The sequence below is a fragment of the Lygodium microphyllum genome, chromosome 7 (assembly GCF_053477565.2).
Source record: "Lygodium microphyllum isolate KBCC chromosome 7, Lygodium_microphyllum_v1.1.10, whole genome shotgun sequence".
Taxonomy (NCBI): Eukaryota; Viridiplantae; Streptophyta; class Polypodiopsida; order Schizaeales; family Lygodiaceae; genus Lygodium; species Lygodium microphyllum.
Window position 1 is genome coordinate 6,116,648 of NC_141141.1, and position 72,089 is coordinate 6,188,736.

Sequence of the window (72,089 nt, forward strand, 5' to 3'; positions counted from 1 at the left end):
AATTCTGTCATTGCAAAGAACACAGCTTCTGCCTCACAAGGGCAAATTTGCAAAACTGGCGAAAGTGGTATTTGACCACACAGTCACTTCCTAGTGACGATTTTGCATATACAGGAACCAATGATGATTCTGTAACTCCCAATGTCTCTGCACAAGCATACGATGCAATTTTTGTGGTAACTTTTCACCGACCTGTAGAACAATGGTCGCATAGCATAAAACAGGGCCTTTTCCTGAGTGCGTGCAAAAAACTTCCGCCTCCAAAACAGGCCCTAAAATGGCCTCAAATAAAAAAGACAGGGTCGCCAAGGGATAAAGCCCTCTCCTGCAACATATACTGCCCTCTTGCTTCATCGCGAAGGGCGTCCCAACCTGAGACAATGCACTCTTGCAATTTCCGGCTGTGCTACCTGCAGAGATCTGCTCCCAAAACAAAAAATGAAAGCAACACTGCTCCTCTTACCAGAACACCGCGAGCTTGGCTTGCTTTCTGGAGCTCCTTACCACGAACAAGGCTCTGATACCATGTCAAGATTGTGGGAGAGAAGGAAGGAGTCTCACTTGTAGCTTTCTTGCTTGCACAATGGGGGAATACACACAAAGGTGGAGGCTGAAAACAGTTTTCCTCTTCTTAGTTGTGTAAGCCAAAAGAACTCTCATACAAAGAAATAGAAGAACCCTATATATGGGTCTCAAACCAAACTCAACTAACTAAGGTGAGATACTAACTGAGCCACGAACTAGAGTAGATAAGGATAGCTATCATGTAGCTATTATTCATGGGCGGTATACCAACCGCATCTACAACTGACAAGTCGGTGACATAAATGCACAACGGTCACCCTGGCATATCACGAGTGGAGCTCGATATCTCAACAAAGAGAGCATACTATTGATGCTCTGACTGATGAAGGAGCAGATTTTAACATCTTGACCTATGAATCATGGACCCTACTAGGCCAACTAGAGCTCACACCGACTAGTGCAACTCTTAGCCCTTATGAGGGACACCCACAAGCACTCATAGGGAAGTGTAAAATCCTTGCGATAATTGAAACGGAAAGCTTGCCTATCCTATTTCATGTTCCTCCAAATAGTGCTAGTTGCGGGAAAGAAACCCTCCTAGGAAGACCCTTCAAAAGGGCGACCAAGTGTGAGGCCGACTATGTAGCACAGAGGATACACCTAACACTACCGGGTGTAAGGATAGTCACGACCTTTAGTGAGGGTGACCTCATCGAACCTCGAGGGAAAGGCAAGCAAGGTGCTGACACAATAGTCAAGCTTGCTGACGAGAGCAAGGACTTGTTGGAAGAGTTAATACAAGCACAGGTCGAACAATGAGAACCAGTGAGTGAGGCCATGCCTGAAACAAGAAGGTCAAGAGACAATGCCAAGGACGGGCTTTTGACTTACAAATATCTTAGAAGACCCCAAAAGAAGCCCAAGCCTTATAGACGCAGGTATCGATGGAGGGTCAGCACAACGCTGCGATGGATATCCAAAGTGTTGCTTCGTGCTCAAGGGTATTATGCAGGCAACCAATGGATTTGGGTACCAAAACCCCCTGATAAACCACCTCTGTCAGAAGCCCCAATTATGTCAAAAGCAAAGAGGCGTAGGAGGAAATCTAAATGAAAATCCAAGTCTCGAACCAAAAATATTGGAGTGATTGAGCCCCTCACGATTGAATTCAAGAAACCGAACATGACCTATCAAAAAGTAGATCCTCAGCCTAGCGTGCTTAGCAAGCATATATTAGAGGTAACTGTCGAGTGCGCACAAGGTCCACTAGTGCCCAAGGAGCCTTCAACTTCCCAAGAGGATAATGAGCACCACAGGCACAACATTGCTCATGATAAGGCTGATTGCTCAACAAAGCTAATGAAAGAAACACCTAACAATCACGAGCAAATTCTCTAGTCATTGCCAAGCCCACGTAGGAGTCCCAAATCTCCTACATCATCTTCACCTAAATGGATGCGGGAAGCACGGCAACAGCAGCCTCGTGCCACTGCTCAACCTGCACAAATGAATGCGCAAAGGGCAACAAAAGACACTATCACTTCTGATCTGCCTAAGGACTTGACACCGTAGTCTACCAATGGTAGCCAGTCCACTGTATTGGCCACCACTACTTCCAATCAAGGACCACAATAGTCACAGCCTTTGCCCATGACAACGCCCCTTGCGGAACGTGCCCTTAGTAGTTTACCTGTGAAGGAGGTGTCACGACCTACCTCCTTAACAACTCCAGCACTTCCAAAGCACCTACAACCTGGGCTGGAGGAGTTAAGCACATGGGAATGGGCGAAAGAGCTAGACTCTCCCAAAAGGGAGACAGTTGTACCCATGCAACCTGACAAGGCTACTCCGCAGGCCATGACTAGGTCCCATGAGGATCCACTAGAGAAGGGAAATGCTAAGGCCCAACCAAGCACATCAACGGTTGATATAGCCCAGGGTCCTGAGACGTTAGATGCCCCTACACTGACCAAGAAAAAGAGGAGAAAACAATGAAAACAACAACAGTTGCAGGTGGTTGCGGACCCCAAGGACATTGGGACGAAGAGTGCTAGAGAGCTGATGAATAAAGCATCGAGTCCATCCACCAATGAGCCCACTAATGCCTCTCCTAATATTGGTGAAACCTTAGACATATCCGTGAGCTCTGACAAATCAAAGCAGTCGTTACCATCAATGGATGCTTGCAACACTCTATCCACTAACACTAGAACTCGCATTGACAAATCAAGAGTGGATGCAACACTGTCACGATGGGGTAACGAATTCACACCAGTCACACCCAAAGAGAACCATGACGCAATAACGAAGCCTCAAGAGAAACATGGAAACCCCAATAGCATGAGCAATCCTAGCGTTGACCAATCTTGCTCATATAGGCCTGAACCCCCAGCTATGCTAAAACCTAGGCAAACTCCTAGAACCTTGCATGAGATAGCAACCGAGCAAGCCCTCGTTGAACATAGAAGTATCACGAAATGCTTAACTAAGTTGGATGCTAAGCTCAAGGTGTTTGCACAGGTCTACGTCCTTGCGGACAAGGGTGCATTCCCTAAGGAGCAGCTTGGAGATTACTTGCCCTTCCCTTTATATTGGGAAGAGCAAGAACACCTTGATGAGCACTATAGCAGGCTCCTACACGAACGCTTGTGACTCATCTCAGGCGAGGAAGCTGACGAACTGCACTTAACCATCATGTTCAATGAAGTGCTTTGCCGACCGAATCTCGTAGACATAGAGCAACTAAAGAGATTGTCAACAGGCCAGAGTCAATTTGAGCAACGTTGGTGCGAAGGCCGCGTTGCAATGGCCGAAGTAGGGGCTCAGATCATGACAGTCTCTGAGGTGTGATTGGCCAAATGGTGATCCCAAAGAGACCCAACCTATGTTGTACCAACTTCCCTTCGAGTGCTAACTGCCATTCGGGGCAAGGACTTGGCCAAACCAGGCCAAGAAAACCCTCTGTTTGATAAAGTTCTTGCTGAGGAGGAGTTACATGTTGCCAGTAGACTCGGATAAGGTTCCATGCTACTCGATGTGGCGAAATATTTATCAGTATTAAGTAAGCTACCATGGTGCTAGATGTGTGTGCCACGCTTCAGTACAATCATGAGTTCTACCATTGGTTTCTATCCTAGTGAAGCGACAAGGGCTCGGACAAATGTATGTGCATATGTATATCCAATGATTTTCGTATCACCTTGTATAGACATTATCAACACACACAAGCCATAATAAGTCAAGTGCAGACAGACAAATCGAGGTTGCCAAGCTATGCTAGGCCAGTTCCATGTTCACCAGATCATGCCCGCCTCCGGGCAAAGAGCATGTGCTCCACATTACCACCATGGTAGCTCTGTCCAACATCCCCAAGGACGTAAGCAGGGCGCAATCTCTCTCTCTCTCTATACACGATCCCCTCCTTGGCCTATCCTTCCAAGGAGGAGCCTTCCAAACGCAGAACCACCAACCGATCCAGCCCGGTGTGAGTCAAGACCTGCTTGTAGTCAGCAGCTAGAGGGACACCACTACAAGAGTCCAGCATGTTCCGCACTTCCTCTTCTAATCACATACGTTTGACAACCCACACCAAGTCCCTCCTATGGGAACGCTCTTATCCCGTATCAAAGCCTAACTCTTGGATTGCATTTTGCAGGTTTCTAGAAGAAAAAAATGGAGAACCACGGTTAGCTGGCATGCAAGGATGCTCTTTGCACACGCCGGGAATATGCGGCATGTGCCCCTCCACCGATGCACTACGTGCCCACCCTCAAGAGGTACGCAAAGAAGCGAGGCCCTAAGTGACACCGTCCCGGATGAAGGCTGAAGAATCCCCGGGCCAAGAAAGTTGAGACTCAAAGAAATGCGCAGCATGTGGCAATGCCAGTTGCACAGACCCCCAACACACGCTCGAGCACCAGGTGCTCACGAAGTGACAAGGCGGCCCGGGATAGGGCAGAATTTAATGAATTGTTTAAAGACATTCTGGACATAGTAGCAGCCTGAGACTACACCATTCATGTCCCGGCCGACATGTTCCCTGCCCAGCCTCACGGGAACCCTGCACTAGCACCGCCTCGGTCGCCTAGCCAACCAGACTCACCCCGCCTCGTACCTATCGACTAAACCCCTATGATGTACAAGTAGCTCGACAAGTCAGCATGCCATAACTTTTTGTTTTTGATGAGTAAAGGGACAAGATCCCCACTTGTACACATTTATGTTACCTCTCGTTACTGTATGCGACCTTAACAAGCAATGAAATAGGCATCCCAATAGACATCATAGAATTCTAAAAAATTATGTCTTAACATGATTGCATTTGTTCGATGTACTTAACGCAAGCGAGCATATACTCTCACGAAGTGACAAGTGGATGCAGGATGACACAGGTCTTCGCGCCAACGTTCCAACGGCAGGCCATTACAAGACCACCAACCACACATGAACTGCAACACAACCATGATGCGGAACCCGAAAAATCCCCTTGTGAGTACCCACATCATATGCACCAAAGCATAGTCATAGGCTCCACTCTCTTCTTGGGCCAAGCGATATAGTGAGCTCACGACGGGTGTCCCCGCAATCACACCAATATCGCAACAACGGCTCCCCTAACAACGAGGCTCGGGCACAATCATCATTGTCATATCCATTTCCTGAACCTTCCAGGCTTGACATTTCCCGGCCAAAAAGGCTCATAGCCTCAGCATATTGCAGTGTGGTTGTACTGTGGAAAAAAAAAAGGACAACAAAGCATGTAGCAATAAGAAGCACCCACTATCACAGCACCGCACCTAGAGGTCCTTAGGTAAGGTGCGTCCAGTGCCCTTGGTTGGCTGGCCCCGTCCCTAATCCCCTAGCCCTTTGTACATCCCCCACAATTGTTCAGGGCACATCAAGGGCATGACATACCTCGGGAGCCCGCCTCGCCTATGGTTAGACCTATCACCTTGAACCACTTGCACAATTCTTTTGCACTCTATCTCAATGCCATTACAATCAACAGTGGTAAGCAAGGCATGAAAGACAATGGAAAAGTACACCATACTTTTCAGTCACTACAAGTAGCCACCAGCTACCAAAAGCTAAGACATCAAGGAGCTCAATTATGCTACATTGCCTTGACAAGACCATAATGATGTCTCAAGTAATCTTTAAGTGTACTCTCCGTCTTCATCGACAAATTTTTCCATCAACTTAGCCACTTGCTTCACTGACCCATTGCTATACAAGGAACCAAGCCGACAGTAAGTAATACCTAAATATGCACGTGTACTCACTTAATATTCACACTATAACCTATACACTGTTTGGGTCCTCAAGTGCAGGACAATACTCCAAGCTTGCTTAGAGTTCGACCTGTCTCCCAAACTAATCAAAATATGTCTTGTGCACGATAAAGAAGACTAGCACTACCCCTTAGGGAGAGACCACATGAGAGGTTTTTTAATTGCAGGTATTGCAGATCCAACAAAGGTGTCGTTCGCTCTTCATCCACACTCAACTCTGAATTCCTATCCTTATCACCTGGTAAGCCTGCCACGAATCATCATGTACAGAATCCTCACCAAACTGCCACTTGTACTCCATCAGTGCAACCCTCCAAAGAATAGACCTACCACCAACTCCCATTGCCCTACCACCTACCACCACTTAACCCACCAACGTGCCCCCAACGACCTTCCTCCCCACCACTACCAACACTCCGCCATGGCAACCACTGGAGTCCTTGCCACCCACGTCTTCAGTGCATGCTAACGCCTGCTACCTACGACGATGAGTGCCATGGGACTGGCACTCGTCTAGGAGGGGGGTAATGTTAACCCCAACACGAAGAAAGCAAAAGGAAATAAAAAAGATGCAGGGCAAAGGCAGAAAAAAGGTAGCTCGACTGAAGAAAGAAGAGGAGGAAAGGCCAAAAGTGCAAGGGCAACCTTAAAAGTCCAAGTCAAATGCAAAAAGGGAAAGGTGCATTTTAAAATACAAAGGCGCACCCTGAAATCTTGTAAAAGAGTGCTAGGCGGTGGAAAATCCGGAAAGCTAAAACAGAAGACAAAGACAAAGGCCAAGGCAAAGAGAAACGGAAAACAAAGGCGCACAAGGAAAAGCACAAGTCAAACTATTGTAAAAGAGCGCAAGCGCATCATGGTTTGATTCAAGGAGCGCCAGGCTCTCACCTGTGCAATTTGTAAATGTAGATGGGCGGTGGAAAGGAAGCTAGGAAGATAGAAGGACAATGGGAAAAATGGCCTAGGCTACGGCCGGCCAAGTAAAAAAGGGGAAAAAACACTATATTGGGGAATATGGAAATTTTCCATCATTTTGGGATACGTGGTCAAAGCTTTGTTTTTGTCATAACTTAAACACTATAACTCCAAATCGAGCGCTCTATAGCTCAATAGATTCTATTTTTCAAGTGCTTTCCAATGATAGGTCACATCATATGGTTTTGAGAAACTTATGGGCATGTTATCCGCGTGCCACCTTTTTAGTATTCAAAAAATGGGAATTGGGAGATTCCCAAACTCCCTAATATAGTTTTAAAAGGGGATGACCGCCCAAAAGGGATTTAGGGTTTTGTATATAAAGTTGAAAAGTGAATGAGAAGCTCATTCTTTTGGTGTGTGGCAAAAGGAGTCTTCATCTTCCTCTCTTCTTCTCTCCTTCTTGCTTGTGTGTGCTCTTGAGAGAGGGAGTGTGAGAGTGTGAGGGAGTGAGTGTGTGGGAGTGAGGGATCAAGTGGGTGAAGCTCTTCACCATCTCCTCTGCTCTTCTCTTCTCTTCTCTTCTCTTCTCTTCTCTTCTCTTCTCTCGCGCGCGCGGCTATGGAGGATGAAGCTTGGAGATGGAGGAGGCTTGAGGATGCTTGAGCTAGCATCAAGAATCCTAGAGCTACCAAGGTGTGCGAGGGAGGAGGCTACTCACATCGGCATCAAGGTAAGCTCACTACATTCATAGGATCGACGGCGCGTCGGCTAGGTGAGAGATAGCCATTAGAGCTTGCTTGAAATGCTTGAAGCAATAAGCGGTCCGTGGGTCTTGGCGGTTGAGCGAAAGCTCCCACAAAGCTCAATTGTATCTCTCCAACTCCAAGTAATCTTTGAAACTTTCGAAGATTCTCTGCACCCAATGTCTTTGTTAAAATATCTGTTATATCTGATCTTGTGTACTGACATATATTAAATCAATCTCTCCTACAAGTACCTTCTCTCTCACAAAGTGGTAGTTCACATCAATGTGTTTTGTTCTACCATGAAACACTAGATTCCTAGCTAGCTATATGCTACTCATGTTATCACAGTGAATGTCAATTGGACTATTTCCCTATACATCCAACTCACTCAATAACTTTTGCAGCCATATCACCTCACATGCTGCCATAGCAGCACCTCTATACTCAGCCTTCTCTATACTAGATAAAGCAACTGTAGGTTGCTTTTTGCTACTCTATGTAATTGCTGCACTAGCATAGGAAAACATGAATCCACTAGTAGATCTTGTGTAACATGCTACCAACCCAATTTGCATCTATGTATCCAAACACATGTACATCCTTACTTACCTCATAAAAAAGTCCATAATGTAAACTGGACTCCACATATCTCAATATGCGTCTAACTACATCCAAGTGAGGCTTTCTAGGCATCTTTATAAACTGATTGACAAGGCCAATAACATACTGACCCTGTGATAGTCGTGTAAATCAAACTTTATACTATCCTCTTGAACATAGTAGGGTCTTCTATCTCATCCCCAACATCAGCACTCAACTTCACATTTTGCTCCAATGGTACTGAAAGAGGCTTACATGCTGTCATACCATACTTGAATAACATATTCAAGCCATATTGCCTTTAGGATAGCCATATATTGTCATCTTATCTGATCACCTCAATATCAAGAAAGTATCTCAGCTCACCGAAATCCTTTATCTCAAACTTCTTCTTCAAAAAGTCCTTAACTTTATCTCAAACTTCTTCAAAAAGTCCTTAACTTTAGCAATCCCATTATCATTGTCACCTACAATAATCAAGTCATCCACATAGATGACTATGATGACCAAACATGCATCTCCCTTTCTCAAATAAAGTGAGTGATCAATATTAGAAATATAAAAGCTAATATTGACAAGATACTCTTTGATCTTGTGAGACCATGCTTTAGGTGCTTGCTTCAACCCATAGAGCACTTTCTTTAACCTGTACACATATGTGGGATGCTCTAAATCCTCATAACCTGCTAGTTGCTCCATATATAACTCTTCTTGCAATTCACCATGCAAGAAGACATTCTTAATATCCATTTGCTACAAACTCTAATTGTTAGATGTGGCCAAAGAAATCACACATATAATAGTTGCCATCCTAGCAACTGGATTAAATGTCCCTTCAGAATCAATACCATATGTTTGAGCATAGCCTTTTGTAACCAACCCAGCCGTATACTTGCTAATTGAACCGTGCACATTATGCTTGATTTTGTAAACCCACTTATAGACAATAGCTTTCTTGACCTGAGGCAAGACCTGAAGCAAGGGTACCAAATCCCAAGTCTTATTGGCTATGTAACCATCTTCTCATCCATTGTTGCATTCCAAAGAGCATGACCAACAATATCCTCAAAACAAGTGGGCTCAACATCCTCAACTACCTTCACTATATAAGCATAATGGTAAGTTTCATAACCTTCAAAACCAAATCTTTACCTTCATAGCCTTCAAAACCAAATCTTTACCTTCATAACCTTCAAAACCACTGGATCACTCTCAGTGGAGCTTTTACATTACTATGTGCTCTCTGTACACCTAGTGCTCTAACTAAAGGAATGCCAAGCTCATCATCCAAAGTCTTTGAACCACTAAAATCTCCATCAAATCCCAAATGACTAGTGGATGCATAATTACCATCCAAAACTTTCTTATTTCCTTTGTCTTTACTTGCAACACTTGTAGATCCACCTAAAGTTATGGGGCTACTCCTTAGTCTCCCAGACCAAGGGCTAACTGTAGGTGTAGTACTAGATGATGTTTCTGGTTCACTAAGGCTCCATGATTCTTGCTTTTCTTTTTGTGCATAACTATCATGATCATTATCATCATCTAATACATCACTAGTAGATGCATACCAACTTCTCATGTTATAAAAAATAACATCTCTGCTCACTCTGAACTCACTTGTGACAGGGTTATAACAATGATACCCTTTTTACTCTAAGGAATATCCAATAAAAATACATTTTTCAACCTTTGGATCAAGCTTCTTTTGTAGCTCATTTGGCACATGAACATATGTAATACAACCAAACACTTTCAAGTGTGACACATTGGACTTCTTGCATGTATTCTTTGGGGGGGGGGGGGGGGGGGGGGTGATCCCATGAATTGCAACTATGGAAATTTTGTTCATAATATAGACAACAATATGAACAACTTCAGACCAAAAATGTTTTGGTATATTCTTTTTAGCCATCAATGCTCGTGCAACTTATGCAATATGTCTATTTTTTCTTTTTGCAATCCTATTTTGCTATGAGATATACCTGCAAGTAAATTATCTCTTTATCCCATGAGACCTCAAAAGCCACTAAGTCCATTAGAGAGGTACTCTCCCCCTCCATCTAATCTCAAGCAATTAACTTTCAAGCCTATTTCTATTTCAACAGCCGCCTTGAAAGATTTGAAGTGCTCAAGTACAACACTCTTTTTCTTCATAAAGTATAGCCATAGCTTCCTTGAATAATCATTAATAAACATGACAAAGTATTTACTTCCACCATTAAGAGATACATTCTATGTAGGTCCCTAAACATTTGTATGCACAACACTATAATATTTCTATGTAATTGAAAGTTAGTTGGTTAGTTCAAAAGTTAGTTAGTCAATTAATAAGTTAGTAAGATTACTAATTAAAGATTAACTAAAGTAAAAACTAATTAATGTTATTTATTTAATTAAAATATTTTTTTAAAAAACTGAGAGTCATAATCCGTCATTTTTCTCAGATTGACAAGGACCGTAGCCACCCTTCATGAAAGTTATCACGGGAATGAGAGTTATAAGCCATATTGGTCATTAATTCAGTGTGTATAGTATGGATGGTCCAACAATATTAGATTTTTGGACAAAACTAGCATATTTTAAATATTATTATAAATATCCCAAAAAGATAGGAAAACGTCTAAAACTTGATGTCATGTTTTTAAAAAAAGCAAGTGATTTTTAAGCTAGTTTTGGAGATTTAATACGAAAAAAAGGGATTGGCAAAATTGTGTGTGTGGCAATTGCAGTTTATAGGTAGTAAACAACACTTCGAACAAGGAGAAAAAGAAGTAGTGATCTAGAATATTTCTAACCAAGTGTCTTGGTATTTTACCCCCCTTTTGGAGCCAATGGAACCATCAAATTTATGATTTGAGCATCAAATCATTGATTTTTCCAAGATCCCCTCCACAAAGAGCTCTTCTTCTCAGCCACAACCCTTCTTCTCTTGTTTACCTATAAATATGAGGCATGGGGAGCAATTAGGGAGGCACAAGGAAGCACAAGGAGACCTCGAGAGGCTGCGAGAGAGATGTAGAAGGATACCCCTCGAAGAGATTGTGAGAATGAGAGAGAGAGAGAGAGAGAGAGAGAGAGAGAGAGAGAGAGAGAGAGAGAGAGAGAGAGAGAGAGAGAGAGAGAGAGAGAGAGAGAGAAGAAAGAAAGTTATATTAACGTCTTCTAAAGACCAAAACTGGCCTATGAGACAAACTGTGATACAACTGATGAGGTCCAGCTATCCAAAATAAAAGTGCTGAATGAAAAGCTAAAAACTGGAAACTGAAAATACGGTGCTGTGAGTGTGATAAGTGTTATATATGTGTATGTGCGTATGTAGCTCTGGTACTCCAGATAATGGCTACAAAAGGGGAACAAATGTCGGCTGTGATAGGGGAACAACTGTCGGCTGTGATAAAGTGGTGTGATGTGTATATGTAACAGATACAGGGAGATATACTATCCTGGGATGTAGTAGCAGTCGTCGAAGTCGCTAATAGCAGGTGATCCCTCCTGGATGCATGATGTGGTACATCGACGGTGGAGAAAGAGCAAACTGGAGATCTGAGATCCAATGTGTCGAGTGTCGTCGGATCTCAGTCTGCTGTCGATGTAGATCAAGAATCCTCCGGATCTCCTGTTGGTGTGGCTGTGGGATTCAAAACCCCCGGATCCTCGTGCGGCATCGGGTACGCTGGTCCTCAGCCTGCTATAGTGTGAGCCCGGAGGTCTGGCTGGAGGCTGGTATAGTAGCTCTCACTCTGTCTATCTGAAAGAACTGTGTAATAGTCGTCTGGGTGGGCCCCTCTCTGACTGGGACCCGCTGTGTGCTCTGCTCTCTGATGTGCCATGCCTCTCCCAGAAAACAGCCAAATGATCTCTGATCCATATCAGTCATACATCCCTGAAGTGAGCTGCTCAATGTGTATCTAGATCTCAACTCTGAGTATGCAGGGCATCTGAGAACAAAATGCTCCTCACTCTCCACCTCTGATCTGCAAAGGGGGCATATCCTCTCCTCCCGTGGGATGCCACTGGCTCTGCCACTCTCAATCATAAGCTGATGTGATGATACCCTGAGCTGTCCAATAAGAACTCTCAATCGATGTGGCATATAGATCTGCATATATATCGGAATCTCTATGAATCCTTGCTCTGATATGCTCAAGAACTGTGTATAATAATGTGCCATCTTCGATGGCAGTGGCTGTGCAAGGCTGACCCATGTCCTCTGTATATAAATATGCCATATCTCCTGTCTGATGACTCTGTTCCTCTCAGAGAGAGAGAGAGAGAGAGAGAGAGAGAGAGAGAGAGAGAGAGAGGAGTTACCCTGAGATGCTATGAGGCAGAGAGTTAGATCAATTCCGCCTATCTCGGTCTTCGACTAAGCCATCTTCTCTTATTCTCTCCCATCTCAAATTCATTCCTTCTTCTTTATCTCTCGAATCTACTTGCAGACGATGGCCCCCAAGCAAAGATTGTCCTGTGCGGATGGCAATTCCACAACTAGCAACAACAAAGCTTCGGGCGAGAGTATACTGTCAATACAACTACGGTACTGGATATAAGTAATATATTTCAAAATTGTTAGTTGCTTGCTTTGATTCCAGCATGAGATATATTAGGTCCCGTACTATGTTGCATGAGAATAGGTCATTGGAAGGGATAAACTCCATCTTTATAATTGTAGGATGGATATTCAAGTGCAAGAGTTAAAACTATGAAAAAGAAAATTGCACTCATCCATGTATGATAAACACATCTATACCTAAAAATGTTATCACATCTATTCTTGCATTGTTTGGAAAAATGTAATTGGTTTTGTTGGTTGATCTAACAACATCCTAAATGCTTTTACATTCATTTGATTGTTGGATTGTCGTTTGGATGTCTATTTCAAATGCTTGTGATTGATGGTAAATTCATGGCGGGGGTTTGTGATGACAAATTGCCATGAGGATAAAGGAATGTTTTCTTGGAAGATGATATTAGGACTGATGCCTTGACTATGCTTGATTCTTAAATGAATTAATTAAGAAAAGGTTCTTTGCATGGGTGAATCGCCGTGGATAAACTCGAAAAGGGCACTAATTGATTCATGGGCTGAAGGTCGAGTGGTGAAAAGGCCAACCACGGGAATATTGTTTCACTCCTGGGCAACTTATGGGTCAGGTGGAGCTCTAGACACCCCTTGCCAAGTTTGAAATAGAGTTGAAGACCTCCTTGGCCCTAACATCTCTGGCATTGGAAGATTCTATTCTAAATAAAGGATGGATATTGTGGTGCCATGTGATTTGGACCAGCTACTTCTGCGGGGTAGAAGGGACATATAATTTCTCCTATATGGGCAGGAGGCAAAGATTAACTTGAAGATAAGTTAAGGAACTTGTTTGTCAAAAGGACTACTTGCTCTATTTTCATGTTAGCACTGTAAGTTACACGAACGAACCTTGTTCATTAAAAGGCTTAATTAAGAAAGATGATTTTAAATGTCAAACATAAATGTGATAGGACCTAATTAGATAACTAAAAAACACCTATTGAGGGAAGCAGGTGGACAAAACCCCTGATGGGTCCGCTCTACGGCAGGTGGTCTCAGAGAACTGGGAGGCTTCTCACAAGGTTTTACTGACAACCGACCCTTAGTAAGTGTTAGGTTAGAATCTCGATTCATGCCGTTTTAGGGGATCGGAATGGGACTATGTCCTATGGGTAGAGAGGTTAAGCAATGCATCCTTGTCGTTTCCCATTCTCTTTGAACCAAGTGCGGCATGGATCTCCTTCAGCTTGGGTATCTCTACGTAAAGTAGGATATCCAAGACCCGACGCTAGAATACTGTCAGGAAACCTTGACCAGTAGGGACCCAAATTTCAAGTCAATCCTAGTAGGTTCATCGATCGCGAACATTCCATTGCGAGGCGCAGACTTGAGAAACCATAGGCGACAAACCCCATAACATTCCATGGGAGTGCCATTCTCACCTTCAAAACATACTCATTGATAGACATTTTTCCTTTCTCCAAGGTATTTTACTCTTGCTTGAGTTGAATCTTTCATGCCTTTGTATTTACTGAAAACATGTTCTTAAAAATTTTCCAAGCTACATATGAAGTTTCTGCATTCTTGATATGTCCTAGTATAGTCTTATCAATGACTTTGCAGATAGCCAATACATCACGTTTTTGTCTTTTACATTCCATTCTTTCGACTCCTTGAATTCATAAGCAGTCGGAGGAATACTCAGCTCTAGCTCTTCTTCTTCACGTGAAAAAAACTCATAAAGGCCCTTTCCAATGAGAAAGTTCATCACACAGAACTTCCATGAAGAAGAGTTGTTCTTGTCCAGCTTCTCAATGATGGGATTTCCATTGTTCTCTTCTATTATCACAAAAATGATATAAAACAATAAGTAAGTCGACAGTACACTAAGAAACCCTTTTTATTGATTGCTCAATAATACGTGTAATCTGTAACCTATTTGTAGATAAAACTTATGTTTGCTTCTTGGCAAACACCTAAAAAATTACAAGCTCTAAATTTGCAACATGTGCATCCACTTTCGATTAATATAGCCGAAATTACAGTATACCCTGAAATTGCTATCCGCATTGTGGCTCTAAAATGGGACCCGAAATGACCTCAATTACCCAAAAAAGTGGTGAAAAATCCCCAAAGGGCTAATCTACGTAATATACACTGCTTTGCTCACACACCAAATCTCATAGCAATCTGAGATTTTTCACACTACCCTGCTTATGGTGCCTCTACATGCACTATCCCTAAGAGAAAAAGTGGAAGAGTGGGAGAGCTTCTTATTGGTTGCTTGCTTGCTCAAACCTTGCTTCTTCTCCTTCACTTCAGCCTTCAAAACCAACCTCCCTCAATGGCGCTACTTTGATACCATGTCAAGAATTGCGTGGTGAGGGGACTTGATTGAGCTGCTGCGCCAAACATACACCATACACACAAGAGGAAGCTAACTCAAGAACACAAGAAGAGAGATGGAGGCTAAAACATTTTTTGGCTGGTTTCTTCTTCTTCTTCCACACAAAATATAATGCATGCAAAGTATATATAAGATATAACATAAAGGATAATGGCCTACTAAGTCAAACAATGCATAACTAACTATACTAATTGATTGGTGCTATATCTATGCTAGCTGTTGTAGGTAGGTATAAGAAACTAAATATAATAAGTGATAAATCAATGGTCATGTGAGAATCATAGTGACCATCGACATGCTAAGTGTAGACGTGTAGACCCATCTAACTAGGCAATCCATCATCAATGTCTGCATGTGTTGAGCTTGCCATCTCAACAAATCTATAACACTTGTTGGCAATAGTGTAAGAAAAACAAAATGAGATGATTGGGAGGCAAAAGAGAAAAGTCGCAAAGGAATGACAATGAAACCTCAAACAAGGTGACTTGCTAAATGGATCGATGATTTTAGGGAACAACCTAGTAAGATAATTTGTATCCCAAGAAGTGTAATTATTTTTTAAAAACTATGCAAGGAGCTAAAGCAAGCTAAGGCTAGAGTTGCTAAGGAGAAAGAGGATTTTCAACTACAATTTGATGTTAAAAATACATATAACTAACGATATATACAAGAGTCAACTTGAAAACTTCTGAAAGAACAAGCACAACTAGACATAGGACCAAGAAACTAGAAGAGATAAGAGAAAATGTGACAAAAATGGAGGAGTTACAGAATAATTATGAAGAAGCTAAAACCTTAGTCACCATGCACCTTGGATCTCAAGTGATCGAGCAACTCTGTTGTAATACTACCTATAGCTCTGATTGAAAGTCCACTCATGTTGTCTTCCTTATCAAGAAAAAGCACTTGCAATAGTACGGTGTCCTTATGATAGCATATAGACCTCCACATCATCATCCATACCCTTGAGCCTTCTCATATGCTTCCATCAACTTCTTTCTCATCCCTTTTCATCTTTGTCATGATTAGTATCTCCTTTTAGTTTTCCTAAAAGAGTAAAAAATACCATTAGATGCTTTGCATGTTATTTTGTTTTTTTCCTACCCCCATCCTTAGTTAGAACCCTTAGCTAAAGGTTCTTAATTCTCACACCCCTTAGCTCCTTTAAATTGGTGCACACAAAGAGAAGAATTTCCTCATATCCACTACTTGCTCATAGCTTTTTCTTTGACAAAGGGTTGAGTCTTTTTAGTACCCACCTAGCACCAATGTAACATATAACATCAATTCTACAAGTTCATTACAATAAAATGGTAATGAACTTATAGAATCCTAGCAAGATTTTAGGCAATATTCTTCATTACATAAGGAAAAACATCAATTCTAGAGGTTCTTAGGATTGTGAGGGTTGATTTTTCCTTACATAATGAACAAGATTTTAGAGAATGTTCTAGGTTCAACTAGTTTTAATAAAGATGACACGTTTTACTTACATAGTAGCTATGCTTTTGCTTATGAAATAGGATATTTTGACAACTTTTCTTTACTATTTATGTGAGGAATGACTAGAAGTCTTTATACTTTGCAACATGCCAATATATTATTGTTGTATGTGTATGTATTTAATTCTATGCATGTGTAATAGACAGACAAAATGCTTTCACTTTCAAGTTTTAAGGGGAGAGAGAGAGAGAGAGAGAGAGAGAGAGTGTGTGTGTGTGTGTGTGTGTGTGAGTGAGTGAGTGAGTGAGTGTGTGTGTGATATTTTTTTTTTAAATGTATGCCTTGGATACTTGAGGGATTCACTACATGTAAACCCCCCTATACCAGTTGCATTCTAGGCCTATTTAAAAATATATTTATTTGTTAATTTTTTCTATATAGATACATATCTTTTCTATTCAATATGTGAATAATCAAAATATATGGTACCCTTTTGTATGTAAACAAAGTGTAAAAGAGATATTTTAAAATGTCTTCTTTTGAACTCATGTGATATACTTACATATTTATAAGTGACCTCCTCAAGCTTGGGTATCATCTATACCCAAGCCCTTTAATACTTGTCAAGAATGGGCCACCTAGTATAATGTGTGGAGTTCTTCTCTTCATTGCTTAACATTTGTATGTATATCAATTCTATGGAAGATCAATAGATATAGGAATCAATTTTAAGTTTTTGGGTATGATAGAGAGAGAGAGTGTGTGTGCATACATGTGTGTGAGTGCATGTGCACATGTTGTAGTAATGTACGTATCAGGTACAATGGACACCAAGCCCTTTAATGCATGCCAAGGATGGGTCACCCACTAAATTAAGTGAACTAATACTCCACCTTATGGTTGTATTGATGAGTTTTTCTCTTAGTTCATCATGTTCCTTGTTTAATTATCTATAACAAAACCTTTACACGTCAAGGGTAGGCCAATCAACTAAGTGAATGAAAATCTGTATGTGGAGTTTCTGCTTAGTCAATTGTCTATTGGTTCTTCTAAGGGGGAATCATTAGATGAGTTTAGAGATGGGAGTTTCAGATTGATCTTGTTATTGGCTTTGTCATCATTATGTTTGTCTCCCTTTCTTCATGTAATTCTTTACTCACATGGCCCTTTCTTGCAACTTACCCTTGTTTACTCCTTATCATTACACCTTCCTGAACACAAGTTTCTCCTCTTGCATGAGTAGCATTGTCTTTGAGACAATGACACCAAGGGAAACCAGTTACTGCATGTGGCACTCAGGTAAAGGAGGCGTGGGAAGGGGTCCTATCGTGCACAAACCCACATTTGATTGATACAAAAGTATGAGGCAATGACCTTTCTTCAACCATATTTTTTATCAGTAACAGTCCCATGGGACTTGTGTTTCTTTGTAATTTCCTTGATTTGGCGGATACTATAGCGAGTCACACACCAAGTCCAAGAACGGCAAGGAGGTCACTCACGAGTCACGCTTATAGCCTTATTAACATGCAGCTGACGTACCCTTTGTAAGATGGTGCAGGCAGCAGGTTACAGCCTACAAGTATATGTGCATGTATGATGTAAGGAAGAAGTACGTAAAGGGGGGTGATTGCGTTAAATATTTATTATCTGCCACCATTAATTCTAGGGGGCAGGTACCACAGACGCCGCCAGAGTTGCATGCAGAACTGAGCTTTTTCTTTAAGTGTGAAAGTCCAGTACATGCATCAAGCGGCGATGGACGAGTCTCGAGCTCCTCCCGCAGCTCCGATGCAGGCCTCAACCATGGAAGAGTCTCGCCCTTCTGATGGTCTCGGCCCGACGAAGAATGGCAGGGGGAGCACAGCCAGGAAGAAGGGGTCGCTGCTGGCCTTTCTGGTGGGGTTGCAGGGCTTCCTGGCGTCGGATGCTGGCTATGAGAGCATGCAGGTGGCGAAGCTGTTTGTGCTGGAGTATGCGGGGTACGTGGTGGTGCCGTTGCTGGTGGGGTGCATGGCGGCAGGGGGCTACGGGGTGGCGGGTCGATGGGGGAGCCAAAGGGAGGGGGAGGAGGTGGCGGCGGCGGCGGCGATGGCGGGAACCGGGGCGGCAGCGATGATGCTGTGGCTATGGACGGCGGCTGCAAAGAGGCGGAGGACGGCGTGCTATCTGGTGGATTACGGGCTGGCCAAGCCGCTGGACGGGCAGAAGATGCCGGCCATACGGTGCGCAGAGGTGACGCGGCGCGAGGAGGGGTTCACGTCCAAGAGCTTGCTCTTCCAGCTCAAGCTGCTGATGCGGTCCGGGCTCGGCGAGGAGACCTACGGCCCCAAATGCTTCTTTCTGGAAGGCTCCACGAAGAAGAGGGCGGCGCTGGCGGACGCACGGGAGGAGGCGACGGACATGCTGTCCGGCGCCATCGACTCGCTGCTGCGCCGGACGGGTACGCGGGCGGACCAGATCGACTGCCTCATCGTCACCTGCTCCATGTTTTACCCGACCCCGTCGCTGTGCTCCATCCTGGTCAATCACTACAAGATGCGGCCGGACGTGAAGACGTTCAATCTGTCCGGCATGGGATGCTCCGCCTGCCTGCTGGCGGTGAACCTCGGGGTGGATCTCCTGCGGGCGCACCCGGGGATGTACGTCGTGGTGGCCGGCACCGAGACCATCAGCACCAACTGGTACTCCGGCAATGAGAAGTCCATGCTGGTGCCCAACTGCCTCTTCCGCTGCGGCGGCTACGCCCTGCTGCTGTCGGGACGGGCTAGCGACCGGCGGCGCTCCAAGATGCGCCTGGTGGCCTCCGTCCGCGCCACCACCGCCGCCTCTGACGACTCCTACGGCTCCGTCTTCAGCCGCGAGGACGCCGACGGCCGGCGCGGGGTGGCGCTGTCCATGAACCTGCTCGACGTGGCCGGCCACGCCCTGCGCCTCAACATCGGCCGCCTGCTGCCGCCCACCATGCCTCTCCGGGAGCTGCTCAAGGCCGCCCTGGCCGCCTGCCGCTCTAGCGGCAAGCCCTACATCCCGGACTTCCACCAGGCCTTCTCGCACTTCTGCATCCACCCGGGCGGCCGCGCCATCATCGATGGCATTGGCAAGAACCTGGGTCTCTCCGAGTATGACCTTGAGCCCTCCAAGATGGCTCTCCATCGCTTCGGTAATGCTCCCCCTTGTTCTCTTTCCTACGGTCTCTAGTGCTCGCGCTCTCTCTCTCTCTCTCTCTCTCTCTCTCTCTCTCTCGTCTACTACGCTCTTGTGGAATATATAACACCCCCGGCTATACTCCTCTCGCTCTGGAGTCTGATCTTCTTTGCCTACCATACTATTCGTGCTGTCAACAGGTAACACGTCCAGCAGTGGCATCTGGTACGTCCTCGGCTACCTCGAAGCCAAAGACCGCCTCAAACCAGGCGAATGCATCTGGCAGGTCAGCCTGGGCTCCGGCTTCAAGTGCAACAGTGCCGTTTGGAAGGTGCTGGGGAATCTCCAACCCATGCATGAGTGCAACCCTTGGCTCGACCGCATCGACCAGTACCCGGTAACAGTCGTTGACACCATCACACCCGATCATCACCTCTATCCTCTCATCAGAGAAGCCGAGACGTTAATCGCAGCGGAATCAAAAGCCGACTTCGGAAACCGAGAGGAAGCAATCAGGGCTGCCCTCGCACGAGCAGACGAAGCAATGAAGGCCCCCGCCGCAATCAAAGAGAAAGCAAAGGGCATTCATTCTTAGTACCATGACAACCAAGGTACAAAGCATGTTGCCCTCTTCGTTTGTATGATGCCCAACATAAAAATGTCTGTTCTTCGTGAACGTCGTTCTAAATTGCCACATAATTGAGCCGATACTTGCAATTTGTCATGTCAAAGGCGAGTTAAAGAAAGCTGCATGCCACCGTGGGGCATGTCGCAACTAGTTGGTTCTTAACCATATATGTGTCCATAAACCTTGCTACATTATGCCCACAATTCTCATTGTCCCTTCACCATTCTCATGCAAACTCCATAGTCATCCACATAATGTATAATTCTATAGTATTTTTTATTTAGTTCTCATTTCTCTTCGATGGCAATAATCTTGGAGGAAGAACACAAGTTTTGCAACATTTACTTTATTATACGTACTAATAATAAAGGAAGGTGTTATTAATATTTCAAATTTCTTATCTTTGAGGTTTTCATTATCCAAATGTAATACCAAATTGCCAAATTTGACATGGATTTCACAATTAAATACAAGTAGAAGGGTTCTGCAAGTCAAGGCTTCTCTTGCAAAACTATAGCTATGGTGAAAGATAGTCAACTCAGAGGATTGAGGACAAAATTAGGTACTAATGACAACTACCTTTTGGAGTGGTTTACTCAACATGAAGCGTGTAATATAAGGGATAGACCATATATCGGTGTCTCAAGCTATGAAAATATTCATTTAAAAAATTACTCACTGCCACTAAATTCATTAGTATATACGTCTCTACTAAGATATTACTAATTTTATGATGTGAATAGTAATGCACATAGCGATGCAGATAGCGACATCGATATATACATTTAGTAATGCAAATAGTGACATATGTAAGTATATTTGCGAACAATATTTGCAAAAATCTCTGTTTGTCTCTTTCCCCCTCTCTCCCTCTTTGTTTCCCTTCTCTTTCTCTCTCTCCTTCCCTCTCTATTTTTCATGAAGCCCCTTTTCTCCCTTTTTTTTTCTCTCCCTCTTTCTCTTTTCCTCTCCTTCTCTCTTCTCTCCTTCTATCTATTTCTCTCCTTCCCTCCCTCTCTCAATGTATCTTTCCACAAATAAAAATAAAGAGAGAGAATAAGGAAATAGAAAAATAAATAATGGAGAGGTAATGTACCTACCTCAAAGGCTTGAAGATGAAACTCTTTGTGCCTCCCTCTTTCTTCTTTACCTTTGCGGCTTCCCTCCCTTCTTTGCATCCCTTTTCATATTCTTTGTGTACATGGACAATGGTGCTGGAGGTGCTAATGAGGTCTCTCTCTCTCTCTCTATTTTTTTCCTCAGTCGCCATTGGTGCCATAACATGTGTCGCTATTGGCATCGCTAATGCAAAATACTGATATAAATAGCGACACTGCTATTTTACATTGAAAATGGGCAATCATGTTGGCATGTCAACAACTTATAGTGGTCTAGCCTAACGTCCTTTGAACCTCCTCTGTCCACTTTTTGGATGTATGTAGTGAGTAGCATGTCCAAGATAGTACGATCTTTTTATCCTAAGTTACATACTCCTCCCCCTTTGATCTATGAAGCCCCCCAATCTTTGTCTTCACCAAAAAGGTTTCAACAATAATGTGTATTATGTATCATGGCACCATATTTTCTTATCACCCTTCCCCCTCCCTCGATGACATGCACTCACTTAAATGCTTGCACGATCCTAGCCATGTGATTTAGGGTGGATACAAAATTCCAATACTATTCAATATCTCATACTCCACTAGATTATATTACAAAGTTTGGTGTCTCACGTTAGGACCTCTATGTTGGGATTTGATATGGAGTTAGCTACACAGATCTAGAAATACTTTCTTTCATGGGCTAATTTGTGACACTCATAGCACTAGGCCTTAGGATGGTGTGATTAGGAGTAGGTTTATTGATACATGCGTTAGAAATAAAGCATAAAGGTTTAGCTATTCATGCATTTAGGTTTTATGTGGTAATAGACATTCCAAATGAAGGCCATTTGCCATGTGGTATGGTTAAGTGGCTAAACTATCTTTTAGTATGACTATAAAATAAAAGGCATGCATCCACATTTTGGTATTAGAGCTATATTGGTTGGTGCCAAATGTACTATTGTTTTATTCTTTATTGTTAGTTGTGCAAAAAAATTTCGGTGGCTTGAAAGCCCGAAAACACCAGAATTTAATATGTTTTTGTACTATTGGATATATTCATGCTTGAGAAATACTAGCCATGATGCATATAAGTTATAAAATACTCTTGAGAAATGCAAAAAACCTAGAATCTATTGTTGTTGTATGGTCCAAAGTCTAGCTCTTGCAATGGACTTTGGTGATGAAAATGTGCAAATTAGCTTTAAGAAGTTATTGAGAGTGGGTGATGTGTATATGCACATTGTATAAGTATCAAAAGTGATGCCAATGAAGAATGCCTTTGTATTATGTAGGCAAAACAATCATTTTGATGTTGAACCATTCAATTACAGTGAAAGCTATCAAGCATCTTCTTTCAAGGTGCAAGTTCTTTCTAAAGATCTATACTTTGAGAAAAGGTATCTCGCCTAATGTGTATATCACATATATAAAGTATACTATTTATTATTTTTGATGCAAGAGATCAAAGTTTTCGATATGCAAGGTGACACAGATTTGTTGCCAATAGTCATCTCATAAAAGTTATCACTATACAACAAGTGAAAAAGAAAACTTCAAGTTGTATGGGTAATGGATTGGGTATTATTGAAGTAGAGGATGGCTATAGTGGCTTATATTTTGATCTTTCGAAAATTGATGAATTGCATTGGATGATGAGGATTTTCCAAAGATAATGCTATTATTGATATAAAAATCGAGTGGTGGAAGGTGCAAAAGGATGAAAAACTTATTGTTAATAATAGAGATAAGAATTCAAGATCTCCATGAACTTTGATAATTGTAAATTGAAACCTCACTTCGGAGTTACATTCCAAACCATTTGGATAACTTGCATGTTTCTCATAAGAAGATTCTTGTAAGAAAAATTCAAAAACAACAAAATGAATCAAATTTAGCATGTGGCTTCTAAAAAATAATCAAAATTTGGACCTTTCAAGGTTTGGTGAGTTTTAAAGGCTGTGATTTGAGATTATAAATACAAACTTTTGAGAGTTTTTACATTTAAGAGATATATTTTTCTCTCACAAAAGTACTTATTATTAAATAGATTAGATTTTGTTGTAGTACAATATATTGAATAAGAGAGTAGGTTTGATCAAATATAATACTTTCACGTGTGAAATTAGTATTCAAAATTAAACCTAACTTGAAAATTTTTAATTTGGTACCCATATCTATTTTGCACCATTATTCAAAACTGGTACAATACAATTATAATAATTTATCTCCATATTAGAAGTAATAGTTGAGTTTCCAATGTATGAGTATTTGAATGGAGACTTGAATACAATGTGCAAAGCTTTAAAAACATATGTATTGTAAGGCCTTTTAAGATCCATTAACCTATAAAAAAACCAAAAGATGTCTTTTGGATTATCCATAGGGGAGATTCCAAATTGTATATGAATAAAGCCAAAAATGCAAATAAGGGTCACAAGTGGATTTGCTAGAATAGAGGATAAACATGATAATACTTAGAATATGTTATGGCAACTTCATGTTGCATATTGAATTGCCAAGAAATGTTAACAAGTATTTTGGTAACTTGATGTATTGCATCCAATATTCTAGAAATATATACCAATTTATGGCCAACTTCATGCATTGCATCAACTATCTAATAACTTTGATAAATTTTTGGCCAACTTGATATAGTGCAGCAAGTTTCTTAGAAAGTTTGATAAGTTTTTTTCCAATTCGATGCAATTTATCAAATTGCTAAAAAATATTGGCAAGCTTTAGTTAGCTTATTGCATTACATTAAGTTGCTTAGAAATTTTGTTACTTTTATAGTTGTCAAGTTTCCTAGAATTTTGTGACAACTACTTGGCCAACACGATGTAGTGTATCAATTAGCCTAGAAATTTTGTTAAATTTTGTAAGATACTTGATGAATTGGATCAAGTTTTATTGCTTTTCCCTTAGTTTTGGATCATCCTATCTAAAAGTCACAAATTGTGTAATTTTTTTGGCAAGCTTCTTGGTGTGCATGAAGTATACATCATCGAGGAGAAGTTTCAAGAACTCTCAAGAGTTAAGAATTTTTGTAGAAAGAAATTTATGGATGCATCTATTTTCTCTCCCAAATTTAAGATTTTCTAACTCCTTTTTGCATTCTCCCTTGGCTTGTCCTTACTTTTTGTACAAATTTGCCATGTCCATCATGATATTTTTCTTATTTCTTACCTTGAGGGTGCTTATGGTAGTTCTCAAATGATTTTATAAAAATGATGTTACATTCCTTGAGAAAATTATGCTTATATGTGTGTGTGTGTGTGTGTGTGTGCACATGTTCAACGGAGCAAAAGAAAAGAGTTTGCTACCATGTCTAATGTTCCATCCCAAGATGTAATTTGTAACAAAAACTTTTGGCTCAAGTGGCTTTAAAGAAGGAAAAAACATTGACATTTTAACCTTACCATTGTATTTAACTTTGAAATTTTTCAAAGTATATGTTTGTGCAATACATTTAAAAAATCAATTCTTTGAGCCCAAGCGTACAATATTGTTCATTGATCTATTTTTCATAAAAAATACATCTAATTAAAGCATTGAAGAGCTATTTGCATAATGAAAATTGTGGTTTTAAGTGGATTTGTCAAATGTATACATGAAGGATAGAACTTGCCCCATTGATGGAGAACATAGTCTTGTGGTGAATGGGGGTGTTTGACACAACAATATAGTTTGGATTTAAGATTTGCAAAAATCAAAGCATAAGCCATTTTGAAAAAATCATCTAAGGTGGAATGGAAAATGAACATTGAAAGGTGAAGTTGAAAACCTTGTCTGTGGAATGCTAACTTCCAAGCAATCTTATAAGCCAAAGGATAGACATTATGATAACTTTTTTTTTTTGTGCAAAGTTGGTGAGTGCACAAAAATAAATCAGTAAAGGAGACCAAATATGAAGCACAGTCTTTAATGTAAGCCTCAGATAACTAGAATCAATCGTCATCACCACCACAAGTCATAATTCTCTTCTCAAGGAAGTTACTATATGTATATCCTCTACATTACGTACATTCAAAGCCTATTTATAAATATCCTTATCTGTGAACTTTTCTTGAATAAAACATAACCCTTTTCTATTTAATCTATAAATAGTCCCTTTATATTACATCCTTCTATATGTAAAAAATGGTATTTTTAAAATACCTTATTTCGAACCCATGTGATGCACACATATATTCATGAGTAACTTACCTGAGATTTTGTTGTGGAAAATCACCATATTTGAATTGGTCATGAAAGGCTCATCATATTTTAATTGGTGATGAAAGGGTCACCATATTCCATATTGATCAATTGATAGTGGCCTATTGGAAGTAGTTAATGGTCAAAGTATAAACACACATCATATGTAAAGGAATCATAAATTAAACAATTGCATGTGACATTTTCACATACATGCTATGCTCCATGTATTGGTATCCATCTCATCATAATCAAGATTTATATTTTGAGCTTTATTTGTGTAGGCAATGTCTCTGTAATCATTGCACAAATGTAATTTTTTTCTTTTTTCCACATGGTATCAAGAGGCCACACAATCCCCTATGCATGTCCTTGTCTACCTTACAAGCACCCTCAATCTCTTTGAGAGATTTTACACAAGAGAAATCCCTATGTGGAAGGTGACAAATCTGCCCTTGACCAAGATGAAGGCACATCATTCTCTAAGCCAACATGAAAACTTTCTACTCTAGTGAATTTCAACCTATAGAAGGGCCAAGGTGTGAGACTAGAAGAGGTACCCTTTGAGTCCCCCAATTTATCAAATTGGCCAAGATATCCAAGAAAGATTCTTTGAGCTAAGATCTAAAAGCCTAATCAAATTGGATAATCCCAAATTAGGCACTCCCACATCCATTCGTCCCAAATTCAATACATCCAAATTCGAAGCAATCCTAGTCAGTAAAGCACCTCATGCCCTTTATCTAGCTCATCCCATAGTTGCTATTGGTATGCCTTCATCAATCAACTCAAACTGTGCCTCTCATGGTTTGTGCAATCCATCCACTAGCCTTCTATTCAAAGAGAGGGAAAGAGACAGAGATGTCAAGTCAAAGGGTAGTGAACCCTCATCTTCTTCATTATCCCATTCATTTAGTGTAACACACACTCTACTACTAAGCCACACATACAACTAAAGAGATAGGCCACTAACTGACCACACAAACTAACCATAGTTGAGTCATAGCGACTCATTTATTATATCACACATGATTGATAATAGCTAGTGTACAAATATCCTATGATATCCAATTTCAGTGCTACAGCTTGATTCCTAATACTCCTCCTCATGCTCAAGTCAACTGCTATACTCCAAGTAGCTCTTTGAAGTAAATGAACTTACCTCTCCCAAGTGATTTGGTAAAGATATCTACTACTTGGTCTTCAGTCTTCACATGAATCAAATTTATCTTTTTTGCAAGTACCATCTCCTTGATAAAATTATGTGCTTTGATCTAGCATGGTAAACTAGATTGCTAGCTAGAACCACACTATTCATATTGTCACAATGCAATGTGACCTTTCTATCCACATGTATACCCAAGTCATTTAGTAGTTTCAAGTGACAAGTTTCTTCACATGTAGCTAAGGCTATATCTCTATATTCTCCATCTCTACTAGATAGAGCAACTATAGGAGGCTGCTTTTTGCCACTCGAGTTGATCATACTGCTTCCAAGACTGATGGCATAACCATTGGTTGATCATCTTTCATATGCACAACTAGCCTTCAACATCTATTTATCATGTCAACTCAAGTGACTTTCCAAACTCATAAAACAACCCATAATTAGATGTACCCTTCACATATTGCATAATCCTCTTGATCGCATCCAAGTGAGGTTTGTGTGGCTTCTACATAAACTCACTAATCAGCCCCACTAAGTAACTGAGATCAGGATATGTAATAATAAGATAGATTAGGCTACCCACCATTTTCTTGTACATTGTAACATTATCTATCACATTGCCAACATCGACTCTGAGCTTTACATTTTAGTGTAACGGGGTTCCTATGGACTTATAGACCCATATTTGAGTAGTATATCCTATGCATATTGTTTTTGTAGCAATCACATTCCTTAGCCACTTAGATTAGGCTTTTAGAGAAGATTACTAGAGCATTGCTCAAACCCAACCTACAACTATATCTACCACATAGATTGGAGTACTCATTCAAACCACACAAAATTCCTCAATCCCATCTTAATTACAGGCAAGATGCCACTCTTGCCCCAGCATATCCCTAGAAACGCCTCTAGAAACAATTCTAGAAATTCAAACCACACAAAATTCCTCAATCCCATCTTAATTACATGCAAGATGCCACTCTTGCCCCATCATATCCCTAGAAACGCCTCTAGAAACAGTTCTAGAAATTAGCTATAGGGACAAAATTAGAACCCTGCCTAAACTCCTACAACCCAAGGTAGAACATGTACTTAAGTCTAAATAGGCTTGCCCTAGACACATTGCCAAGGGGGAATATCAATTGAATGCAAAACCACAACCACTATAAACCACCTAGGCAACATTATGCAAGCCTAGCTTGGAGCTAGAACATATGAACTTTGCAATAGACAACTCCTTCCCAATCTACAACTACTATTAATACATCAGGACCAAATTCCAAAAGATTATACCCCAAAATTTTTGTGTGTAGCTTGCAACTCTCTTCTTGCATGCAGTCCTAGTTAGCAAACACCAACTTTCCAAAGCCTATAATAACTCTTCCATACTGGCTCAATGACAACCAAACTTGGTAGGCCTCTTCCTTAGACATAAAAGGACATTGTAGAAGTGTTGGCCACCATTATAACCTCTCTAATTAACACCAAAATTTGAAACACTAAATTTTCCCAAATTAGTAAACTAGAGCAAACAAATTAGGGAGGAAACACACTCAGAATAACAAGCCCACCATCAAAAAATACCATAAGAAGTTGACCTAGCCATTAACATGCCTTACTGGTTGATGAAGGTCACAAATGAGAAAGTTAGCCTGATCCCAAGCAACCAACAAATGAATCATTCTGCCAACTCTAAGAGCAAAAAGTGACTTCCTCAAGAATGACTACTTCCTTATCTGACCTGATTAGCCTCATTGAAACTCTAGTCCTATACAAGAAGAGTCAAAGGCCATGTTTACATTGAGATACAACATGGATAACTTTGGTTTTTACCCTAGTGGATTCCTAGAAGAAATCCAACTTCTTTTAGAGCAATATGATCAAAAGACGAGGGCAGTGTATAGGGGGAGGCTAGAAAATGAAATATTGATTGAATAAGAAGAGGAGAGAAAGCTAGGAAAGGACTTACTACATCAAGTCGTTGTGAGGTGTAGTCACTACCTCAATTGCAAGAAAATATTTCAGCTCTCCCAAGCCATTCACTTTAAATTCATCCTGTAGCATGGATATGATTTTAGCCAAAGTCATAATCTCCAATGATGTTCAAGTCATGTAAAACATCATAGAGACTCTTTTTCTTCCCATCATGCATGAGTAATGATACAATACCTATATGCTTGATGTCATGTTGCATATTATCACCTATAGGTACATAGCCATGAGAGCTTGCAGTCATCTTATCAAAGCACTCTCCATTTGGGGTCATATGATTTGAGGCACCTAAGTCAATGTACCACTTTTCATCAACCTTACCTTGCTTAGGCATATCCTTTGATACATGTGTCATGGAAAATAACCTATTTGATTGATCATAAATATTATTATTATAGGATACATAGTTACCAAAATTGTATGCCCTTAGCTTTCATGTCAACTTACTTTTTATGATAATATTTTGCTATATGTCCATACCTACCATAATAATGACAATCCTTCTCTCTATTTGACAGATCATTAGATTGCCAAGAACCACCTCTGCATTTGGGTGATCTCCCCCTACTTCTAAAAGATATTGATCCTCTTTGATCTTATATATTTTGATCATTTCAAGCATTTTGTTGCTGCTACCGATAGTTATTTTGAGTGTGTCCATGACCTCGAGGAGCTCCTTGAGCCCTGCCATCTCTAGCTCTTTGACTACTATAAAAGATGGTATCTTTGCTCAGAGAGCCCCTCAAACTTGTATTCAACCCAAGTTTGACTTTTTCATGTAGCAACAATGTAAGCAACTCATCCTAATCTGGGAGGTATATTCCTCAACTTTCAAACCAATAGAAGCAAGCTCATTTGCAATGGTTTTGATTTCTATGGTATAGGCTTGTATGCTTTAGCCATTTCTTGGCATAGATTTAACTACGTCTGCTTCAATTCAATTTTCCTTGTATGAGTTACATTGCCATAATTGTGTATAGGTATGTCCTAGGCATCCTTTGGAGACCAACAATAAGTGATTTATTTAACCATTGCTTTTGAGATATAACTAGAACCAATGCAAGAATTTACTGGCTCATTAGGGGAGATTTGAGGTCAATTTTTTGCCCTATAAGAAATTGAGGAGAGAGAAAGTGTTGTGCAATTGATAAAATACACCACTAGAAAAAAAAGAAATCCACAAAAAAATTAGAACTTGGTGGTACAATAAAAGGACGAGTTTTGTATGTGCCCAATTGGTGCTTCCATTAATTCTTAATTTAGATTTTGGAGGGAGATCCATAGATAAGAAAACTTAAAATTGTATATCATTTTAAGTACGTCACCGACCCAAATGGTGTCAAGCTACGATTACGTCTATGGTGCCATTATGATTGTGTATGGATGGAGTTCAATTGAGTAGACTCAAGTTTGAACTATTGAGAAATGTCCAATCCTACAAATGAATCTTGCCATCATCAATCAACAAGGCACAAGAGACATCCTAAAGCTCGCTACCCTAGATACAATACAAGCCCCCTCTAGCCATTAGGCTCTCAAAGTAGCTCTCAGGGCTCTTTGCTATGTTGCTCAAACTCTCTTCTTGGTGCTTTGTTGTGTCGCTCAAACTCTCTTCTTGGTGCTTTGCACCAATTTGCCTATTTACTATTGCCATGAGGACTCCATCAAGGAAGGTAGGCATTAAAACCACCCTAGTGAAGCCCCCAATGAGGAAGTGCAATGAGGGGATGAAATTCCCTTTTCAACACTAACAAGGCACCGTAGTCTGTGCTAGAGGAGATGTGGACCCCAACTACTGATGCAAGCAAGGACAGTAGCTCCATGGAGTAGTATGAGATAATGTCAATCCGATTTAATGATAAAGAGAAATCCTCGATGAAACCTAGAGGTGAGCTTCCATGGTATTGCTTTGTTTGGGATTCAATTTGTTTGTTTTGTGTTTTTCCACATTTAGCTAGGACTTCATGTAGTTTGCCATGTTGGCACATATGGTCAATCTCACTATTTCGATTCCTAAGAGCTTGTTGCTCAATCGTGAGCCTTATAAGGTTTAAACCCACAATGGGTCACTAGTAAGCAAGAAAGATCCCTTCCAATGGCAGAGAGTACCATATTGCTTGGTGGTGACTCTTTTGTGAGGTAGACCTCGCATATGTCAGTACTAAGTGAAAGATTCCCATCTTAAGGGTGGTAGGCCCTCATATCACATGGTCATGACCCTCGTATGCGGTGAGGGTGAGAATTGTGTTCAAGAAGGTGAGAAAATCCTGTAGATTAGGGAGTCAATCAGTGCAAAAAATTGCAACCATGCCTACCCTTCCTTTGTCTGTCGCCCTGCATATGCGTGGTAATTGCAACTCTTCCCAATGCAAGCCAAGCTGTCCATGAGGCTTAGGAGACTAGCTTTTGATTGTATTCTTGAGATAGATAAAATTGTTGCTTGATCCTACATCTACATAGCTAATATTTATGTAACAGTGCAAATGAAAGAGGATACATGAGAGATTAAAGTCATTCAAGTTGCAAATAAGGCTTGGAAGAAGCTAGGATGTTGTTGGTGGATTGATGCCAAATGAAACACTCAATCCTTTTAGTCTCCAAACAATATCACCCATAAAGCAAATACATTTATGAGAAGCTACAATATCTTATAGGAAAGATGTCATGGTAGGGTTATTCTTTAAGCTTAGGTTTGGTTTCACAAAACATATATGAAGATATGAAGAAGGATGTGCTATGTGGGCACAATGAGAAGTTAGTAGAATTTCCAAAGCAATTTGCAACCCTCTAGTTTGCGATTGCCTATGCCTTGATCAACACATTGGAAGGGGAAATTATAGTTGTTTCTATGAATATCCTAGTTTGTAGTGATTGATATAGAGCTAGCACTCGTACTTGAGATAGAGAAGCAAAAAATTAAGGCCAGAGATGCTAACTATGTTTATACCTTTGAACATGGAAAATGTTCATTTAAGAACCAAGCAATGGAAGGTTCACTTTCAAAAGAGTAGGGAACTGTAGCAAGGTTAGTATAGTGCACATAAATATTTGTTCCTTGAGATTCAAAGTAGATCAATCCATCACTAGAAATCCTTTTAATTAATAATATAGTTGTGCCATGTGATTGCTTGCAAAACTTCTTGCAAATGGACCAATATTGAGTTTGCTAATTTGCACCTTGGATTTACACAAAGTTGTATTGATCAAATAGAAGATCCATCTTTATTTTCTAAATATTTTTTTGTTATTGGCTCTCTATTTTTGTTTTGTATTTTGGCCATTTTGCTACTCCAAATTATCTTGTAGAGAGTGGGTTGTGTTATAACTAGCACTATAAACAATTGCATTATAAGTGTTTGCTCAAAAGTTGTAGAAAAGTCTTAATAATCTAAGGTTCTCTGCACACTTGATTGTAGATAGTGGAAACTAGAGTTGGCTAAATCTTTACCAAATTCTAATAAAGAAAATGACACTTCTAGCAGTCCCACTGATGAGCAATAGTTGATAATAGTGCCAAGGAAGTGTGTCTAGCATCATCCCAAATTTGATATACATTAAGTATTGCTTTACTTTCAAAACAAGGCCATGGTATGTTAAACCCCAAGTATCAATCGACATCTCTCATGGAAAAATAAAATAGAAGAGTTTCCACAACCGATAAAATTTTGCTATATGGCAAGGGAGTTGCACCAGTAGTATGACCTAAGTCTAGAAGGGGTGATTCCAAAGGACTTAGACAAAGACACCCTTCCTGAAGACCAATGGTCGGCTGTCTTTAAGTAGAAGCACCAAAAATATGCAAAGATCTATTTGTGCTACATATATCCTCACTTTGGCAGAAGATTGTAGATTGCTTTTCTACAAAGTGTATCAAGAACCTCCATCTTCTGATGAGATCATAACCAGGTTCGTATGGTGCCATGCGTTTGAGCGGAAGATTGAGACATGGAGAAGAATGAATGGTATCTCTCAGGTCAGTGTCCTTCCTGGAAAGAATCCTCACTTTGCAAAGTCTGTGAGTGAGATTTGTATAGAGCCAAGGCCTAGGTATGAATGGCCACTTTGTGATTGAATTAGTGACTTGGAGCTATTGTTGGAGAGGATGCCTGGCAAGGCCAAGAGTACACTAAATAGGTTGTTGGAGCTGAAAGCTTTGATCTAGCAAAAGGAGGCATTTCTTAGGCACGAGGGGTCAAATGCATTGGCCAATGCGCATAAAGGATGACATTAAAGTGTATGAAGTGTGCCTTCAAGATCCCCGACAATAAATTTTGTGTAATGATGTAGAGGTAAAGGAGGTGGAGGCTGACCTAGGACCAATGAATGCTGCAACATCTCGGGGTTAGTGAGAACATAAAGGGACAAGAGGTTGAGCTTGAGTAGGTATACTGAATGTACTTTGTCTTGGTTTGTCCCTAGTATCGTCTCTTAATCTTGTGGGAGCACTCGGTGGTTTTAGATACATTTGGTACTCTTGAATCCCTTTTGGTGCTCCTTGGAACTCTTTGGCTGATCTCCTCACTAAAAATCTTATCGGTACAAACTTTGTCTCTTTTGGTATATTTTAGTGTTTCTTGCCCTCTTTGGTACATTTTGTCTTGTTTGATACATTTGGTTTTGTTTATTGTATTAGATGTAGGGATTGCATTTGGTACACATGAAAATGTAGGGTGAAATTGGTGGTTTTTGGTACTTTGGGATTATTGAACCTTTGTGGAATTGGTGCTTTATTGCTTCTTAATCATTTTGGAGAACTTGTTTGTGTTGGATACATTTGGTACTCTTGAAACCGTTTTAATACCATTTGGTGTTTCTTGGTACTCTGTTTGGTTGTTCTCATCAGTAATAAGCTTATTTATATTGCCTCATGCTCTTTTTGGGATATTTGGGTAGTTCTTGCACTCTTTGGTATATTTTAGGTTCTTTGATACTTGAAGCATTTGATAGAACTTGGTATATTATTTTTGAACCTTTGGGGTAGTTGGTGCTTTTTGGTACCTCCTTTTAATCTTTTTGTAGCATTTTGTATTTTTGATACATTTGTTACTTTTGAAACAGTTTTAGTGCCATCTAGAACTTCTAGATATTCTTTGGCTCATTTCATTACTAAAAAGTTAATTGATATTGTCTCAAATCTCTTTTAGGTATATTTATGTGGTTTTCGTACTTAGTGTACTTAAATCTCTATGTAATTTCTTGATTAGAAATCTTTTTCATTCTAGATAATTGAATTCGTTTTCTGAGTTGGCCATGTGAAGTAGGCTATTGAATTTGATACATTTTGATCAGACCATCTCATTAAACATTTGTATATATCAAGATTGGTGTGGAGGTGATATATGTCTCTCTTGTACCTCTTTCACAATGATTAGGTCCCATCCATCTCCCTCTGTGATGTTGATTTAGCCAAAGCCATCCTCACAAGCTTCTTAGTATTATCTAAAGTTGCTATAAAGAAATGAGAAGCCTTGGCATGGTATTTTGGCTCAAGTTTTGGTGAAAAGAAAGTGCATCATTATTTCAAATTGATCAAGATACAAGCCTTCAAATTCTAAGCACTAGCCAATCTATTTTCTATGTACTAGCCTTTAAACTCTTAATTGATGGTAATTGATAACTTAAAAACTTTGTGCTAATTTATGCATTTTTAAGAAAAGAGAAAAATTTAATTTTTAAATCTATATTATTTTCAATGATTTCTGAATTACCTATATCTATGCTAAGGTAAATTTTCTTACAAGATCCAAATTTGAGTCCAAATCTCTCCTAATTGTAGTATTAGTACAATTACATTTATTGTTCATCTCTTTATTAAGGGTAGATAATGGGGTACTAGCTAGTCAAAATAGAAGTGGACTAGGACACTTTTTACTAACACGAATTGAGAGAGAGATGGTAATGATAAAATGAATAGAGAATAGATGATATAGTACAATGGACTAGTGAACAAATGAAGACAATATTAGTGAATATAGAAATGGTCCAAGATATTTTTACAAGAACAAATAAAGGGGATGATAGTGATTATAATATGGTGAGAGGGGAGGATGAAAATTAAGGCATAATGATATGTGAGAAGGGAACAAACAGTGTAGAAGAGGAATGGGAATGTTGATGGAGGATAAAAGGGGGACAATGGAGGATAATCTTGAGGGATTGATAATGGTGAAGTGAGACATGATAAAGGATGGAGAATATGAGAGTGCGGAAGAGGAGGATGGGTTGGTCAAGAGGTGGAGAGGAAGAGAAAGAGGGTGGGGAGTGATGAGATGGGGGAAAAGGATAATGGTGGAGTGGAAAGAATGGTGGAAAAATGATGAAGGAGAGGGATACGGTAGAGTGGAAGAGGGAGAGGATGGAGATAGCGGTAGAGTGGAGTATATCTTTTGTGCCTCCTTAAATGCCCAAGAGGTCTTCTTTTATAGGCCTTTGGTTGGATTATATTATTTGCTAATTCAAGGTAATCAAAGTTAACATTGATTTGATATAGTCTTAATTCTGGTGATACGCTATGCAATGTAAGAGGATGCATGGGATCTCCTTTCATAATGCTCTTAGTCGTCTTGTGTGCATGGTGTCTTGATAGTAAAGTTTAAGCAAAAGAAAAGGATAAGGAAGAGGGAAGGTAGATTACAAGGGATGGAGAATGTGAGAGATGTGCATATGCATTACTAGTTCAGTGTGAGATTTTACATAATAAGATGGACGATTGTACAAGGGGATAATAATAGAAAATAGGAAAAAGAATATGCATTTCTTATAAGAGTTTCTCACTCATAAAAGGGAAAGGAAGCCCACTTTAGAGAGAGACACATAGAGGATATAGCTTGGGGAATAATAATTTCAAAGGATCTAAAACATTCACCATTTGTGGATGTGGCCTTTGTTACTAATCATTTTTAGTACAAATATATTGTTGTCTTTTGTCCCTTAGGTGGATCAAGGCTTCTTCCATGTATGCACCATATGAGGAGATCCAAAAATTAAACTAGGGATGGGTGGAAGCATTCAAAGGGTAGGGATCTCCCCCAACATTGAGGAATATGTTCACAAAACAATGTGAGTGATTTGGAAAAGCAATGCTAGTAGCAATATGAGATGTTAAGGGTACGTTTGAGGACAAAGGAAAAAAGTGCAATAAGCTAATTGATCAAAACATAGGGTTGCTTTGATTGGTGTCCTAGCTCTAAAATTTTGGGGCAAAGTCAATGTGTGTGGTTATAGTAGGCAAATGGTATGGTTTTGTGGGAACAATCTAGATCATACATGGACTCCATCCAACATTGTTGAAGAGCATCTTGAAAGGTCTCCTCAAGAGTTACCAATTGCAAGGTGCACTCATTTGATAGCATAAGAAATAAAGAGCTTGAACAAGGAGGATTGAATTTAAAACATAGGGCTATTAGGAGAGAAATGCTTGCTAATGTGGACAATTTGGATGCAAACGCTACAAGTTTGGATGTGAGACCCTTGCATCTCGATAATAAATATATTATTTTGACATAGATTGTGATAGAAGAAATACATGCAATAATAAAGAGAGGTTAGGTCTAGAGATCCAAAAAGATGGCTCCACACTTCTTAGGATGGCTGATGATAGTCTAAGACAACTAGAAGGTTGCACTACTAAGGTCCACGTTATAGTTGTGAGTGTGGAATGCTATATGGACTTTAGGGTGATAAGGTTTGCAGGACGTCCTAGCTATTGAGTTTTGCTAGGTAGGCCATGGATTCTATGGACAGACTGTCAAGTCGATATACTCGTTGGTCGAGTGATTCTAGGTCGAGGTGCCCATTGTGTAATAGTGGTGGATGCTTACCCTGAGTCTCCTCAGAGTGAGAGAGCTCCACTATCCTCCGTTGATCCATTTGGTGAGATGTCATCAAGGATATTTATCAGAGGATATTTATCAGATAACCTCCCTGACATGCTTGTCCTGGTCAGTGTGCTGCGGATCCGTGGTGGTAGTATCTATTCTTGGTTGCTTGGGACCCTATTGAGATTTTGTGTTTGCACAGTTGTCGGTCTTTTCACTCTTGTTGTTGGGGCTGCACTAGAGGTGGACATTGGGGTATGCGCCTTATCGACCAAGAACTGCACCCATGCCATGAGGTTGTTGGCATCCATTGTGGTTGGGGTGCCTGGCATTGTTGTGATGGTCGGGGTATTGGGCAAGAGGGTAGACAGGGTCAGGTGGAGTGCAGCCTTACCCTTTCCTTCTAGGACGGGTGGAGGTAAGTCTTCTGATGCTTGTGTCCTGTTGCCTAGGCAGGCTCATTGCTTCTAGTTTCTCTCCTGTCTGCACTGCTGTTCTATGGACATGTGCACAACTTGTGCCAAGTCCTCCTCTTCTTTCCTTCTCAAATCCTCCTCCTATTCAAAATCTTTTCTCCTCCTCTTCCTCGGCTCTTTTTGACTCAGCCTTGGCTTTTAGTAGGTCCACTTCCTCTTTTTTCTTCCTCTCTTCCTCCTACTTCTTCTTTGACGTCTTCCTTTTAGGCGTCTTCATCTTCCTCTTACTGGATTAAGCTTCTTGCTCTCCCTCTTCTTTACTAACCATCCTCTCACTTGATTATTCTTTTTCGTGACGAGGAGGTGACCTCTCAGGCATTTCATCTAATCTCTCTTCTCTGTCTTGTGCCTCTTTTATCGCCTCTCAGATAAGGGCACTCAAGACTCCTCCATACCCTATGAATGAGGCCTTGATAGAGGGCTTCTTTGTGTCTATTCCCTTTGATGCTAGGGATTCTCCACCCACTGGTCTGCTTCCAAGGTCAAGTGTCTTGGCTAATTGGTCTATGGTTTTCTTGACATAGCCGTTTTAATCCACTTCATGCAATCAATGAGTTGCCACGCTCTCCAACACACGGGCACACTGATCCTATGCATGAGCAAATTGTATCTTAGGCTAGAGAAGAGGGCGTGGATCACCTTGGCTTGCAATCAGACCTCCACATTGGGAAATGTCCTAGTACTTATGCCATCACATTGCCATGCTCTCCAACACACGGGCACACTGATCCTATGCATGAGCAAATTGTATCTTAGGCTAGAGAAGAGGGCGTGGATCACCTTGGCTTGCAATCAAACCTCCACATCAGGAATGTCCTAGTACTTATGCCATCATTCGTTAAAATACTTTCCTTTTTCATCTCCAACATGGCATAGACATCTCTTTTATGCCTCTTCTCCCCTTTCGGCTCCAACCCCAACACCTTCTCCACTAAGGCCATGTTGAGCGGGACCTATACCTACTTGATTCCTTCTCTGCTTGCCAAGGACACTGTCCCACTCTCCTTATCGGGGTCATACATCCTCAAGAATTCCACACACCTAGTGTGGATGAACTTTTCGATATACGTGGCGAGGTTGCAATGACCATTGATCCTCCTGATGGCTTTCTCGCTGGTCACTGCCCCTCCCATGTTGTAGATGCTCCTAAACCTAAGTTGGTTGTATGCCCAATTTTCAAAAGAGAGGCCGTACTTCACTCTTTCCTCTTCCATGAAGAGTAGACAATGGGCTCGGTCTTGCTATGACATCTTCATTTCCTGTCATAAGCCATGGCTTTCCATTAGTGCAAATAGTTACTCACTAAAATAAAAGACTTCATGCTTGGCATATTAAATTGTTTTAGTACAGAATTAGACTTTTCTCTCCAAGCAATATATGTCTATTGCTTTCAAATTTTATTTTCAATTCCTCAACAAGAAGTTGCTTCGTCGTCCTACCATTGAGGTCCCTCATGTGTGATCTTCCTTTATGGTTTTTCTTATGTGTTTGGTTTGATTCACCTTATCTCCCCACTCTTTGAATTGAGAAGAATCCTTCCTAGGATTAAAGGGTTAGAGGAGGAAGTGCGTTTAGCACATAATCTTAGTGCTTTACCTTTGCATGAGCCAGGCATAGAAATCTAGATTATACTCGAAATTAGTATAGCTATCCATGTCAAAAGGGCGGATGCCTACGTGCATAATGTAAGTGAGGATGTCAAGCAAGACGTCATTGGAGTCCACTCGACTAGCGACATGCAACTCTTCCTTAGTGAGAATGATATCTAAATAAGGATGTCCCTTAATGTGTTCTTCCGGGGGTCAGTTACGAATGGAAATCAACACCCTATAGGAAGTTGGAGCGATATAGGTTGGGTCATATTGAGATGCCTTGATTGTGCGTCATTGTTTGGCATCCCTCTAGTTCCCATTGCAAGCATAAAGTGTACCATTTCCGTAAGAAGGAGGAGTCATGGTCAGTAAGCTGTTTCAACTTCTTGATTTCTTGGTTTGTGGCCATGATTGTATTCTTGCTATATGACGAAATGAGACATTGCTTGATTACTTGCTCTTGGGATATCTCAGTTGCAATTAACTCTTGATCTGCTTTGGAAGCCTTAACAAATACAAATTTTGACTCCTCCCAAGAGCAAGGGAGTGTTCATACTTTTTTTGCTATAGGTTCTTCCAAGAGGCCTAAGTCTAGCCAATCATATCTTTTAGCGAAGGTCACGAAAGTAGTGTCCAAGCATTGGAGGCAAGCAACCAAGTCATCCCTCGTATTTTCAGCTATCCATGGCCAAGATTAGAATTGATCGTCACTCATAAGAGGGTCAAAGGCCAGTGGGTGGTTGAGGCTTCACAGGACTAGAGAGTTCAACAACTAATGGTCACAGCTTGTTTGCTCTTCAGGTTGGAGCTTGGCCTCATGTTCGATGGGTTTGGTGGTAGTTGGAGTTTCATGCTACTAGATGCATTTTAGATCTAAGGGGTATCATCAATGCTACAACTGGGCATTTTGTTAGTAGTAGGCTACAATTTTGGACAATAGATTGGTTCAGGCCTTGCTAAGCTAGGCTTTGGAGATTCTATGGCTTAGCTACCTGATTCTCTTGTGTTGTGAGTGTCTCTGACATGATGTTTTATGTGGTCAAGCTTGAGGGTGGCATTTATGTAGGGCCTTTGGTTGCTTTGGTTTTAGGAAGCCAAATCCAAGTGCTACCGCATAGTAGCCTTGTGCTTGCAATAAGGCCTTGGGGACCCATTGCAGCTTGACCGTATGTTAGTGTTTATAGTGTTATGCTTGATGAGGTTCCCTTTATTTTGAAAGAGTGCCATGACTCCGCTTGTGGAGGGCACTTTGTTGGGCGGTTGATGGCACAAAAGGCTTTACGAGCTGGTTATTGGTGGTCGTCCATCTTTCAGGATTCATTTGAAAGCAGAAGGGCTTCGATTGTTGTTGAATAAGTTATAGCCACCTGATAGTTTAGAAAAGTTGTTAATCACTTTGCAGGAGTTTGATTACGAGATTAAGAGCAAGCCGTCGAAGCTTCAAGGCATTGTCGAGTGTCTTGTGGATTTTGGAGAGCCAAAAGAGGTCATGGCTGAAGACCCATCTGAACTGGGTTCGTGGGCTTCAGCGTTGGTTCCAGTGGGTTGTTGGCATCGAGGTGGCTTGATAGGTTGCAACGAGCCACGACCCCCCTCCTTAGTCTTGACAGTAGATTCCTCTACCGATGGCTTCCCAATATTGGAAAGAGTTGCACCACCCTTGTTGAAAGTTGTAACAATCCAAACGTTGCCCATGGCTAGGTGGATATGCTACAACTAATAGTCGACATTGCAACGAGATTTCTTCTTGACAATTCATCCTAAGAACGATTCTGTGCCTGCATTATTAGTGTTGGGCAACACATAGAAGTTTATTGGAATGCTTTCAGAATCGACAGAAACTGTAACCTTTCACTTTCCTAACAGCTTGTAGGGTTGGCCTCCATAAGGGGTGAGATTAGCATTAGTGGACTACAACTACGGTTTGCGAATTTTGGTCCAATGGTCATGAGGCAAGATATTAAAATCAGCTCCTTCATCAATCAATGCGTTAATGGTGCATGTGTGTTTAGGAGTGACTGTCATGCATAGGTAAGCTAGTGGTACTACTTCCTCATCCTCATCATCCACCTTAGTGATAGTGGCTACTCGTATGTGGACATGGGTGCTAGCATTGGGGGCTCATGCAATGGGTGCGTGGGAGGGAAATACTTCTTTATGCAGCTACCATTGAACCCTCTAGGGTTTCTAATTCTACGTTGCCAGTTTGGCTAATGGTTTGAACCTTAAAAGGTCCTATCCCCCAAAAATTTAGCTTTTTCTTATGTCCTTTGACTGAGTATAGCAGTACTAAGTCACCCTGTTTGAAGCTACGCTACTTGACATGCTTGTCAAACCAGCTTTTGCATCTTTCCTTCTCACATGAGCGCATGGGTTTTCATTAAGAATTCGAGTTCAATCAAGCATTCCGTCCATGCCTCCTTCCCATCACATCTTTCTTGAAGGTCTATCCTGAGGCTTGGTATGAAGAATTCCAAGGGAAGGATTGCCTCTATACCATATGTCAATCTAAAGGGAGTCTGTCCTACAATCGTCTTGTAAGCCATGCGATAGGCCCACAAGGCCGCCATCGGCTTGTTATCCCAATCACTGTGTGAAGCAAAGATGACTTTGGTTAGGAGATTTACTAGGATTTTATTTGTTGATTTGGCTTGACCATTTGCCTGTGGGTAATAAGGTGAAGATTTTCGATGGATGATTAGGAAGGAGGACAAGAGGTGAGCTATCACTTCATTGGTGAACTGTATGCCTTGGTCGCTAATTAATTCGATGGGGCAGCCGAATCGTGAGATCACTTTCTCCCATAGAAACTTAGTAGTGGTTCGAGCATCATTCTTTCTTGTAGCTTGTGCTTTTGCCCATTTTGTTAGCCACAATGATGCATTTGGCTTGTGAATACCACACTGCAAGACTAATGGGTCTGATGACGTCAATCCCCCATTTTTCGAAGGGTTTTTGTGTGATAATTGGGGTTAGCTCCATGTGATCCTTATGAATCAGAACTTTAGTCCTTTGGCACTCGTCACAGTGCTTCACAAATCATGCCACATCTCGGAAGAGGGTGGGCCACCACAACTGGGATTGCAATACCTTGCAGGCTGTCACGTCTTCACTGAAATGTCCTCCTACAATTCCACCGTGTGCCTCTGTCAGCATGTGGTGCATCTTGTGCTCACACACATATTTGCACAGTCACCCGTCTTTCCCCAGTTTGTAAAGTTTGCTAGCTATCAACTAATAGGGTTGGATTTTCAGGATGAGCCACCTGAGTCAGGCTTTTTCTATCGATCGTTTCAAAAGTTTGTGTTCAAGCACTTGAATGATGTCATTCACCCAACATTGTGTCATGTCAGCTCTAAACAAATCTTTTTTGCTGGATAAGTGGAATAGATGCGCATTTGGCAGTTCGTTCACAATGCCTTTTCTAGTCGCTTCTCTCGTGGGGATGCAAGACAGATGGCCAGCCATGTAATTTTGTTTCCCTTTATGCACCATCACGGAGAAATCAAACTCCAAAAGCAAAAGAAGCCATCTAGCAACGCGTCTTGTAGCGCATTGTTTGTTAACCAGATACAACAAGGCTTGATGGTAAATAGAGAAACTAAAAGGCGTAGCCAAAAGATAATGTCAAAATTTATTTACAGCAAACACCATGGCCAAGCCCTCTCTCTTCATTGTTGAGTAATTCATTTTAGTCTCATTGAGTTGTCTGCTAGCAATGCTCACTGGATAGTCCAATTTTTGTTCACTAGGTTGGCACAACACAACTCCTACGATGAATTTTGAAGCGTCGATGTGCATGTGAAATGTGAGTGTCCAATCTGGGGCTCGTAGTATCGGTGCTGTGGTTAGAGTCTTTTTTAGTTCCTTATACACGCATTCGGTCCGTTTGAATATGATCAACACCTTGTATAGAGTCTAGAAATCAATGCAATCTTCAAGGAATCTATGGCAATGCCATTCTTTGATACCATGTGTCCTAGGATACATCCATGCTTCACCCAGAACTGGCACTTCAAGGGGTTCAATCAGAGGTGGTATAGCTAACATCCTTCAAAGACCGCTTGGAGACTACCTAAGCATTCTCGCCAAGTAGAGTGAACACAACTCATCCGCAAAGACCTCTAACTCTTCCTCAACATGTCTTTGCATATTGTATGCATCAGTCGTTGGAAAGTGGTTGGTACATTAGTTAATCCAAAAGGCATGACTATGTAGGCAAAGACTCCCCATTCACTGGTGAATGCAGTCTTATGTCTATAGTTAGGATGCACTTGCACCTGATTGTATCCAAAGAAACTGTCCAAAAAATTGTAGGCCTCTTTGCCAATCCACTCTCTCGAGCATGTGCTTGATGTATGGTAGTGGATAATTATCTCTCTTTATAGCTGTGCTTACCTTCTTGTAATTGACATACACTCTAATATTTCCATTCTTCTTTAATATGATAACTATGGGAGAAATCTAGTCCATGTGTTCAATTTTGTAGATGAATCCTGCTCTCATTAGCTTGTCGATTTCTTCCTTGATAGAATGGGTGTCCTTTGGATTCATGGGATATGGTCATTGTTTGACCGGTGTTGCATCAAGTATCATGGGTATGTTATGAGTCACCACATTTGGGTCTACCCCTTTGAGCTCTTCTAAGGACCAATCAAAGATGTCTACATACTCTCGCAAGAGAGTAATGAGACTTGCTTCATCTTGCTCAGCCAAGTCATCGACTATAAAGACAGGTCGTGGGGTCTCTCCCTCCCTGTCTAAATTGACCTCCTTGACCTTGGCGGTCCTTTGATTGGTTCGCTTGCTTGCCCCTCTCGTTTGGCTCCTAGCAACATCACCACCCTATCTCCCTTTTTGAGCTTTGTGAATCGTTTTGGCAAGTCTTGCGGGTTTTGATGTTCTTCTGTCCACATTACTTTGCTTAGCACCCATCATTCCTCCCTTAATCGTCGGCGTCGTAGGTGGATGGATAGGTCCCCCTTAAAGCGTCTAGCCTTGGGAGACCAAGGTATTTCAGGGTCACTATCTAAGCTGACTTACAAATTGGAATCGAACTCTCCATCTTTGCTAGAAGAGGGGTTCTCTCCTGGTGGTCGTAGCTCAAAAGGTGAGTCCATTCGCAGCAGTGGTACCTCACTCGGCTGGGCTAGACCTGCCTACTTGTAGTTGATTGCACATGTGTGCTCCAACCAAGTTCGATTGCAATTCTTGTGTCTGATTCATTTCTCTACTCTAAGTGCACTCTGATTGCATGGTCTGGGGTCTACTCATATTTGTTTGATTATACGCCCCTAGTGTCATACTCTAGAGTATCGATTTCCCTTTCGCTCTCATCACTGAAGGAACAACAATCCTCATATTTGTTGTCAGAGTTGTCTTTGTCCAGTTTCTCATCGTTTTTGAGGTTCTGACATATGTCTTCTTGGTGGTCGAGGATTAGAGCCTAATTGTATCTCAAGTTTAAATAGTGTATCTTGGACCATCGCCATTTAGGCTCATCCAGGAGGTCTTGAAGTGGCTTAAGATTCATTGCTAAATTTCCAGCCAACTTGTCGGTCAAGTACCTAGAATCTCTAGGAGCTCTCGTCTATTGTTTGAAACTCGGAATGCAACATGATTGGGTCTTTCACGTAGATTCCTAGTCACCATGTAGACTGGCAATGAAGGTGTGTCCTTAAGCTTAACAATTGCCTTGATGGCACGTTTGTACTTCTTAGTGTCTGAGAATGGTAGATTGATGGTAGCAAGAACATGTATCCAATATTGCTCATCCTCAGGGCACGGGACATACTTGGTAAGGGCCCCATAGAATCCCCTAGTTTGCTATTCATCACCCTTTAGCATGGTGGAGATGGCATCTAGGTCGATTGGTGTAGTCTTCGAAGTGTCCATCTCTACTCTTACAGCCTCTATTTGATTGCCTAAGAAGATGAGACCGTTTCCCCACTCTTCTACGACTCTCGCATTGCGTATCCAAGGTTGGCCTAGTAGGATGTCGTAGTCCACTCCCTTCATGACTATGAAGTCAACCGAGAATTTGATTCTTGAAATCTTCACTGGCCAATTTTTCAACACTCTGAATGGTTTTGCCTTCATTTCGTTAGCCAATGTGACATTGAACCTAGTAGTCTCGACCAGTGGGTTACCCCAAGTCTGGAGTATTGTATGACTTAGCACACTCACTCTTTCCCTTGTATCTACAATCCCCTTTCTTATAACATCCCCACAACTAGGATTGGCAGTACCGCATGCATTTCTATGCCTTCCCAAAAAAAGCATTGATGTGCAAGGATTTAGGCGTGGAATACAACATCAGACTCGGTATTTGAGTTTTTGTGTTGTACCTAGGCAAGTTTGTGGTATTGGCTCGTTTGGTTCTTCGATCCACTATTTCAAATCTAGCCATAGCATTGGATACTACCTAAGTAGGTTTCCCAAGCTTAGAGTTATAGGGGTGGTCACCAGTGTATTGAGGAGATTGCTAGTCACTTGCCTCTCTCCTAAGTCTGTGGTTCTTGGCCAATGGCCTTGACTGTTTTGCTCTCTCAAGGCATTTAGCCTTTGTCTAGGTAGCTCTGCTTGTGGTGTTATTGCCTCCCTTGATTTTGGTTGTGGTAGAGATATTGGCACACTCATGCTTGAGGGATTATTGATCTCATATTCTAGTATGGGCTTAGCGTCTTTTAGGTGCTTGTGGGCCTCCTTCACCCATTCTTTCACCTTCTTGATGGCTTCGACTTGGTGCTTTTGGTTGGGGTACTCCCTGACCTTAGCACTTCCTCTTTCAACTGTATGTGGAGTCGACGTTTCTTCCTCTACGTCAATGACCTTCCTTCCCATAGGTAGTGTTGTGGCACTTCTAGTCTTGAGGGTGACCTTAGCGTCTAGTATTTTGTTCCTTCGTCTCTGAATCCTCTTTCCAACTGATGTTGCATCAAGGTTGCTAGGCCCTAGCAATGATATGCTGGCGTACTTCATCTGCATGTGGGTCATGACATGCAATAGGATAAGAGTGGCCTCCCCATCAAGTGTCTCGATGCCAAACAACCCCAACGGAACTGATGATTTGTTTCCCTAACTAAAGGATGGTCTATGCCTAGGGCAATCGAAAAAGAGATGAGTGATTCCATACTCAATGCATCTTAAGTCACCATGATCTCTATTTGCTTACTCCCTCTTGTAGCATGAAGAAATGCATCGTGGGTGACTGCAACTCCAACACACAATTGGCTCTTGGGTTTGTGCTCCTAGGCCTCTGCTTCTCCCCCTCCGTAATGCCATCACACGCACTGGTCGCCAATAGTCCATAAAGATTGTGTTTCCTTCCTCATCATAAGACACATATAGATTTACATAAGGCTTGTCCCCACTAGGCTCGTCCACATAGTGAATTGGAGTATCACTTAGTGGGTGGGTCATATAGGGTCTATGTGGTCTAGGGATACCTGTAGGATTTATTTCCATCCCAAGGACATGCAACTTGTTAGAATATCAAGCTCCTATTACTCTTTAGTCAGTATATCTTTATGTGTGTGATTGACATTAACTCGATACAGCTGTACACGTGTGTGACATTCAATAAGTCAGTGTGTAGTCAGTGCCTTAACCATAGTTAGACTTGGTTAGTCATACCTATGTGTGTAAGTCTCTTTCAGTTAGTATGATGGAAGAATAATGGAAGAAGAACAACAATGAGCTGAGGCTCATCTTCCGCTCCACTCTATCTCTCTCCCTCTCCTCCAACATGGTATCAGAGCTTGAACGCCTGAAGTCTGAAGGCTTGACCGTGGCCATTTGACATCAAGACATCAGATCCGAAGAAAACATCATCAAAGGAGACTATGCTTGCAGTCCTTTTTCTTTTGCAAAAGCTATATATTGCTAGAGAAATGGTTTTTAGAGAAAAAGCCCACAATTTTTGACCGTTTTGACGTGGTCTACAACTTTGCAGAAGAAAGTTTTTTCAAATTTCTCACAGATTTTGAGATATTTAGCACAGACCTATGTAGACTAGCTGTTTACTGCAGTAAAGAGCAGGTGATTCCAAGGCACTGGTGGCTTTCATCGTAACAATGTATATGCCCTTATTATCATGCATTTGAGCATGATATTGGAGTGTTAAATGCTTAGTTTTGGAGCTTATTTGCAGGCTAGAAACAGTGAACTGGTTGCTGTCCTGAAGTTGGAAACAATATACCTATAGGGTTGAAGTATCTATGATGCTTATTTGCTACTAACAAATGCTTGGATCATACCATTTAAGTGGTAGATGCTTTTTTGGGATATTGTGAGTGTTGAAAGTCCAAAGTTTGGACTGATTTGTTGCTGGTTATACGAGGGTATTGACTGGTTATTGTCTGTAGGAAGGATACCTATAATCTTTACTTGACATACATGCAATATATTCTGACCAGTTGGACATACTCCTGCATAGAGTGGCAACTGAATGAGATGTTTTGGGGCTTTTTTGAGGTTTGAATACTCTTGTTTTAACAAAGAAAATACTGTTGGTTATAGCAATGGGTTGGTTGTATTTGATATTGCTACTTGCATACAATACAAACATTGATACTTGTATGGAAATAGTTTGTTATTGGGATGTTTTGCCACTACCATAGAATGTTTTGAATTGGTTTGAGCTTGGTTTATGCTCAGTTGATTGTGTTTTTTCATTGTTGGAATATAGTTTACAGCAAGGAGGTTGTCAAGAAAACTTTCTTGAATTGCAAGAAACTGTCCTGAATAGCAGAAAATTGGTCTTGAATTGTAGGAAAAAGAGTCAGATACATACAGGTTGTATGCATCAATGAGTACCTAAGTTGCAACTATGGCAAATACTCAAGGCACCGACAATATCACTCAAATTTTCGGGACTTATGTACACGTAATGAGGTTGAACTTGAAATGCACGAAAGGAATCTGACAAATGATCAGAAAAGGGCTCATAAGCTATGGACTGAGAGAGCATGTAAGGTGTTACATTGGTTTTCCTTATGTATATCAGATGCTATGGTTATACGGATTACTGGATGCAATTCTCCAAAGGATGCATGGGACATACTCATGAAGAATTATGGAAATCTAACACATGAAAGAAAGATTCAGCTAAAGCAATAGTTCAATAACATGCATAGGAATGACAGAAGCATTCAGGCCTACACTACAGAGATCAAGAACATAGCGGATCAACTTGCCACCATTGGATCTTCAGTGTGTCTGAGTTTGATATGATTGCAGAAACATTGAATGGACTTGGCAAAGAGTATAAAGCATTTGATATGTCTATTTCTGTGAGAGTTGAATCCCCTGATTGGGATGTGTTGATTGCTTTGCTGCTGCATGAGAAAGTTAAGCTTAGGTTGAATACAGGTTCTAGTACTTCTCAAAGTAGAGACATTGTTCTTTACTCTAGCCAGTGTGGTAGAGGCGGCAGAGGCTATGGCTCTTTTTGAGGTCGAGGAGACACTCAAAACACTTATGGACAGCATCAACAGAATGCGTAGCATGGCACAAATACATAAGGCTAGCATGGATCTGGTGGCTTTAGAGGCAGGGAGAGATCACCCCATGGTAGAGGTGGTGGATCTAGTTCATGGTAGTCAAATGATCAGTCAAACAGAGATAAGGACTGTCATTACTGCGGTAGATATGGACACATTGCAAAGGATTGTTACAAGAAGCAGGGATATATAAATGCAAAAGGCAAACAATATGTGCACTATGCATCTTCTAGCGGTGCTCATGATGAGTAGGTTGATTGATGGTTTGCCATGCAGCATGTGTCTAAGAATGCATCTAGGCAGAACAAAGATGAGAGATGGTACATTGATTCAGGGGCTTCAAATCATATGACACCCCATGGAGAATGGTTTGATGAGATGGTTGCAGGTTCACATGGTTATGTGTGTACTGGGGATGACACCCAACATGACATTTAGCACACAGGAATTGTTCCATTGTTGATGCCTGATGGTAAGAAAAAGAGCTTGCATGATGTACTACATGTACCTACAACAACCAAGAATCTTTTGTCAGTTGGACAGATGGCAGAATAGAATCTCCAGGTGAGACTCAATAGAAATGGATGCTTTGTTGAAGAATATGGTAATGGTTGCAAATTGATTGCTAGAGATTGAAGAGATGGCAGAATGTTTACTCTTGATGTGTCAATTCCAAAATTGAAAGCAGCCATGTTTGCACATGATGATGGTGCTATACGGGATGTTGAGATATGGCATAAGTAGATTGGCCATGTGAATGTACAAAAGCTGAAATCTATGCAGTAGAAGGAGATTGTGCTTGGACTACCTAAGTTCAAGTATCATGAATTTAGACATGTATGCGATTCATGTTAGTTTGGAAAGTAAGCACGGTTTTCATTTATGAGACATGTATGGAATAGCTTACGACCCTTGCAGTTGGTACATTCAGATGTATGGGGTTTGTCTCATAATGCTTCGTTTGGTGGTGCTCGTTAATATGTATCCTTCATTGATGATTTTAGCATGTATACTTGGCTTTACATATTGAAACATAAGGATGATGTGTTTGATGCATTCAAGGACTTCAAGAAGCATGCTGAAAATGAGTTGAGCTGTAAAATTTCATGTCTTAGATCAGATGGAGGTGGAGAATATGTCTCTAATTACTTTGGCAGGTACCTTGCTAAACATAGGATCAGAAGACAGTTAAGTTGTAGCTATACACCACAGCAAAATGGTGTAGCAAAAAGGAAAAATAGGGTACTGATGGAATCGACAAGAGCTATGCTAAATGAGAAGAGTTTTCCAAATGGTTATTAGGTTGAAGCAGTAGTGACTGCTGTCTATATGCTGAATAGAACCCCTACAGTAGGGATTCATGATGTAACTCCATATGACAGGTTGTATGGTCATAAGCCTAACATTTCACACTTGAAGGTATTTGGCAACATTAGATATGTGCATGCTCTTGATGAAAAGAGAAAGAAATTGGATCCTAAAGATGTCAAGAGTGTGTTCCTTGGTTATGCCAAGACCATAAAACTTACAAATGTTATGTACCATCTATACATGAGATTTTGATTAGCAGAGATGTTGTTTTTGATGAGCTAGCATCGTGGTATGGTAATCTTGTTGCAGTGGCTATTGATGGATCAATTAGAACTATTAATGCTGAAAATACACCTACAGTGAGTACATCTATGAGTGGTCCTACAGGTGATGAATCACCTATAGTAAGTCCTTGGTCAGGACGCTTGTTGAGTCGTACTCCTACGTCCACTAACATGGATATGTTAGTGAGGGGGAGATTGGATAAGGGAAAAGAAAAAATGCTTGAGGATGTGATAGGTCCACTTAGAGTAGGTTATGAGTCATCTAACAATGATAGCTTGGATAGCGAGTTGGGCATTCTGTCCATTATGACACTTGGAGCAAGGAAAAGTTGTTATGTATCGCCTCATGAGAGGCAAGCTCAGAGTGAGCCAGAGTTACCGAGATCTAAGAGAGTCAAAAAACCCGTTGATAAGTTTACATGCACTGGTTATTCAATCGGCCATTATGTATATATGCTAGTGTGATAGGTTACAAAGAACCTACAAAGTTTAATGATGCAGTTACAGATGATAATTGGTGTGCTACTATGGATGAGGAGTATGCAGCCTTGGATGAAAATGAGACATGGGAATTGGTTGAGTTTCCTAAAGGAAAAGTCCCCATTGGCTGCAAATGGGTGTACAAGGTTAAGTGCAAGTCAAATGGTTCGTTAGGATGCTATAAGGCCAGGCTGGTTAGAAAAGGGTATGCACATCAACATGGCCATGACTATGAGGAGACTTTCAGCTTGGTGGCTAAAATGGCAGCAATCAGAACTGTCATTGCTTTGGCAGCATGCAAAGGTTGGAAATTATGGAAAATGGATGTCAAAAATGCTTTCTTAAATGGTGATTTGGTTGATGAAGTATATATGGAGCAGCCTGAAGGCTATGTTCACCCTAACTTTCCTACACATGTATGTAAGCTAAAAAATGCTTTATATGGTCTGAAACAGGCACCTAGAGCATGTAGTGCTCAGATCAACAATTATTTACAGCAATATGGATTTAGATTGGGTGATGCAGATCACAGTCTATTCACGAAGAAGAGAGATCATGGATATGTATTTCTAGTGGTTTATATAGACGATCTTATCATCACTGGAGATGATGAAGAGGGCATTGCTAAAATTAAATCATGTTCACATGCTGAATTCAGAGTCAAAGACCTTGGTGAACTAAAATATTTTCTTGGGATTGAGGTAGTCTCTATGCCTCAAGGTATATGGCTACTAATAGAAGTAGTATGCTCATGACAAGTTACAAAAGTATAGTACGGCTGAATGTAAGCCTATGGAGACACCTCTTGATCAGAATGTCAAGCTACATATTGATGTTGGGAATGACATAGAGAATGTGATGATGTATCAATAGATGGTAGGCAGCTTGATATACTTACTATTACCTATCTTGACTTATGTTATTCAGTGGGACTGATTAGTTAGTTCATGTAGAAGCCTCGCAAACTACATTTAGATGCAGTCAGGAGGATTATGAGATCTGTAAAGGGTACTATAGATTATGGGCTATTTTATGCATATGGAAAATCCCTTGACTTGATAGGGTTTACTGATGTTGATTGGGTTGGTTGTGCCTATGATAGGAGGTCAAGGAGTGGTTATGCATTTGGATTGGGTAGCGGTATGATTAGTTGGCAGAGTAAGAAACAACCTACTGTAGCATTGTCTAATAGAGAAGCTAAGTACAAAGGAGTTGCCTTAGTGGCTTGCAAAGCAGTTTGGTTGATGAAACTTCTGAAAGACTTGGAAATACAGCTGGAAAGTAGAGTGAGATTGCATTTGATAACCTCAGCAGTGTTATGTTGGCTAGCAATCCTCTCTACCATGCTAGGTCCAAACATATTGAGGTTCACTACCATTTAATTAGAGAGATAGTTCTTATAGAGTAGATTGACTTGATTCATGTGAAGAACTGAAGACTAGGTAGCAGACATATTTACCAAGTCTCTTCCTAAAGAAAAATTCATATACTTTAGATAGCTACTTGGAGTTTATCAGACGGTTTGAGCTTGAGGGTGAGTGTTAGCATATCAAGCTCCCGTTACTCTTCAGTCAGTCTATCTTTATGTGTGTGACTTGGATACAATTGTACACGTGTGTGACATTCAATAAGTCCAAGTAGTCAGTGACTTAACCACTGTTAGTCTTGGTTACTCATATACCTATGTGTGTAAGTCTCTTTCAGTTAGTATGATGGAAGAATAATGGAAGAACAACAACAATGAGCTGAGGCTCATCTTCTGCTCCACTCTGTCTCTCTCCCTCTCTTCCAACATAACTTAGCATCATTAGGTGTTGAGGGAGCCAATGGGACTCCCCTTCCAAAGAAGTTCGGTGACCTGTTCACAAGGTAGGGTTGATTGTAAGGCTATAGGTATGGGAGTCTCCGAGGTAGTCGATAGTGCATGGTGTCCTAGCTGAGCCTACCACAATACCGCAAGGTTGTGACCTAGGGTCCTGACACTCAGCTGGCAAGTGGTTTCCATCACAATGCACACATTGGACATGTGGGCGCATTGGTCGTCTCATCATCTCTTGTAATTTGGTTATGACCATCCTAATCTCTGCTAGCTCTTGTCCTAAGTCAATGCCCTTCCCTTTGTCCTACGTGCTTGGGCCTCCTCTCTCACTCGGCGTTGAGGCCCGAGCTTCACCTCCAAAATCTATCACTCTCACACACTCACTCTAGAGAGATTGGCAACACACTAGGGACTTGAAGATGGGCCAATCTCCCCCTTATGGAGTTATATTATTGACAAGGAGTAAGCTCCTCCATTACACATAAAATAATTCTTAACTTGTAGATCTTAGGAACAAGATCACAGTTCCTTGCACAGTATACAACCGGCTAACACTTGCACAACTTGAAAGTTTGCACCTTTTGATCCTTCTTGAGTCTCTCCTTCTCTCCTACACAATATGTGTAGGGATCTCCTCTTGGAGCTTGATTTCAACAGAGCTTCTGCAACACTTGCACAACTCGAGGGTTGGCAAGCTTGAACTTATACAGATCCTTGTGCGGTATATAACCGACGAGCACTTGCACAACTCGGAAGTTGGCTGATTTGATCTTCTTGATTTATCTTATTCTCTCATACACAATGTGTGTAGGGCTCTCTTCTTGGTGCTTGATTTCAGCAGAGCTTCCGCAACACTTTGTGAGACTCGAACCGCCTTCTCTCCTCCTCTTGCATGTGTGCAAAGTGATGCTTCCTTCACCTCCTCCACACCCAAGGAGAGCCTCCCTTTTAGAGGCTCCAAGAGCTTCTCTTCTTGGAGAGAGACTTGAGTGCCACGATTGGAAAGGTTGACCTTCATGCAAGATGTGGTTATTCCAAGAACTACTCTACAACACGAATTTCGGAATATCTCTCTATGCGTTACTTGGATGGAAAAATGTCCAACACAAAAGTTGTAGATCTCGCCGTTTGTGATAACCCAAGTGGGCCGTTTTTATAGATTGGTTTTTTATTGAGAGATATTTTAAAATTGAATTCACCATGTCTATTTTATAGCTTTTTAAACTCTATTCTTAACTTATGGTCTATGCAACCACCTTGAGCCATAGATAAGGAGTGTTCATTAGATTGCCTTGGGCATCAACCTTAAGATTGACTTCCACACAAAAGCTTGTGTCATCGTAGACCTTAGAAAGAGAAAATCGCTTCTCTCTTCACTTTGAGAGAATCATGTCTCTCGTCTTTCTTAGTGAGAGAATCGTCTCTCTCATTTTTCTTAGTGAAATAATTATTTCTCTCCTTAATTCATTAAGAGAGAAAAGACCTTACACATTGACTTGTAAGGGAGAGGATGACCCCAAATGAATGCAATGCTCATTACACACAAGTAGACATTCCTAGGCATCCCCGGATGCACACATAAATACATATACACAATGCTAATGCACTTCCTCTTCTTAGAACTCAATCCATATTCATTTATGTGTAACTCCTTGGTTCTTGTGTACACTCTTACACTTGGCAAACACTTTGTTCCCCCTTCATAACTTATACTGCGTGTATTAGATATCCCCATCATAGTGCTCTGATCACCCCATTAAGTGATTCACTAGAAATAATAGTCTCTAAATGGTCTCATGGCCATGCTAGATCATCATTAACACTTAAAGAAAAGTGAGTTATTAATTTATTGACATAAATTTACTAAATAGAGAATGCATAATAAGCAATCAATTTAGTGACACCACCCATCAACAACCATGCATCAATAGCGATTGGGTTTTTTCTTTGTTATGGCCATTCGCCCACTTGTGCACTTTCACACTTCTATACACTCGATCACCTAATGCACACACACATCCTTCCAACCGTTCACACACACTCATAATCATTAGGCCTTGCAGTGTTGGTCTTTGAGGAGATCCATGACCCAGTAGGATGTCATAGGCATTTTGCCTTCACAAACACCATTAGATGCATCACTATAACAAAATCAAAGGAGAGATGCATGACAACAATGTAGATTTAGGGGCATGTCAAAATTACCGTTAAATATCCCATTTAGGTGGGCATAGGCCTTAGATAACTCATTTGAATAATAATATCAAATGCAAAAACAATAGGCAAATTTTTTGAGATTATAAATGCTCGTTTATATACATTTCTACTTTAAAACAATGCTGCACTATTTTTGGCTTTCCTCTTGTTTAACAAAAGTATAACAAAAAAAAACACACACACACACATACACAGAGAGAGAGAGAGAGAGAGAGAGAGAGAGAGAGAGAGAGAGAGAGAGAGAGAGAGAGAGAGAGAGAGAGAGAGAGAGAGAGAGAGAGAGAGAGAGAGCTTGAGCTTTGAAGAGCAGTTGCTATGAAAGAAGAGACACATCTTCTATTTAAGCTTACAAGGTAAAGCTTCTATTGTACTTGTTATGAATATATTTTATTTATTATGTGTGCACGGGTATGAAGGGTGTCATCACTACCATGAGGCAAAGTTACATCTTTTGTGCAATGAAATATAAACATTACCATCTTTATACATGTGATTTGGTGCGCAGGAACACAATAGTGGATGATGGATTAAACACAAATTTTAATATAGGTGTTTGTATTTTTGACTATTGTTATGGGATTTTTCTTGCTATGTTTTCTGGTTTATTTGACATATTAAGGTTATGGATTTTCCTCAACACAAAAGCATGATTTTGGCTATGAGTATGAGCTTTGTGAAAGGGAATTTTGACAAGTTATTAAACATGTAAAAAAATATTTTCCATTTCTTAAACATGATTTTAAATTTGTTTTCATTAAGCTTATTGATTTAAATGAATACATACTAACATGCTAACTATAAGTATAGAATAAGTAATGATGCATACATATAGGATATTATAATATTATATATATATATATATATATATATATATATATATATATATATATATATAGAGAGAGAGAGAGAGAGAGAGCATAAGCTACATGACTATAAGCATATAATAAGTATAGGCCAAATGTAAGCTAGGTTAGGCTTTATTAGGTCATATCCAAGAATAATCATAGGATAAGTGTAAGTTACAATATGCCATGCCATGCTTGACTTGCAAACCATAGCATGTGCTTCATCATCAACTATCTACCATATTATCAACTAGGCACATCACCTTCTACTAGGCTTGTTGGATAGGCTAGGGGTAAGCTAGGCTAGGTCTTGTTAAGTCTATGTGAAACATAGATGCAAGATAAGTGTAGGCCATGCTATACCCAATGATACTAGGCTTAGCTATATTCATCTATACTATGTGGGCAAGGAAAACAATATTAGGCTAGGCTTCACTAAGCTTAAGCTATGCCAAGCTGCCACACTTGTTTGCTACACTTGCCTATGCTAAATTAATTTTAGGATAGGTCTCACTAAGCTTAGGTTAAATATAGATTTAATTACTAAATTTTCTAGGTATAAATTTAATAATTTACTTACTAAATTATCTAACTATTTATTTATTATGTCTTTAAGATGTACCATCGATGCTATTTGTTGCTAGAAAAAAGGAAAGAAAAATCAACTAATTTACTTTGATATTTGGTTTATTCTTTTATAATCATGGTTTGCTACAATAATAACTGAGTTTCTATGATGTGTTTTTTGTATATGCTTCTCTTCATTTTAATACAGATTTTGATATGGTGGGGATCATCATTTGAAGAACCCAAGAGAGAGAGAGAGAGAGAGAGAGAGAGAGAGAGAGAGAGAGAGAGAGAGAGAGAGAGAGAGAGAGAGAGAGAGAGAGAGAGAGAGAGAGAGAGAGAGAGAGAGAGAGAGAGAGAGAGAGAGAGAGAGAGAGAGAGAGAGAGAGAGAGAGAGAGAGAGAGAGAAGGTAGAGGCCTTCTTTAGACACCCTCCCATCTTAGCCGAGCTATATGAGTACATGACAATCCCTTGGCCTTCTCGACCACAAACAACTATACAGTCCCCAATAACTCCAGTAATATTAGCTTTTCCTTTCCAAGGTGCAAGTGCTCCACAATCCCCATAGCATGAGCCATCCCATAAGAGTGGTACTAGTAGCAGCCATGGGCCTAAGCATCATAGCATAGATTTTTTTGTACAAGCTATTTTGGTGGTTCCCCTCTCCACAACAACCTAGAGAGAGATTGGTAGAAGCCTATCAAAATGAAGAAAGAGAGGTAGAAGCTAAAAAATATAAAGAGAGACAAGAGCAAACCCAAGCCAGAAATGTATTACCAAGTAAATGCAATGGGTGGAGTCCTTCGCAATATTGTAGATAAGGTCATGAGTTCCTTGCATTTTGTAGTGCACACAAACTAAAGAGATTACTTCTTATGGCTCAAATGTCAAGAGTCAAGTGCAATTCACACAACTATTGTTGCGTTGCATTAGAAGTTTCCCAATCCCCCACATCTAAGATTCACAGATGAGTGGGGTTGAGAAAGGATAAAAAAGGAGATTTCTAATAAGAGGGCCATAGTTAAACATAGTGCAATGGAAAAGAAGAAGATGATAGAGCAAGGCTTGGATCTCAAGCCAATGCAAATGATTGCACGTGGTCAAGAGTGGTTAGAGACTCAAAGTAGGGTGGAGCATGGGGTCTTATGTCCACAATAGAAGGAGGAACGATGAGTCCAAATGTAGTAGCTTGGTTCATCATTTTGGATCACGAAGTGTCAACAAATAAGAGGTATACTTTGTAAGTATTTGATTTTATTTCAATTTTTATATGTGAATATTTTGCATTTATTATATATAATACTCTTAGTTAGTTCATTTTATAGTTGAGACTTATTGGCCAATTGTTCATTAGTCACATGAGACAAGCTATAAGCATCAACGTAGCAGGTAGATGCATGCACGTGTTTGTGGAAGCAAGTCATTGTCATAGATCAATAGTGGTGCAAAATCACGATATAAAGAATTTTCTAAGTCATTTTTTTGTGAAACACTTTGAAATTTCTTAGAATTCACTTAATGAGGTGGCTGGAGAGGAAGGAAGTAGTGTAGGAGAAGATGGTGCGGAGGGGGAATAGAACAATATTTAAGAGCACGTTTATGATGAGGATGAGGGTGATTAGGGCAATGGACATGATAATAAAGAGGGAGAGGGTAGTGGTGATACCTTTTTGGAGAATATATAACCTTTTTTTATATATGCTAGCATGCTAGATATTGAAGCCATAATAGATGGTTGAAAATCATGTAAACATGATATTTTGTACATTCTTAGTAATACAAGTTACTTTTACTTAATTCTCTTTCAAACACTTAAAATGTTAATGTGTGTATTTTCTCTTAATACGTGAACGTAATCCATAAAATTGATGCCTAGGAGTACACAAAGAAGGGCAAGGAAAAAAATCAGGGATTAGTTGCAGAACTGTGGCTAGAGCTACAAGACTATAACTAGCAACTCTATGGTTTTCTTTTTTACTTGCATTGTGAGCATGTTTAAAACAACATTAAAAACATGTGAAAATTGCATGCAGAATCTCATTCCTTTTCATGTTTAAAAACTATAGAAATTATAGATTTAAGCACGTCAAAATAAGGGTAAAAATTCATCTTATATATCATAATATAATCATGAGTTTGGACATGGATCTTCTGAGGGTGGTTAATTATAGGGATCATAGTGCATTTGTAAGTTTTTTTTACTAGTTCAAAAAATATGCAAATACAATCATCTATGGGTCTAATCCTTTGAGGTGCACCAAGTCCTAAGAAACCCTTATCGAAGTATTTCTACTTCCTTTTTTATGGATTCAAAAGGAGTGTCCTCCTTTCGTGCATATATGCACTTGTAAAAAGGGTACAACTTGTTGTCCTTCCATACTATTCGGAATTTTCCCTTGTGCTTGTTGCATTTTTTTATTCACAAGATACATCTATTTATGAGTGACCCCCAAGGGCAGTACACAGTAGGCCAAAACCATCTAGGATCGTAGTGCACAACCACCATAGTCACCGAAAGACTAGGCAAAGAACACACTATAAGTCAAAGGGAAGAAACATCCAACCAAACTAGCCAATGATGAATTAAAACTATTAAAAGGGCCTTGTAAGAAGCAAAAGCTATTAAATGAGTGGCCAAGATTACTAAGCCAAATTCAAATAATTTCAAGTCAAATTCAAATATTGCACCAATTTTGAAGGATTCTCATGAGAATCTAACATTTTAGCTAATACTTTCAACATTATGAGAGCCAGATATGGATAAGAGTTGCTTGCAAGTTTGGGCTATAATTGACTATGTAGATGCCATGAAAATATACTTGCCAAGACCAAATCCTCTATTGTCTTTGAGATGAACTCAAGTGATTTTTAGTCACTTTGTTAACCAAAGACTTATTGAAGGATTGGCCTTTAGGGTATTGATACTTAACCTCAAAAAAACTTCAAGCAACACACTTGGTTTCTCATTGACCATTCTCGCTAGAAGGATGCTTGCCTAGAAATTTGAGTGTCAAAAAGGGTCAAGCCCACCTACATCCAAGATTAAAAGATTGATATTTTAGCAAGTCCAAGGTGTCCACAACCACCATAAATTTAAGGAGATAGATTATTCGAGCACAAATGAAGCCATAAAACAATGCCAAGGACAACTCCACTTAGTACAAGATCAAGAGGAAGAGTGACCAAAGAGAAGGATATTGAATTCGCAATTTGAGAACACAAATATGAAAGACAAAAACTTGAAGAGATAGAGTTGGGAGATCAAGGAAGAAAGTTTAAGCCTAGAGATTTAAGAGGGAAGAAGTACACACATAAGATTAGATCACATGAAAACTTGATATTGGAACAAGAAGAGTTGAATAATTTTTCATTTGGCTATTGAAATATTGATACTCGTTTGATGTGCTTAAATACTAAGCTCGGCTAAGAAGTCTACAATCTTGAAACCCTATGAATTGACTATGAGAGAACATTCCCATCCAGCTATCTATTAAAAAGATGATTGAGTTAGCAATAGAAGAGCCATGGACAAAGCTAGCAAACCATATGAAAGTAGATAAGCTCACAAAGGTTGGCCAAAGATGCATTGAAGTGCAATGTCACTCACATTTATCATAAGTATCCTAAATAGAAGCCATCTTATAGCATCCTAACCATAACTACAATAATGCCTAGCTTCCAAAAGGTCAAAGCCTCAAATGTTGACCCTAAAGATGAACAGTTGATATCTCCTATTACTAAGATCAACCAACCTGATCTTATCCCAATAAATGCAGCCATCAAATCATATGGAGGATCACTATATTCTCCCCTAGAAAAATGCATATTCTTATGAATATAGAAAGTGAAAGCATACCCATCATCTTCTATTTGCTTCCAAAGTGGGAGGACGAGGAGAAGGAAACCTTGCTTGGAAGACCTTTCAAGCATGCTACCAAAGGCAAAGAGCTTGCTAAACATCAAGATAGTCACCACCTTCAACAAAGGCAACCTTATCTCTTCTTTAAGGAAGGGCAAGTAGCCTACTTCTGTCACAACTCTATAGAAACAAAATTTGTATCCTTTTCATTAATTTTTCTATATAATGATTTATTAAATTTATTTCCTTTGCACTAATTAGATATAAAGAAAAGTGCATTGGAGCTGACCACTGATGAGTGGTCACAGGTTATGGTGGACCCACGCGGTGGGTTAGAGAAAAGATAGTTCACACTTCCACCTATATGACCCGATCGGGCGCCTGTGACTAGAACTCACGCATATCAGGGTTAGACTCGCACACAGAAAGGATTGATGCCTTGAAGTGTGGGCTAGATCCACTAGAACAGACAGTTACAATCAACAAGATGGCATGATCATGAAATGCTTGTATAATGTGCATGTGTGGGCTGAAAGCTTGAAATGCACATTTCTTTGCATAGGAAAGTCACATGAAGATTCGGATACCATTTTTGTGATGTACACGGAAAAAGCTTTCATATGATACCCATATTGGGGGGGGGGGGGTCCCTAAATTTTAGGAGTTCCCTAAATTTTAGGAGCCTCGAATTAGCCTAAAAATGCTAGTCCTAAAAAATAGGGATGTCATTCTAAAAATAGTAAGTTCTGTACTCTGACTGTGCTTACTAAATTTGGTTGTTTCTATTCTTGACATTATTCAACCCAAAAAGGAAGGCCATAGAGAAGAGACAAGTGTCAAGACACTTGTCACACAAGTTTCCAAGTGTCCCACCACTTGTCACATCTCATGACATGTGGCTGGACACTTGTCTTGTGCTACTCCACTTTCCCCTTTTGTACTAGCTCTCCCCTCTCCTATAAATAAGAGCTCGTTTTTCTTCATGGATCATCATTTTTCTTTGCTGTAAACTCATGTACATCACCCACAGATAGCCAGAAACTGGCCCCATCCATCCCCATCATCATCCCCCACTTCTCCATTATCAAATTCCTCCATATTCCCTCTTCTATCACTGTTGTTTTACAAGACAACAAGCCTGTAAATTCATTACAGCACCTCCTTCTTGAGCTCTTTCTTCCATTTTAGCTACAAGAAGCAAGCTCTATCCCTGTACTGCTGATCAACGATGGAGAAAGGCTGAATTCCCCTTTTTCTTCTCTCATACTGTAAAGAAATCAGTTCTTATCATTGCATAATAGATAATGCATGTGTGTTTGTACATCTTTGCATGATCTTGTGAGAGTGAGAATTACTTCTTCTCACTCTCAGGTTGATTGTAACTGAGCTCTTCCCTAAGGGACTTGGGTTGAGCAGAAATACATTCCTTCAGGGGGGGGGGGGTTGCCCATCTTCAACCCTCAATCTTGTCTCCATTACTTTTACATTTTTATGGCTGTAATTTTGTGAGTAATTTTCATTTTCAGCTTTAAGTGTTCATTCTCTTTTCTATTAAATCTCAAAAACAAGCAAATATCATAATTGTTAAGCATACTACGTTGTTCGGGGCGTTTACAGTGGTATCAGAGCTTTGGCTCGGTCCTCACCCCCAACACTGGTAGTGCTTACAACTATAAGTTTGTTTGTTTTCAGCCCTTGCATTGAGTGCGTGAGCATATTTTTTTTTTCTTTAGTCTCAATGGATCAATCGAGTGCTATCCTTCAAGCCATTCAAAGTCTTAGAGAGGAGAATCAGCAAATTTGTGAGCAACTTCTCAAACTAGAAAAAGTTGAGAATCCCAAAGAATTCAAGGAAAGAATCCCATCTACTTCAAGGAGACAAAGCCATACCAATGAAAGGAGCCGATCAAGAAGTCCAACTACTTCTAAGAGGCAGTCACATTCTACTTCAAGACAAAGAAAGAGATCGCGTCGAAGCTCATCCTCTTCTTCAAAGTCATCTGGCGCCTATTCTGATGGATCCTCTTCTAGTAATGAAGAGTCACACCCTTCTCGTGGAAGACCTCATCATCGTCAAAGGCGTCGACATTCTTCACCCTCGTCTCCATCTTCATCCCCATCAAGCACTTCATCATCTTCAACCTCAATATCCGAGCATGGACGAAGGCATAAGAAGAAGAAGAAGACTAAGTCACTATCTCAACTTGAAAAGAAGATCAAGTTCAGTATGTATGATGGTTCCCGAAATCCTGATCTTCTTCTAAAGTTTATTCGTCAATTTCAAATTTTGTATGGTCGTGACAAGTATAAAGAAAAAGAAAAGATTAAGTTTGCAGCTTTACATTTAACCGACTTAGCCCATACTTGGTGGACAGGGTTGGAATATGATCATGCTGCCCCAAAATCATGGCGGTCCTTTGTTCGCCTGATACAAAGCCAATTTCTTCCTGTTCATTTCAAAAGAGATGTAAAAATGGAATGGGATCGGCTTTGGCAAAGGAAAAATGAGTCACTTGGTGACTATACCAAGAGATTTTGGGAGCTACTTTTGAAGGTCCAACATTTCAAGAAGATCAGCAGTTCGGAAAAGCTTAGGAAGTTTCAAGGAGGTTTGCATTTTAAACTTCGTACTGCTCTTAATCATTATCATTGTTCTAGTCTCAGGGAACTCATTGACCATGCTGAGACATGGGAAATGGAGCACAATGGCAGCAAATCATTCCAAAAGAATGATAAGAAGAGAGTAGCTGATGATGAGGAGTATTCAGCCCCAAATGAAGGACAAAAACAGTGGCAAAAGCAGCCATCAAATCAAAAGAAGATGAAGCCCTATGCACCTCCTAATGCTCCTCAATTTTGCTCCAATCTATACCCACAAGCAAAGCAATTTTCCGAAGAAGAAAAGCAACGCTTCATGAAAGAAGGGAAGTGCTTTAAATGTGGACAAACAGGCCACATAGCGAAGCAATGTCCAAACAAGGGACAAAGCAAGGTTTCTGACAACAAGCCTAAGTCGCCAGTGAAAATCAATGCTATCAGTGATGTAGTTGCAAACACAACTCACACTCCAGAGACACGCAAATTATTAAAAGCTTGGGGATAGTTGCAAGGTAAGCAAGCACTATTCTTGATAGATCTTGGGGCGAATGAAAATATTATTTCCTTGCAATTAGCTAAAGAGCTTGGATTAAAGAATGAAGAGATGGACAATTCGGTAGAAGTTCGCCAAGCTTTAAATGTTGATGAAGGTGACACAATGAAGACTGTGATACCCTACATTGGCAAGCTCAAGTTTCAAATTCAAGGCTATAGTGACGAAGATACCTTCTGTATCGGAGACCTTGATGGTTGCGATGTGATTCTTGGCATGCCCTGGGATCATAGAATAGATTCAACCATCTTCTCTCAGAAAAAGAAGGTAGAACTCACCAACAAAGGCAAGAAGTACGAGATCCAAGCTGGAGTTTCTGGAGACACCATACCTATGGTAAGACATATGCAAGTCTCTAGAGCAATTAAGGATTGTGTTCAATGTTGTCTGCTTTATGTCACTGATGTAAAAGATAATATGAATGCTGAAAACCAAGAGCAACTTCAGCTCTTGGAAAAGTATAAAGATTGTTTTTTGGAAGATCTTCCTTATCAGCTTTCCCCAGAAAGGCCAGAAGACCATCATATTGATATTATCCCGGGCAGTTCTCCTCCTAATATAGCACCATACCGTGTGAGCCATCCTCAACAAGAAGAAATCAGAAAGCAAGTCGAAGACCTACTCAACCGTGGGCTAATTAGGCCAAGTAGCTCACCATTTTGTTCACCGGTTCTTCTTGTTCAAAAGAAAGATGGCACATTCAGGATGTGCATTAATTATCGAGCCCTCAACAAAATCACCGTGAAGAATCGGTTTCCTATTCCCAGAATTGACGACATTTTGGATCGTCTAGGAGGCTCAAAGGTTTTCAGCCGCATTGATTTAAAGAGTGGTTATCATCAAATTAGGGTAATACCACAAGATGTACACAAAACTGCTTTTCGCACTTCATACGGTCTTTATGAATTCTTGGTGGTTCCTTTCGGATTAACCAATGCACCAGCCACCTTTAATCGAATGATGGAGCGCATCTTTAGAGAGCATCGACAATATGTCGATACTTTCTTTGATGATATTCTTGTCTTTAGCAAGAATGAAGAGGAGCATCATCAACACTTGGAAATTGTTCTACAATTACTACAACAAAATCAACTCTTGGTAAATGGTAAAAAGAGTGAAATTTTCATGCATAAAATAAATTACCTTGGGCATGTCATCTCTTTTGAAGGGATTCAGATGGATCCTGAAAAGATCAGGATAATCCAAGAATGGCCTTATCTTCGTGATGTACATGAGGTGCGATCGTTTCTTGGCTTATGTTCTTATTACCGCCGCTTCATCAAGCATTTTGCACATATGGCTTCTCCACTTCATGACCTTACAAAGAAGAAGATCTCTTTCCAATGGAAGGAAAAAGAGAAGGCAGCCTTCACAAGGCTGAAAATAGCTCTTACTTCTGGACCTGTTCTTATCATTCCAGATCTGGTAAAACCATTTGTGGTGGAAGCAGATGCTTGCGGTGATTGTATTGGTGCAGTGCTAAATCAAGAAGGCCATGCCGTAGCCTTTGAAAGCCGCCGTCTAAATGATGTGGATAAAAGGTATGACATTTATGAAAAGGAGCTCTTAGCAGTGGTTCATGCTTTAAAGATATGGAAACATTATCTTTTAGGCAATGAATTCCTTATTAAAACCGATCATCAAAGCTTGAAGTATTTCAAGACTCAAAAGCATTTGCAGGAGAAACATGCAAGATGGGAAAATTTCTTGTCTATGTTTCATTTTCAAATTATGTACACTCCAGGGAAACAAAATGTAGTTGCTGATGCACTTTCTAGAGTGCCTCGCATTGCAACTATTACAGTGGCTCATCATGAAGATTTTCAAACGATGAAGAATACTTATGATAAAGATACTGATTTTGTAGCAATTTGGTCAAATTTACAGCAAGGAGGTTCTCATCCAGATTATTCCATCAAAGATGGTTACCTTCTCATGAACAATCGCCTTTATGTCACTCTTCCTGTTCGACAAAATGTGCTTAAAGAAAGTCATGAACCCCCTTATGCAGGGCATAGAGGGAGGGCAGCCACTCTAAGTGCAATTGAGTGCTACTTTTATTGGCCAACATTACGAAAAGATACACATAACTTCATTGAGGCTTGTCTGGTATGCCAAAAATCCAAATATGATAGGCAGAAGATTCCAGGATTGTTGCAACCTCTTCCAGTGCCCAAAGATCTATGGGAATCTATCACAATGGATTTCATCTCAGGTATTCCAAGAACACCTCAAGGTCATGATATGATTTGGGTCATAATTGATAGATTCAGCAAACAATCACATTTTATTCCATGTCATAAAACATTGAAATCCGCACGAGCTGCAAGACTTTTCATTCAACATATCTTTAGATTACATGGTATGCCTTCTGAGATCATTTCAGATAGAGACTCCAAATTCACAAGTAACTTTTGGCGTGCTTTATTTGAGAATTTGGGAACCACTTTAAAGTTCTCCTCAGCTTTTCATCCTCAAACTGACGGCCAAACAGAGGTGATGAATCTCACTCTTTTGGATATGTTGAAAGCTTATGTTAGTGAACATAAGTCACAATGGGAGAAATATCTTCCATTATTGGAGTTTGCTTACAACAATACAGTGCACTCATCCACAGGGAAAGCTCCAAATGAAATAGTACAGGGTAAAGTGATTCCTCCTCCAATTATTCGCACTAAAGATAAGATTTTTGCTGCTGATGAGTTTGCTTCAGATTTAAAAACAACAATGGATCAAGTTCGAGCCACTATCAAAGTTGCGCAAGAGCGACAAAAGAAGCAAGCAGATAAACGAAGAAGACCTTTGGCTTTTGAAAAAGGTCAATATGTCTTGCTAAAGTTTGATAAAAGCAGGCTCAAACAAGGTTCTGGTCAAAATTCATCTTTTCTAAAGCTCTCCAGTAGATACTTTGGACCCTTCAAAGTGATTGAGAAAATAAATGAAGTTTCTTATCGACTTGAGCTTCCTACTCATTGGAAAATACACAATGCTTTTCATGTAAGTTTGCTAAAACCTTACATAGGACCAGAACCAAAGGAACCCATTACTGAAGATCCCCCAGAAGTTGAAGAAACAGAGCAACTCTTGGAACCTGAAAAGATTTTGTTTCTCAAGGATCGAACCACGAGAAGTGGCCTTGTGACACGAAAATTCTTACTAAAATTCAAGAATCTACCCACAACAGATGCACAGTGGGTAGATGAAAAATTCATGAAGGATTACCCAAATATTCTACAGCAATATCAAGAAGCTTTTCAGCTGAGGACAGCTGAATAAAAGCCAGAGGGCTGTCACAACTCTATAGAAACAGAATTTGTATCCTTTTCATTAATTTGTCTATATAATGATTTATTAAATTTATTTCCTTTGCACTAATTAGATATAAAGAAAAGTGCATTGGAGCTGACCACTAATGAGTGGTCACAGGTTATGGTGGACCCACGCGGTGGGTTAGAGAAAAGATAGTTCACACTTCCACCTATATGACCCGATCGGGCGCCTGTGACTAGAACTCACGCATATCAGGGTTAGACTCGCACACAGAAAGGATTGATGCCTTGAAGTGTGGGCTAGATCCACTAGAACAGACAGTTACAATCAACAAGATGGCATGATCATGAAATGCTTGTATAATGTGCATGTGTGGGCTGAAAGCTTGAAATGCACATTTCTTTGCATAGGAAAGTCACATGAAGATTCGGATACCATTTTTGCGATGTACACGGAAAAAGCTTTCATATGATACCCATATTGGGGGGGGTCCCTAAATTCTAGGAGATCCCTAAATTTTAGGAGGTCCCTAAATTTTAGGAGCCTCGAATTAGCCTAAAAATGCTAGTCCTAAAAAATAGGGATGTCATTCTAAAAATAGTAAGTTCTGTACTCTGACTGTGCTTACTAAATTTGGTTGTTTCTATTCTTGACAGTATTCAACCCAAAAAGGAAGGCCATAGAGAAGAGACAAGTGTCAAGACACTTGTCACACAAGTTTCCAAGTGTCCCACCACTTGTCACATCTCATGACATGTGGCTGGACACTTGTCTTGTGCTACTCCACTTTCCCCTTTTGTACTAGCTCTCCCCTCTCCTATAAATAAGAGCTCGTTTTTCTTCATGGATCATCATTTTTCTTTGCTGTAAACTCATGTACATCATCCACAGATAGCCAGAAACTGGCCCCATCCATCCCCATCATCATCCCCCACTTCTCCATTATCAAATTCCTCCATATTCCCTCTTCTATCACTGTTGTTTTACAAGACAGCAAGCCTGTAAATTCATTACAACACCTCCTTCTTGAGCTCTTTCTTCCATTTTAGCTACAAGAAGCAAGCTCTATCCCTGTACTGCTGATCAACGATGGAGAAAGGCTGAATTCCCCTTTTTCTTCTCTCATACTGTAAAGAAATCAGTTCTTATCATTGCATAATAGATAATGCATGTGTGTTTGTACATCTTTGCATGATCTTGTGAGAGTGAGAATTACTTCTTCTCACTCTCAGGTTGATTGTAACTGAGCTCTTCCCTAAGGGACTTGGGTTGAGCAGAAATACATTCCTTCGGGGGGGGGGGGGGGGGGGGGGTTGCCCATCTTCAACCCTCAATCTTGTCTCCATTACTTTTACATTTTTATGGCTGTAATTTTGTGAGTAATTTTCATTTTCAGCTTTAAGTGTTCATTCTCTTTTCTATTAAATCTCAAAAACAAGCAAATATCATAATTGTTAAGCATACTACGTTGTTCGGGGCGTTTACAACTTCGGATTCAAATATGATCTCTAATGAGAATAGAGATAGAGTTTTGAAAGAACTAATCAAGGCACACATGCATAAGAGAAAACTGCTCAACAAAAACCACCCTAGAACTAAAGGAAAGACCAAGGTTACTAGGAACGCTACGATAGCTTCTAAAGCTATTAGGAAAATGACCTCATCTAGAAGGCCAAGGAGTTCTAGGTTATACAATCAAAAGTGTCAATTGAGAGCTACACAAGTCGTGATGGGTCCCCAGAGCATTATTGCATGCTCAAGGGTATTATATGGGAACTTAATGGATTTAATTATCAAACCCACTTGATCAACCAACTCCACTAATAACAACCCAAGCCCCATCAAAATCAAGAAGAATAAGAAGAACACCAAACATAAATCTAGGTCCACGTCCAAGTCCAATGAGAGTAGACACAACTAAACACAATAAAAACCAAAAAGCTCATGGTTGATATTGAAAAGCCAATTCTTAACTCTCAAGCAAAGACATTCGAGCCTCCAATTGCTAAAGTGATGTAGTTGATACTATTGTTGTTCCACTACAAATATCCACAGTGCCTAAAAGCTCATTACCAAAAGGAGGACACAAAGTAGCCTTGTCCTTGTGATTTTTCTCAAATTGGAGAGACAATACAAAGATGGATGTGAAACAATCCTCAAGTGTTGATAAGCATCCACCCAAGGTAGGTTGTCTGGTCCATCCAAATGACCAAAGTTTTCCAAACCAAAGAACCTGTGTTACCCAAGCTCAAATATAAAATCTAGTAGCAACAACCTACTGTAGCTACTCAATCCAAGTAAACAAACTCACAAGGTATAGCCAATAAAACATTACATGATTCTCCCTTGTGAGCATTATCAAAAACAAATCTAGGTTTTTCAAGATTGAGACTAATTACAATAAGTCCAAGGATCCAAGTGTAGCATCATCTTTGACAAATAAGGTTGATCAATTCACTAGATCAAATTTCCAAGATTCTCCATTTGTGAGCATTGTCAAAAACAAATTTAGGATCTCCAAGATTGAGACCACTTCCAATAAGTCCAAGAATCCAAGTGTACTGTCATCTTTGACTAGTAAGGTTTACCCATCCGTTGAAACAGAAGTTATTACTTCCAAAATTTGAAGTGAAACCCACACAATCAAAACTTTTAAGTCTCACACAATCACAACCTTTTGGTTGCAACCAGACATGTCATTTTGACTAGGAAATAAGCCTTTCAAACCTTTGCATCATAGATGAATACAATGCTTCAACACAAAGTAGTATAATGAATCTAATGATTCACAAGACATGCTCTTGTTAACTAGTAGATGCTTTAGTGAGTTTGAAGCCTAAGTTATGTGCAAAATTAGAGTGGAAGCTTGAGAGTGTGCACAAGAGGGAGAGAAGAGCACACAAGTATAAGAAAAAGTTTTGTTTATTTAGTTGCTTATGAAAGTACAACTTGGGTCACTCTCACTCAAAAGTTGATGTAGACCCCTGGGGTATTTATATAACCCCAACTGGCTAGGGTTATGGTTTCCCTTCCCCTCAGGACCATTCACACCTACCTGCCCTTATCCACTCCTGCATAAGGAGGGTTCATATGCCTATACTCTCAACACCCCCCTCAATGCCAAGTGGCATTGGAATACAAAGCATAAGAAAATGCCCCCCCTTAACCCAAATTGGATGCCTTATAGAACATGCTTACAAGGATGGTTATAGGTAGAAAGGATACATGACTCAGAAGAGTCGATCATCTGTGGATTGGGAGCCAAAGTTGGCCTCCGATTCCTTAGGTACTTCTTGAACACTAGGACACTTAATGGTGATATGCCCAGTCTTTTTGCATTTTATTGCACTTCATTTTTTAACGCATTCTCTATTTAATAAATTCATGTCAATAAATTAATGATTCACTTTTCTTTAAAGTGTTGATGATGATCTAACATGGCCATCAGATCATTTAGAGACCAATATTCATAGCGCATCACTTAATGGGGTCATTAGAGCACTATGACGGGGATATGTCGTACAAGAAGTACAAGTTATGAAGGGGGAAAGAAGTGTCTGCCAAGTGTAAGAGTGTACACAAGAACCAAGGAGTTACACATAAATGAAGATGGATTAAGTTCTAAGAAGAGGAAGTGCATGAGCATTGTGTATATGTATTTATGTGTGCATCCGAGGACGCTTGGGTACGTTTACTTGTATGTAATGAGCATTGCATTCATTTGGGATCATCCTCTCCCTTACAAGTCAATGTTTAAGGTCTTTTCTTTCATTAAGAAAGACAAGAGAGGTAATTCTCTCACTAAGAAAGACAAGAGACATGATCCTTTGGAAGTGAGGAGAGAAGTGATTTTCTCTTTCTAAGGTCTAAAAAGTCACAAGCTTTTGTGTGGAAGTCAATCTTAAGGTTGAGGCCCAAGGCAATTTAATGAACTCTCCTTAAGGTGGTTACATGGACCACAAGTTAAGAGTACAATTTGAGAAGCTGTTCTTTTTAAAAAAGACACAGTGAATCCATTTTTAAAATATCTTACAATAGAAAGACTGTTGCCAAGTGGCACCTATGCAAAGGGATGAGCGCCTTAAATGGTTCTCTTTTGTGTGTACCTTGGCAAGATGAACGCCTTAAATAGTTCTTCGTCAATGCGGGGCACGTTCCTAAGAATTGTCTTAGGCGGAAGGTCGATGGGGATGCCTATCCTTTTCGGGCATCGATGCAAGTGTGAACGTGGGTGGTACCATTTTATCCACACAAGTATTAACGTCTTCGTGAATTAATTATTATATAGAATTCCAAATTAATTGATTTATGTGGCTAGCTGCAATTATTCACTTGATTATTATTCTAACATGATTTTCTAAATTTTTGGCAGCTGATGTGTAGAGCAAGGAGAATTGGAAAGGTGCACCACGTGCAAGCATTTTAAAGATTATTTTCTCAATAATTTATCTGGCAATTATTGGATTATTGTATTAGATGCACCGCTATTTCTTATAAAGCGTGCGCATAGCCTCTATGTAAATATTTATTAGCAAAATAGATTTTTAGAAGATATGTCCAATAAAATATTAATGGTTCTAGAGAGTTGTGGGATGCACACCTGCTAGCATCCATTAATTCAGATTACTCTATCTCTTTTCCAGTTCACTCAAACTCTTTATGTAAAGAGTGATTGTAAAGGGCCTCAATCTTGGGCAAAGAAGATTTCCTAATATATTATAAATACGGCATGAAGGGAGCTTCCCACTTCATGTCGGGGGGAGATTGAAGAACCCAATCTTGAGTCGCTTTATCTTACTTTACCTTCTCTTTTAGTCTATTTTTAATTTCTCATGAGTCGTATGCAATTTTATGAGTAAAAGAGAGAAAGAGGGAGCTTCTTCCATTTGCTACGCGCAAACCACGCATCCGTTGCTCGCAACAGTGGTATTAGAGCCCAACCTACCTCGTGGGCTTCCAATTGCCTACCCTTTGGTGTGAAGGTGAGCCCTCTGGTGCAAACGAGCTCTACAATCTGTCTCATTGCGAACTGACTATACGGCTAGATTCCCAGGCCTTCAAAACCCCAAACCCCTCTATCACAGTCAAGAAATTCTGTTATTTTTCCAGACATTGAAGAAGACCCACTCCTACATCATAGCGCTATGTTTCGTGAAGAATTGGAGCTTTCAGGTGATTAGTAATCTTAGTTAAAGCTTAACTAAAAGCTTTGCTTAAGCTTAATCAAGAGCTTAAGCTCTATTTTGATTTCATGGGGGGGCATTTTTTGATGCCACGGCAGTATCCACAACGTCCTTTTGTCCTAAACCGTCAAGTTTTTTTTAAGGCTTAAAGCCTTATCAAGAAAGTTACGTTACTAACTTACATAATCAACTTCAACCTCTCTTACTCCGTGTCATATATAGACTCTGCAAATCTTCACAAGTCACAATTGACAATCTCTTCCATAGAGGCAGTTCTCGCATAGTTCTTTCCAATTGCATAAATTTCACAAAATTCCCATAAAAAATTCCTGCCTTTCTTGCCTACTTCCATCCATAATTTCTTGTTCAAAGATCGACGTTTAAAATTTTGGTCTTACACGCCAAAATTCTTCAACGACAAGCAAGGCATCCTAAATCTTCGAATTTCTCCATCAAACAATCATGGCCAATTTTGACTCTGCATCACCACTTCCCGAGCCAACCTTGGAGCAGCGTATGGATTTAATATCCATGCAACTTGAAGAAGAGTGTCAACACCGCGTACAACTAGAGCAAGAACTGAAGTCCCTCAAGCGTCCTGCCACTGAAATTTCTACCAACAACGACAACCTAGTTTGCACCATCAACGCTACTTTGGATGTCCACGCTAGTCAAAAGGAGTCCAAGATAAGCAAGCCTACATTCAAATTTAATTCTTTTGATGGTCTTAAAGATGGTTGCAAAATTCTGTAATGGTTAAGACAGTTCGAAGCTTATTTTGACAATGAGAAATACTCAGAAAGTGATAAAATCAAATGTGCATCTCATTATTTTATTGAGAAAGCTTCATTATGGTGGGATATCATGCGTAAAAGTATTGATCGTCCTCTCACATGGAATGACTTCCGCAAGAAGGTTCTTGCAAATTTTCTCCCTGCACAATTCGAGCTCCGCATGCAACAACAATGGGACCTATTTGAGAATGTGAATCTATCCCTCAATACATAGAAATATTTTGGAG

The 72,089-nt window shown here is 40.3% G+C and overlaps 1 protein-coding gene across 1 annotated transcript; it reads left to right on the plus strand.

The window, feature by feature from the left end:
* The first annotated feature begins 18,141 nt into the window (after window positions 1-18,141).
* Window positions 18,142-20,528, plus strand: LOC148033143 (3-ketoacyl-CoA synthase 13-like). The gene is made up of 2 exons (XM_087680915.1): window positions 18,142-19,618; window positions 19,803-20,528. The coding sequence occupies exons 1-2, from the start codon at window positions 18,199-18,201 to the stop codon at window positions 20,195-20,197; spliced, it is 1,815 nt and encodes a 604-aa protein (XP_087537041.1). The 5' UTR covers window positions 18,142-18,198; the 3' UTR covers window positions 20,198-20,528.
* The last annotated feature ends 51,561 nt before the right edge of the window (window positions 20,529-72,089 follow it).

What these genes read in the sequence shown, in the direction of transcription:
- LOC148033143 (XM_087680915.1), top strand. Translation starts at nt 18,199, where the DNA reads ATGCATCAAGCGGCGATGGACGAGTCTCGAGCTCCTCCCGCAGCTCCG. An exon ending in GATGGCTCTCCATCGCTTCG is followed by an intron (nt 19,619 to 19,802) that starts GTAATGCTCCCC and finishes TGCTGTCAACAG; the next exon opens with GTAACACGTCCAGCAGTGGC.